Source organism: Lolium rigidum, chromosome 3, assembly GCF_022539505.1.
Source record: "Lolium rigidum isolate FL_2022 chromosome 3, APGP_CSIRO_Lrig_0.1, whole genome shotgun sequence".
Lineage (NCBI taxonomy): Eukaryota > Viridiplantae > Streptophyta > Magnoliopsida > Poales > Poaceae > Lolium > Lolium rigidum.
Genome location: NC_061510.1, coordinates 38,866,041 through 38,937,076, shown reverse-complemented (window position 1 = coordinate 38,937,076; position 71,036 = coordinate 38,866,041). Strand labels below are relative to the sequence as shown.

Genomic DNA, 71,036 nt, shown 5'->3' with positions numbered 1-71,036 from the left:
CATTTTGCATAGCTGTAAAAAAACAAACTACCCCCCCCCCCTCCCACATTCTATTTGTTATTTTTGAGACTTGTAAAAAAAGCAAATCAAAATATTATATGAGTGGAAAGATACAAAAAAGACAAGTTCAAAAAATATGCAGGACATGCTCTATTCAACTTTTCCTAGTTTGATGTGTCTTTACTGTTCGTCTACTTCACCTATGTTGTGCATCCTCAGGACCGTCCAGCTGATAGAAGTTGCACAACACTTAAAAGTTTGATTTGCCTCTCTTCTTTATGAGAAGCTTAGCGCATCTCTAGCAGATCCCTCATATCGGCTCCCATATAGCAAGTTGAGCAAATATAGGGTTTCCGGATGTTTTTTTTGGACAGGCCAAACACCACATCGGTGGTCTGGCCCGGATATTTTTTCCAGGCTGCAGCCCAAAACCGTTGTCGGCCGCTATATATCCCGGTCGGTGGCCACGGATGGGGGTCAAACCCCATCCATCTCTCCGCCGCTTCTGCTCCCGCCGACGAGCAATTCGCCCCACCACTCCACTCTCCGGCGAGCAATCTCTCCACCGCTTTTGTTTCTCCCGTGCCCGCAAGATCCATGGTGTCCGGCGGAGGTCGAGGAGGTCGCGGCAGAGGGAGGGTGGGCGGCGCTGGATCCACCCCCGCGCGCAAGCTTACCGCCGAGGAGCTCGGGTAGCAGCGTCAGGCCTCCGATGTCGCCCGCATCTACAGGTCGTACCGCTACCTCCACCACGGGAGGAAGCCGCTGCGCGCATTCGCGCGGCGCGAGTGCCAGTATCTACCGCGACCTGGAGGCGTCAAGGTCCCGAGATCCGCCGCCGCGCCGCTCGAGTTGCGGCGAGGCATCGAGCTCCAACGCGCCGCGTCGCCTCGCCTTCACCGAGGGGTCCAACTCGAGCACCTGCATCCAGGAGCTGCGGTTCGACCTCGACGACTACGCAGAGGATGACGACATCCCCACCCTCGCCGCCAAGCTTGAGCTTGCCGCACCCGCGCTGATGGCCGGTGACTTCGTCCTCGACGCGGCCCTGGGTACTATGACGAACATGCTAGAGGATAAGAGCCAACGCGATGCCGAGAAGGAGGAGTGGCTCCGCGAGCAGGCGGCGCTGGACGCCTGCTACATCGAGATCGACATCGATTGAGCTCCTGCCAGCTCCGCCGCCGTGGCACGAAGCTTCCCGGTGAGCTGTATTTTGGTAGCGGCCATGGCGGCGCCATTAACCTAGAAAGTAGCACTAGGCTCCACTATTTCATCTCCTCTATGTCAATGTAGCGAACAAAATCTGGCAGGGTTGTCTGTTTTTAATTATGTAGTTTGATTTGCTATTTCTGATCTACGCGTGTAATTTTCAATCCGGATATATGCCTTTGAGGTGGCATGGATAAGAGCATCTCCACTCGTTGGCGCTCCCCACGCCAAAATCCGGCGAAATTTTCCTCCGGATTGGAGGAAAATTTGGCCTGGGGAGCGCCGAAGTTCCAGCCGTCCCCCCGGCAGGACACCCCCAACTTCGGCCATTTGACATATTTCAAACAAATTCAACATAAAACTTAACAAGTTCGGCAAACAAGATTCAGAAAATTGCTGAAACAAATTCGGCGAAAATCAGTACAATGTTTCACAAGTGCTGAAACAAATGAAGCACACAATTTCACAAGTTTTGAAACAAATTAATAAAGACAGACTAGTTGGCGTCGGCGTTGGCGTTGCCTCAGAGTGTCCATATGTGCTCCACCAGATCATCTTGGAGCTGTTGATGCATTGTAGACTCTCGAATCTCCTGGGGCATAGCAATGAAGGCGGCCCATGATGTCGGCACCTGGTGATTAGGTTGTGCAAGAGGACCCTCTCTCTCATATGGTGCTTCTTGCTCAGCCAGAGGAACCGGATGTCTTCGCTCATTTTCAATAATCATATTGTGTAAGCACACACAACAGTTCATCACCTCCCACATCTGATCTTTGGACCAAGTCATAGCGGGGAACCGGACGACAGACAAATCTCCGCGAGGAGGACACCAAATGCACGCTCGACGTCTTTTCGGCAAGCTTCTTGTTTCTTGAAAAACTCGCAATGTTTGGGGGTGCCGGGTCTCGAGATAGTCTTCACAAATGTTGCCCACTTTGGATAGATACCGTCTGCAAGGTAGTATCCTTTGTTGTAGTGTCGACCATTGATCACATAGTTCACCGGGGGAGCATGACCCTCAACAAGCTTGGAAAAGATCGGGGACCAGTTTAGGACGTTGATGTCATTGTTGGATCCAGGCATACCAAAGAAAGAGTGCCAAATCCAGAGATCATGGGTAGCCACTGCTTCAAGTATCACAGTGCAGCCTTTTTTGTGACCCTTGTATATTTCCTGCCACGCAAACGGACAGTTCTTCCATTTCCAGTGCACACAGTCAATGCTTCCAAGCATCCCTGAAAAACATCTACTTCATTTGTTGCAAGGATCCTCTGAGTGTCTTCGACAGTGGGTGATCTCAAGTAAAAGTCCCCGAACACTGCTATGACGGCCCTGCAGAACCGGTAGAAACAATCAAGGGCGATGGACTCCGCCATCCAAAGATAGTCATTTGCACCATCACCGGGAGCTCCATACGCCAGCATCCTCATAGCCACTGTGCACTTCGCAGGTGACGAAAATCCAACCAAGCCGGTGCAATCCGCCTTGCATCTGAAGTAGCGATCAAAGTCTCGGATGACATACACAATTTGCAGAAATAGCTTTCTGCTCATCCTGAAACGACGCCTGAAAACAGTCTCACCATGCAATGGATTGTCAGCGAAGTAGTCGGCGTACAACATGTAGTAGCCCTCCATTCGCTGTCTCGGCTTGCACTTCCGGCGACCTGGTGTCGACCCACCACGTTGACCAGTTGCCACCCTGATACGTCTCAAATGTATCTATAATTTTTTATGTTCCATGCTAGTTTTATGACAATACCTACTTGTTTTGTTCACACTTTATATCGTTTTGATGCGTTTTCTGGAACTAACCTATTAAAGAGATGCCGAAGTGCCAGTTCCTGTTTTCTGCTGTTTTTGGTTTCAGAAATCCTAGTAAGGAAATATTCTCGGAATTGGACGAAATCAACGCCCAACACCTTATAATTCCACGAAGCTTCCAGAACACCGGAGAGGGACCAGAGGGGAGGCCCTGAGCCCCCACACAATATGGCGGCGCGGCCAGAGAGGGGGGCGCGCCACCCTGGCGTGTGGCCCCTCCGTAACCCTTCCGACTCCGCCTCTTCGCCTATTTAAAGCTCCCTGACCTAAATCTTCGATACGTCCAATTTGCATCACTATTTTATATCATAATTTGCTGTTATTCATTGATATATTTCATATTGGGACACAATACTTATGTTATTTCATCTATTTTGCATGTTTCATGATTATTTGGAGATCGCACACGGAGGCAGGGATTCTCATTGGAAAAAGCACCGTCAGGATGCAATATTTCGGAAGATTAACTGTGGAAGGAAATTTTACCAAAAATCCTATTTTTCCAGATGACGAAGGAAGCCAGAAGGGGGAGCCATCTGGACCCAAGGTGGGCCCACACCACAGGGCGGCGCGGCCCATGGCCTGGTCGCGCCACCATGTGGTGTGGGGCCCCCTCAGCCCCTTTCGTCTCCTTTTCTTCGCGAAACTCTTCGTCCCGAAGACCTAAGCCACAGAGGAATCCTCACGAAGGGTTACAGCCGCCTCGCGGGGCGGAGAACACCCGAGAGAAAAGAGCTCTCCGGCGGGCAGGAATCCGCCGGGGAAATTCCTCTCGGAGGGGAAATCGACGCCATCGTCACCGTCATCGAGCTGGACATCATCTCCATCACCATCATCATCATATCCACCATCATCACCGCCATCTCCACCGCTGGACATCGTCACCGCTGTAGCAATTTGGGTTTGATCTTGATTGTTTGATAGGGGAAACTCTCCCGGTATTGATTTCTACTTGTTATTGATGCTATTGAGTGAAACCATTGAACCAAGGTTTATGTTCAGATTGTTATTCATCATCATATCATCTCTGATCATGTTCCATATGACGTCTCGTGAGTAGTTCGTTTAGTTCTTGAGGACATGGGTGAAGTCTAAATGTTAGTAGTGAATTATGGTTGAGTAATATTCAATGTTATGATATTTAAGTTGTGGTGTTATTCTTCTAGTGGTGTCGTGTGAACGTCGACTACACGACACTTCACCATTTATGGGCCTAGGGGAATGCATCTTGTACTCGTTTGCCAATTGCGGGGTTGCCGGAGTGACGAAACCTAAACCCCCGTCGGTATATCGATGCAGGGAGGGATCGCAGGATCTCGCAGTTTAAGGCTGTGGTTAGATTTATCTTAATTACTTTCTTGTAGTTGCGGATGCTTGCAAGGGGTATAATCACAAGTATGTATTAGTCCTAGGAAGGGCGGTACATTAGCATAGGTTCACCCACACAACACTTATCAAAACAATGAAGATTAATTAGCCGTATGTAGCGAAAGCACTAGACTAAAATCCCGTGTGTCCTCGAGAACGTTTGGTTATTATAAGTAAACAAACCGGCTTGTCCTTTGTGCTAAAAAGGATTGGGCCACTCGCTGCAATTGTTACTCTCGCACTTTATTTACTCGTACTTTATTCATCTGTTACATCAAAACCCCCCGAATACTTGTCCGTGAGCATTTACGAGTGAATCCTTCATCGAAACCGCTTGTCAACACCTTCGCTCCTCGTTGGGATCGACATTCTTACTTATCGAAGATACTGCGATACACCCCCTATACTTGTGGGTCATCAAGACTATTTTCTCGGCGCCGTTGCCGGGAGTGAAGCGCTATTGGTAAGTGGAATTGGTAAGGAAAACCTTTACTCGTTTGTGCTGATTTTATTTCGCTTTCGTTGCTATAAGTCATTATGGAGAGATCTTCTCTTCAATTTCTATTTGGGAAATCTACTACTACTGCAACGGTAGTGGATGAGGCGCCAGTGAGGAAGTAATACCATATAAAATACCTACGAAAATTATTGAACATGTTATGGATAACCGCTATGAAGGGGATGGAACTGTCCATCCTGGTGATCATTTACTTGTTTTTGCATGAATTATGCGGGTTATTCAAATGTGCAGAGTATTGCTATGAATGAAGTTAGAAAGAAACTATTCTCTATATCGATGTCCGGTAAAGCGGCGCATTGGTATAGATTGTTGAAGAATGGTGATTCTCTTGATTGGGAGGACATTGTGCCTTTATTTTATTCCAAATTTTATCCTCCAAGTGAAATTCACAAAGATCGGAACCGCATATATAATTTCTGGCCTCATGATGGAGAGAGTATTGCCCAAGCTTGGGGGAGATTGAAGTCTTTAATGCTCAAATGCCCCATTCATGAGCTTCCCGGTAATGTTATTATTGATAATTTCTATGCAAGACTTTCTTTTCAAGACAAGACCTTGCTGGATACTTCTTGTTCTGGATCATTTACACGCAACAAAGAAGAGTTTAAAAGGGACCTTCTTGATCGGATCCAAGAAAATACTGAAGGTTGGGAGAACGACAAGGATAGAGAATAAGGTATAATTTATGATTATAAATGCATTGAAGCTTTTATGGATACTGATAAATTTCGTAATATGAGTGCTACATATGGTCTTGATTCTCAAGTTGCTGCAAATCTTTTTAAAGCTTTTGCCTCTCACTATGAATTGCCTAAGAAGAATTTTGATAAGTATCATGAACCGTATAAAGATAAAATTGATTCATCTATTAATAAGTGTGTTGTAGTTGAAACTGCTGATCGTGTTATTCTTGAAGCTTATATTGAAAAAACTCCTTTTCTCGCTAAAATGAAAGAGTACTTCGTTATAAATAGTGTGGTTCATAAAAGTGAAAAGAAACCTATAGAACCTGAAGAACAAATAAAAGTTGAACTCGCTGTTGCAATAGTTAAAGATCTTGTGACTGAAAATGTGGAGGATGGTCATATTATTTTCTCGTGAAGATGCTTCTAATATTGTTTCACATCCTAATAAACCCAAACAAGCTAGTGTTCCTATGCTATCTGTTAGAATTGGTGATCATTGCTATTATGGTTTATGTGATATTGGTGCAAGTGTTAGTGCTATACCTTATGAGCTTTACACGGAGATTATGCACGAAATTGATTCTTGTGAACTTGAAGATATTGATGTGGTTATTCAGCTGGCTAATAGAGAAACTATTTCTCCAATTGGTATTGTTCGAGATGTGGAAGTTCTATGTGGTAAGATTAAATATCCTGTCGACTTTTTGGTACTTGGTTCTGCTGCTAGTGATTATTGTCCTATCATTTTTGGTAGACCTTTTCTAAATACTTGTGGAGCTATTATAGATTGCAAGAAAGATAAAATTTTGACTAAATTTGCTGGTGAATCTTATGAGTTTAACTTCTCCAAATTTACCAAAACTCCTTATAAAGCTGATTTGCCTAGTAATGATTTTAAAATGGAGCAAGTGTGCATCTATTGTTCTTGTTCCTAATAATCCTTTGCAGCAACATTTGGAGAATAGCGAGAGTGAAGTTTTTAGGAAAGAAAGAGATGAGCTTGAGGAGATTTTCTTCGCCAACCTATTCTCAAGCATGATTTACTGGTGGAAGATTTGGGTACAACACCGCCACCAAAGGAAGATCCTGTTTTTGATTTAAAGCCTTTGTCTGATAATCTTAAATATGCTCATATTGATGATAAGAAAATATATCATGTTATTATTAGTTCTAAGCTTACAGAATTTGAAGAAGAAAGATTATTGCAAATATTGAAGAAACACCGAGGTGCTATTGGCTATACTGTTGATGACTTGAAGGGGATTTCTCCCTCTATTTGCCAACACGCCATTAATATGGAAGATGATGCGAAGCCTGTTGTTGAACCTCGGCGTCGTCTAATTCCCAAGATGAAGGATGTGGTAAGAAATGAGGTATTACGACTTCTTGAAGCTGGTATTATATATCCTATTGCTGATAGTAGATGGGTTAGTCCTGTGCATTGCGTTCCTAAGAAAGGAGGGATGACTGTTGTGCCTAATGATAATGATGAGCTCATACCTCAAAGAGTAGTTGTAGGGTATAGAATGTGCATTGATTATCGAAAAGTTAATAAGGTTACTAAAAAAGATCATTACCCTTTACCATTTTATTGATCAAATGCTAGAAAGATTGTCTAAAAATACTCATTTTTGCTTTCTTGATGGTTATTCTGGGTTTTCGCAAATTGCTGTTAAAACCAAAGATCAAGAGAAAACCACTTTTACTTGTCCCTATGGAACTTATGCTTATAGGCGTATGCCTTTTGGTTTATGTAATGCTCCTGCTACTTTTCAAAGATGCATGTCTGCTATTTTTCATGGCTTTTGTGAGAGTATTGTGGAAGTATTAATGGATGATTTTTCCGTCTATGGGAATTCTTTTGATAGTTGCTTGCGAAACCTTGATAAAGTTTTGCAGAGATGTGAAGAAACTAACCTTGTTCTTAATTGGGAGAAATGCCACTTTATGGTTAATGAAGGAATTGTATTGGGACATAAAATTTCTGAGAGAGGTATTGAGGTTGATAGAGCTAAAGTTGAAGCCATTGAGAAGATGCCCTATCCGAGGGATGTTAAAGGTATTCGTAGTGCTCTTGGTCATGCTGGGTTTTATAGGATATTTATTAAAGATTTCTCCAAGATTTCAAAGCCTCTTACTAATCTTCTTCAAAAAGATGTACCTTTTGTTTTTGATGATGATTGTAAGGAAGCTTTTGAAACTCTAAAGAAAGCCTTAACAACTCGCTCCTATAGTTGAACCTCCTGATTGGAATTTACCTTTTGAAATTATGTGTGATGCTAGTGATTTTGTCTGTAGGCGCTGTTCTTGGACAGCGAGTAGATAAAAAATTAAATGTTATTCATTATGCTAGTAAAACTCTTGATGCTTGCTCAAAGAAATTATGCTACAACCGAAAAAGAATTATTAGTCGTAGTCTTTGCTTGTGACAAGTTTAGATCTTATATTGTTGATTCAAAAGTTACTATTCATACCGATCATGCTGCAATTAGATACCTTATGACAAAGAAAGATGCTAAGCCGAGGCTTATTAGATGGGTACTTCTTTTGCAAGAATTTGATTTACATATTGTAGATAGGAAAGGTGCCGATAATCCTGTTGCTGATAATTTGTCTAGATTGGAAAATATTGCTTATGATCCTGTTCCTGTTAATGATAGTTTTCCAAATGAACAATTGGCTGTAATAAAGGTGAGCTCGCGAGACAGTCCTTGGTATGCTGATTATGCTAACTTTATTGTTTCCAAGTACTTGCCTCCAACCTTTTCAGCTCAGCAGAGGAGGAAATTCTTTTATGACTTGAGGCATTATTTCTGGGATGGCCCACACTTATATAAAGAAGGAGTGGATGGTATTCTGCGAAGGTGTGTTCTCGAATATGAACAACAAGAGATATTGAGTAAATGTCATGGTAGTGCTTATGGAGGACATCACGCCGGAGATAGAACCGCGCAAAAGGTTCTACAATCAGGTTTTTATTGGCCAACTCTCTTCAAAGATGCAAGGAAGTTTATTTTATCTTGTGATGAATGTCAAAGGGTTGGTAATATCTCCAGACGCAATGAAATGCCTATGAATTATACTCTTGTTATTGAACCGTTCGATTGTTGGGGATTTGACTTCATGGGACCTTTTCCCTCTTCGAAAGGTAACACTCATATACTTGTTGCTGTTGATTATGTTACTAAATGGGTGGAAGCCATACCTACAAAAAGTGCTGATGGTGAGACCTCTTTAAAAATGCTTTTAGATATTATTTTTCCTAGATTTGGAGTACCTAGATATATTATGACTGATGGAGGGTCTCATTTTATTCATGGAGCTTTTAGAAAAACTCTTGCTAGGTATGGTATTAATCATAGAATTGCTTCCGCTTATCACCCTCAAAGTAGTGGTCAAGTAGAATTATCAAATAGGTAGATTAAATCTATTTTGGGAAAGACCGTTAATAAATCTAGAAAGAATTGGGCTAGTAAATTGAAGGACGCACTATGGGCTTATAGAACTGCTTATAAAAACCCCATGGGAATGTCACCTTATAAAATGGTTTACGGAAAAGCTTGTCATTTACCTTTAGAACTAGAACACAAAGCTTATCGGGTTGTTAGAGAATTAAATAAAGATCCTAAACTTGCCGGTAATAAGAGGTTGCTACAATTAAGTTCTCTAGATGAATGGAGAAGTGAAGCTTATGAAAATGCTAAACTCTTTAAAGAAAAAGTTAAAAAATGGCATGATAGAAGGATCATCAAAAGAGAGTTTAATATTGGGGATAAAGTCCTATTGTATCGATCTCGTCTCGGATTCTTTGCGGGAAATTACTCTCGAAATGGGAAGGACCATATGTTGTTGAGGAGGTGTATCGTTCAGGAGCAATTAAAATTAGCTCTCTCCAAGGCAATGCTACGCAAGTGGTGAATGGACAAAGACTCAAGCATTATATCTCGAGTGATTCTTATAATGTTGATGTTGATATTATTCAAGTGGAAACACCGGAGGCTTTCATCAAAGGACAAATTGACAATCCGCCGTAACTCGACTTTGAATAGGTAACGATGCTCGGTAATGAAAGTTCGCAATTTACTTTCCGAACAATATTTTTGCTATTTTTGGAAAATATGAAAAATTACGAGATCGAAACGGAGTGGAAAAGACGCACGAGGGCGTGCCACCACAGGCCGGCGCGGCCTGGCCTGGGCCCGCGCCGCCCTATGGTGGCACCGCCTCGTCACCCCTTTCCGACTCTGGTTCGACCTGGTACTTTCCGTTTGTTCCGAAATTTTTTATTATAAAATCCCCCGGATCCATGGAGGTCCGTATATCGTTTTCTCGACGTGTTTTGTTTCAAGTTGTTTCTACCAGGATTTGTTTCGGATCTAGAGCCATCATGTCTTCGTCGGGAACTCCGAAGGACAGCCCCTGCAAGGATGTTGGCAACTTGTACATGGAGGAGCTGAGGATGCACCCAAAGGAGTTGATGCTCGTCGAGGGAAAACTGCAGATCAAAGATGTTCAGGGCCCCAAGGGAGAAGGAAGCTTGGAAGACATGATGGAGAAGCTAGAACAAGAGGTCTTCAATTACAAGAAGATGGCCGAGCGTGAAGTGGATATCTTTCACAAGATTGTGTCTGAACTCATTGCTGAACACGAGAAGGAAACCGCAAAGCTATGGGGCGACATCCTCTCACTTCACGACACCACCAACAAACTCCAAGCTCAACTCTATGACGTTCATAATCAGAACTGTGAGTATGAAAACAGGTTTAAACACATAAGCCGTGCTGCTAGTTTCAGGATTCCCGAGACCAAGATGTCATTTGTTGACGGAGAACCTCTATCTTGGAAGTCTGAAGATGGGAATTCATCATCACCATCGCCAAAGGAGTAATTCATCATCGGTATTGGCATCCCCTTGGTTTGTTCCAAGCTTGGGGGAGGGCCGCGGTATCACATTATCACTACCTTTTACTTTTTACTATCAAGTAGTGTCATATCATGAGTAGGGAAGTTATCGTATGAGATGGGTTGCAGTGTGGAAGTATCTCTCCTTTAGTTTGTCTATGTACCCCTTGGTGTGAGTTATCATTATGGAATTAATGAGAAGTCTTATCATTTACATATTGCACACCTTATTTTAGTTTGCAATTTCTACTATATGATTGGTCTTGATTTTAGTATTGGTACCGCTTTGGGAGCATTGAGTAAATCTATTTGGTTTTGGCAAACTTAGCAATGGTCAATAGTAACAACACTTTGAGTTCAAGAGGAATAGAGGAAATACATGTAGAAGATATTATTATCTTTCTTATCAGTTCTTAGCTTAGTATTCTAAAGTTAAAACTGTTTATGCTTACAAGTAAGATGCATGATTGTTTCTATCACATGTATATTTGTTTGTTTCCCTCAAACTCCTATGCTTGCTAATTAACCTTGCTAGCCAAAGACCTGTACTGAGAGGGAATACTTCTCGTGCATCCAAACCTGAACCCAAAACTATGCCATTTGTGTCCATCATATCTACTTACTGCATGGTATTTTCTGCCATTCCAAGTAAATACTTCATGTGCTACCTTTAAACAATTCAAAACTTATTACTTCTTATTTGTGTCAATGTTTTATAGCTCATGAGGAAGTATGTGGTGTTTAATCTTTCAGTCTTGTTAGGCAGCCTCCACTAATGGACTAGTGGCTTCATCCACTTATCCTATAATTTTGCAATAAGAGCTGGCAACGGGGTTCCCAGCCCCAATTAATCAACTTTCATTAATAACCCTCTTCACATGTTTTGCTCTGATTCATCAGTAAGCAACTTAATTTTGCAATAGACACTCCTCCATGGTATGAGATTGTTGGAATGCACCCGAGGATTCGGTTAGCCATGGCTTGTGTAAGCAAAGGTTGGGGGGAGTGTCATCCTTAAATAAACTAAAATACATGTGTAAACAAAAGAGAAGAGGGATGATCTACCTTGCTCGGTAGAGATAACGTCCTTCATGGGAGCCCGCTCTTTGGAGGTCTGTTTGGCAAGGGGGTTAGAGTACCCGCTACCAGTCGTTGACAACGACAAACACCTCTCAAAACTTTACTTTTATTCTCTTTATATGATTTCAAAACTGAAAAGCTCTAGCACATGATTTAATCACTGCTTCCCTCTGCGAAGGGCCTGTCTTTTACTTTATGTTGAGTCAGTAAACCTATTTCCCTCCATCTCAAGCAAGAATTTGAGTTGTTGTGATCAAACTATTATATTGTGATTTGCTTCATCATGTCTTTACTCTTTCTTGTTTAGTACAAGTTGTACCTGAATGAATATAGCTTTGAAAGTCATCAATGATTAATATGATTGAGTATGCAAGTTTACCATAAGCTTTAATATGAGAGCGCTACTCAATAGATAAAGTATAATCTGTTAACTGTTCTCTGACCAAGAACAAAGTTTGCCATCACCAATTATGATTTCTTATGCACCTTTATTTGTGATTACCTTATACTTGTTTCAAGATTAAGTTATATGAGGAAGTTGTTTACTATAATGTCTTGTGTGAATGAATATGATGCTTCTTGTCCGTATTTTATTTATCGACTCTTCACTCCATAAACATGTGGTCCTGTTTACCAAGTTCAGTTTCGCTTGGGGACAAGCGAAGTCTAAGCTTGGGGGGGTTGATACGTCCAATTTGCATCACTATTTTATATCATAATTTGTCGTTATTCATTGATATATTTCATATTGGGACACAATACTTATGTTATTTCATCTATTTTGCATGTTTCATGATTATTTGGAGATCGCACACCGGAGGCGGGATTCTCGCTCGGAAAAAGCACCGTCGAGATGCAATATTTCGGAAGATCAACTGTGGAAGGAAATTTTACCAAAAATCCTATTTTTCCAGATGACGAAGGAAGCCAGAAGGGGGAGCCAGCTGGACCCAAGGTGGGCCCACACCACAGGGCGGCGCGGCCCATGGCCTGGCCGCGCCACCATGTGGTGTGGGGCCCCCTCAGCCCCTTTCGCCTCCTTTTCTTCGCGAAACTCTTCGTCCCGAAGACCTAAGCCACAGAGGAATCCTCACGAAGGGTTACAGCCGCCTCTGCGGGGCGGAGAACACCAGAGAGAAAAGAGCTCTCCGGCGGGCAGGGAATCCGCCGGGGAAATTCCCTCCCGGAGGGGAAATCGACGCCATCGTCACCGTCATCGAGCTGGACATCATCTCCATCACCATCATCATCATCATCTCCACCATCATCACCGCCATCTCCACTGCTGGACATCGTCACCGCTGTAGCAATTTGGGTTTGATCTTGATTGTTTGATAGGGGAAACTCTCCCGGTATTGATTTCTACTTGTTATTGATGCTATTGAGTGAAACCATTGAACCAAGGTTTATGTTCAGATTGTTATTCATCATCATATCATCTCTGATCATGTTCCATATGATGTCTCGTGAGTAGTTCGTTTAGTTCTTGAGGACATGGGTGAAGTCTAAATGTTAGTAGTGAATTATGGTTGAGTAATATTCAATGTTATGATATTTAAGTTGTGGTGTTATTCTTCTAGTGGTGTCGTGTGAACGTCGACTACACGACACTTCACCATTTATGGGCCTAGGGGAATGCATCTTGTACTCGTTTGCCAATTGCGGGGTTGCCGGAGTGACGAAACCTAAACCCCCGTTGGTATATCGATGCATGAGGGATCGCGAGATCTCGAGTTTAAGGTTCGTGGTTAGATTTATCTTAATTACTTTCTTGTAGTTGCGGATGCTTGCAAGGGGTATAATCACAAGTATGTATTAGTCCTAGGAAGGGCGGTACATTAGCATAGGTTCACCCACACAACACTTATCAAAACAATGAAGATTAATTAGCCGTATGTAGCGAAAGCACTAGACTAAAATCCCGTGTGTCCTCGAGAACGTTTGGTCATTATAAGTAAACAAACCGGCTTGTCCTTTGTGCTAAAAAGGATTGGGCCACTCGCTGCAATTGTTACTCTCGCACTTTATTTACTCGTACTTTATTCATCTGTTACATCAAAACCCCCGAATACTTGTCCGTGAGCATTTACGGTGAATCCTTCATCGAAACTGCTTGTCAACACCTTCTGCTCCTCGTTGGGATCGACATTCTTACTTATCGAAGATACTGCGATACACCCCCTATACTTGTGGGTCATCACTGCTGTTCTACAAACCTCTGCTCTTGGAGGCCCAACACTGTCTACAAGAATAGCAGCACCCGTAGACATCAAGCACTTTTCTGGCGCCGTTGCCGGGGAGGAAAGGTAAAAGGCACTCACACTCCGGTCCCAGGTAACTAAGTACTTTTCTGTTGCCGTTGTGTGTGCTAGAAGCTATTTCCTTTAGATCCTGCAATTGCATCTTTTTGTTTCTTGTTAAACACTAGTAAGGCATAATGGAAAACATCTGTGAGCTTTTCAAACTATTTCCTGAGTCAAGACATGAATGGTTTAATGCGAAAATTAAAAAACCTATGAAATCTTATTTGCATGTTAGTAGTAATATTAGTATGAACGCTTTGAACACCATTGTTGATAATGATATAGAAAATTCTAAGCTTGGGGAGGTCGGTTTTGATGAAAATGATCTCTTTAGCCCTCCGGGTATTGAGGAGAAAGTTTATGTTGATTATGATATGCCTCCCATATATGATGATTATAATGATAGCGGTCTTTTGGTGCCGCCTACTATGGAGGATAAAGTTTATTATGATGATACTATACCTCCTATATTTGATGATGAGAATAATAATGATAGCTACTTTGTTGAATTTGCTCCCACTACAACTAATAAAATTGATTATGCTTATGTTGGGAGTAGTAATAATTTTATGCATATAGCTCATGATAAGAATGCTTTATGTGATACTTATATTGTTGAGTTTGTTCATGATGCCTCTGAAAGTTATTATGAGAGAGGAAAATATGGTTGTAGAAATTTTCATGTTACTAAAACACCTCTCTATATGCTGAAATTTTTGAAGTTACACTGGTTTTATCTTCCTATGCTTGTTACTTTGCTCTTCATGAACTTGTTTATTTACAAGATTCCTATGCATAGGAAGCATGTTAGACTTAAATGTGTTTTGAATTTGCTTCTTGATGCTCTCTTTTGCTTCAACTCTTATTTCTTGCGAGTGCATCATTGAAATTACTGAGCCCATCTTAATGGCTATAAAGAAAGAACTTCTTGGGAGATAACTGTCAACACCCGGATTTTTAAGTCCAGATGCCTATTATGCCGTACATCGCAATCCCAGGAATATTGTTGTTGCGAGACATAATAGTTGAATATCATAGAGTCATCATTTATTACAACACATAATCGTCTTACAAAGGTAGATCACATGATCCAATATTACAATAGTAGTTGATCTATCGATCAACGAACATCACAAATAGCGGAAGCGAAGTAGTAGTGGCTATCTAATCCACGAGGCCAACGCTTGACGTCGGGAGCGGTCCTAGTTGTCGTAGACGTCCTGCTGTCCATCTTCCTCGTACTTGCTTGTTCACCTTCATAGTCCGGCCATTTGAATAGCCGGGGACAAAGCCATGAGTACTTTTAAAGTACTCGCAAACTAATACTAGTGTAAGCACTATCAATTTTAGTAAGGGAATACTAAGCTCTAGGTTTATTTGCATAAAGCCAAGTTTATTTCATAAACATTTAGAAAAGACTCTTCATTTGCTATACTAACTCAAGTGAGAACATTAGTGTCATTCCCACAACTCTGGTGTGATTCAAAGTCAAAGTCACCTTTCAATTCAAATCACAAGTCACCATTCATATTTTTTTTTAAAGTTCTGATGACGGAACAGTATGGCCTTTCCAACCGTCCATAACCGTGGACACGGCTATTCGAATAGTTCTACACTCTGCAGAGGTCGTACACTTGTGCCACAACATTTGCAATAATCCGTCAGGGTTAACTAGCCCTGATTTATCATACTCCGTATGCGGACTACCAACCATAACCTTTCACTTACATACTCTAGTATAGGCACCTCTCCCCATGAGCTTGGCCTCCCGGTGAAAACCGCAGTCAACCCGGGAACTGCACAGGGCTTGGGCCGTACATTCACCTCATATTAACATCATATCACAACACTTCTTTTGTTGTAGAGGCAGCCTTCAGCCTAACCCCCGATGACGCTTGTTTAGAGGGAACCCATACTAAAGCACATAAATTTCTAGTTAAGCCCTTACCCATATTGGGTATTGTGGGGGTACTTTCAAATTGGAATGGTATCGCATCCGAACCCAACCATCGATTTTCGTAAAATTCACCAAGTCATTCACCAGTCATATTCACCTTCAAAATCTTTCAATAGAATGACTCATCATTCCAAGGTTTTCAAAGTCATTGGTTTTCACAAGTTCCCATCTCTAGTAGTCCATTTTAGTTTAGCACTAGCAACTACTTATGAGGGATGCTAAGTATCTTGGATTGCTATAGGCTAAGTTTGATACTCTTGCACTACTCCATAACTAGACTAAGTGAGTCGAGGAATCCACAATATACTTTGATAAACAAAATTTAGTAAAGCTTGTAAAGTAAAAACTTGGGATAGGAGCATTAAGCATAAAATAAAAAGATAATGGTGCCTTGCTCTTGTAGAGCTTTGCACAAGGGAACCTTGCAAGAGTGTTAGCTTGCAAGAATATTAGCTTGCAAGAATATTAGCTTGCCTTGATTGGTGAGGTGATCAAAGTTTTCTGGCTCTTCCTCCTGGTAGAATACCTCCTCCTCTTGATAGTCTCCGGTACTAGCGTCTATAAATGAATACGAGGATACAATCACCAAACAACACTTAGGCAGTCTTTAACTAGCCTTAATGGCTCACACAATTGATCTAGTATCACTACTTAACATCTATTTACACATTAAGCTAGGGTTTCCTTATTTAATAATAGGAAAATAATTTCCTCTCATTGAAAGTTGAAATTAGGGTTTCTCTTGGTTTGGAGAAATAATTTCCTCTCATTGAATCTTCTTAAGATTTAATCTTCTCAAATAACCAGGGATGATCCCATGTTGACCAAGGTCAACACTTCACACTTAGTATTTGAGAAAAGTGATTTAAATGAGATTCATCATCTCATGTGATTTAAATAACTAGTGCAATTTAAATACTATGTTGATTTAAATTCTACAAGTGAGCAAGTATGAGCCTAAGCATTTAAAGGTCAACACATTACTTCATATCACTTGTGAGAATGATTTAAATGAGGTGCTACACCTCATTGGTTTAAATTCCTAAAATTGGAAATAGTTTAAATGGGCTAGTATTGACTACATAGCCAATATTTTGATTCTAGCCCATGATCATGCAAAACAACTATGCTATATTTTTGCATAAACAATTAGATTATGTCAAATGTGAATTATTAGAGTTGGAATCAACTCAAAATAATTTATAAATAATTTTTAGTATTTATTTGAAGTTAGAAAAGGCCCTGCCTTGTTATTTTTATCATTTAAATTATACCAATAATTTGCAAGTGATGCCAGTGACATTGGATAGAGGAAACTCTAAGCTTTCTAACAATACCCATTTCATAAATTTTGGCCCGAGTATATTTGGAGATAAAGAATTTCTAGCAAAGCATCTGAAAGCAAAAATCACAGAAAATAAATAAACGGATTTGAATTTAAACAGCGGGCGGGAAACGAGATTGGGCCCGGGAGAGGTTAAATGGGCCGTCCCAGCTGAGCTGCCACGCGGGCGTGAGGGGCCTGACGGCGGGGTCCGCTGTCAGTGCGTTTTAAAACGCCGAAGCGGTACGCGCGCCGTGGGCCGTCGGATTAAAAGAGAATCGAGCGGTTGTGGTTCGTCCTCGTCGGCGACGAGCTCCGGCGAGGTCTAAACCCTACCGGCGGCCAGGGGGGTCGCTAGGGGATACCTGGGGCTCCGGCGAGGCTCGGCGAGGCGGGCGTTCGGCGTGGAAGACGACGGCGAGGCGAACGAGGGTCGGGAGAGGTGCCGAGGGGTCGGAGTCGTCGCCTCCGTCCGGCCGGCTGTCGCGGCGGACTCCGGTGAAATTCCGGTGGCCTAGGGCTTAATTGGAGAGGGGAAGGAGTCAGGGAGGTCCAGGAGAAGGAGGGGAGCAAGTTTGGTGTGGAGCTTGAGGCACGGGAGAGGCTCTATTTATAGGCGAGATGGTGACCGGCGGGTCGCTGTGAGGGTCGTCGACGGCGTGGCGTTTCCGGATGGCGAAGGGGCAAGCTAGGGGTGCGCGAGGTAGGCGACGGCTAGGAGAGGCTACCGCGCGTGCTGGCGCAGCAAGGGGAGGACGAGAGCGTGCCTGCGATGATCGAGTACTCGCAGTACGGGCGCGGCAGAGCGTCGATGATGCCGACGGTGTCCTGGCGAGCGCGAGCTAGTGAGCTTGTCTACGGGGTAGAGGCGAGGGAGGTGGTGCTTGATGCAGAAATAGGGAGGTAGGGGAGGACTGAGGTGATGGCTCGGCTCGCCGCTCTGGCGTGCCCAGTGTACGGTGAGCGTGCTCACTGGCACGTACTGGACGTGCATGGGCGCGCCTGGTTTGGCCAATGTGGGCGTCGCACATGTTCTAGCTGGGCAGGGTGATGATCAACGAGTACAAGGCGTGCTCCAGGACATGATGATCGAGAGAGAGGAGGGCCAGAGAGGATCAGGGCGTGTGTGTGTGTCATGTGCACGGCATGGCCAAAGTTTTGCCGTCTCCCCACTTTATTCAGCACCAGCAAGGACATGCACTGATGCAGGGGATGCAGGGGAGCCCAATGATCACAAATGGAAAGGGGTGGAGGCTAAAAACCAGAGGATAATAGCATGTGTGCAAAAACCAGAATCATGCCTGCAAGGTGTTTGTGAAAATGGCCGCATGAAACTTTTTGTGGAATTTTGCAATTCTTTTTGGTGCACTTCATTCTTATATTTAAAGTGATGGAATGGTGGTGGTGGTGTCCATTTTGATGAAGGTTTGTGAGATTTCAAAATGGGGTTGATCTTCACATTAATTCAAAGTCTCCACTTGTCACCTCCCTACTGGTCAACCTGGTCAACATCAGCACTAATGGTCAACATGAGAGTTGTTCACTTTCATATGGTCTTGGATGACATGGTCATAGTTGACCAAGTTTTGTTTAGGAATCAGAAGATAAATGGGGGCAAAGTGGTGAAGAAAATAAAAATGGGACATGTGACCATTATCACATGTATGTGAGTTTTGAATTTTCCATTGATTTTAATCTGGTTTCTTTTATGCATTTGTGTTTGTTTTTGTTATATATGAGTTTTAGAATCCATAGGGCAAGCAATGGTGGACTCATATGAAGATTTGTAAAATTGCCCTTAGTGTAGGTGAGTAAAAAAATGGAATTATCTCACCATTTGAATTCTCTCCAATTGATTTGACTTTTATTGACTCTAAAGTGATTCTTATTAGTTTAGAAACATTTTAAGATCATTGAACCCAATTCAAATGGTCTTGTTCAAAGATTTGCAAATTTGGCCTTAATACATAAGAGATGAGGTGTCAAATTTTACTAAACTTGTAAATGGTTGATCTTGCTTTACTTGGACATGGGTTGGGGTCAAATTAGTGTTATTTTAGGTTGAGAGATGGTTTCCCATCCTTTGGTCAAGGTTTAAAGTCATAAGGCAAAAATTGGTGAAATGGGTAAGTGCCACATATGCCTCTATGCATATGTGGCATTTGAATTTTGATTTGACTTGGATTGGCCCAAATGGTGTTGTTGAGTGTTGAAATGGTATATGGAAGTGATCCAACCATTCACAACAAGTCCTAGGGTCAATCTTCTCAAATTCACAAATTTGCATTTTACTCTCATATGCCTCTATGGCATTTTTAGTTTCTTTTTATTTTCTTTGGAAACAACTTGGATTAGGTTTGATGAGTACTAGGTAAGGTGGGTGAAGGTTTTCCAAACCTCTAAACAAAGTGGAAAGTTCTAGGGTAAAGATTTATAATTATAGCCATAGGCACATATGCCTTTTTCTTATTTAATTTCCTTTTATTTTATTTTAACTAGGATGAGGAAAAGAGGGTGGGGTTTAGGGTTTAAGATTATTTCAAATACTAATAACAAGCAATCATGGCAATAGCACAAGAATTAAGCAAGATCACTATGTATCAAACTTAATTTAATAAAAGTTTTTGTTGGTTCCAGAATTTGGAACTAGTGAAATTCATTTATTTTGTTTTGAATTTTTGGGATGTTACAAACCCTTCCCCCTTAAACAAATCTCGTCCCGAGATTTTAACAAAAGTTAGGTTCCTAAGAGAGATTGAGCATTTTATTAACAGGAAGACATACTTGGCATGGTCTGTGGTGCTTCCTGAGCTTCAGTGGCAGTCATGTGGTAGAGGCGGCCGTTGTTGTTGTTCTGGTTCCTTCTACCGGCGAAGCGACGCTGTTGCTGGGCAGGTGCAGCGGTGTTGGCGGCAATCTTGGCAAGCTTCTTGGGACACTCATTGGAGTAGTGGCCCACAACTCCACATTCATAGCAGTTGATCGTGGATTTGTCCTTGGGGTTGACGGGAGCAGTGTTGCTTCCAGTTATTGGGGCAGTGTTGGTGTTGGTGTTGTTCCCATTGTTGCTGTTGTTGTTGTGGTTGTTGTTGTTGTGGTGGCTGTTATTGCTGTTGTTGCCTCCGGGCTTCGGGGGTCCTCCGTTGTTGTTGGCGTAGTTGGGGCGATAAGTCTGAGCAGATGGCCTGTTGTTTCTGGGGGTGAATCCTCCAGAGGAGTTGTTGCGGTACTTCTGGGTATGGTGGGGTCCACTCTGGTTCATCATTCTGCGCTTGCGGTTCTCATTGGCCGGATGCAACTTTCCTTCCATTTGTATGGCTGAGTCCACGAGGGCTTCCAAGTCAGCGAACGGAATGTTCACTAACACTGTTTGCATCTCATCATGCAGTCCGTTCAGAAATCTCTCCTTCCTTTTCTCATTGGTGTCGGTCTCATCCGGGGCGTACCTTGACAGAGTGAGAAACCTGTCGCGGTATTCCACCACGGACATCCTTCCTTGCTTGAGTTCACGGAACTCGTCTCTCATCTTCTTGATCAATCCTTGGGGCACATGGTATTTGCTAAACTTCAGCTTGAAGTCTTCCCAAGTCATCATCTGTCCCGTATTCATTGCACGGGCACTTGTCCACCAGGCTCTGGCAGGTCCCGACGGGTAGTGGGTGGCAAACGAGTACTTTTCTGCGGCTTCAACTCCCGCAACTTCGAGGTTGTTCTCCATGGTCCGGAGCCGATCATCAGCATCTAGGGGCTCTTCAGTCTTGTTGAACATCGGTGGGTTGGTGTTCTGAAAATTCTTCAACTTTGACCCAGGGTGATCATGGTTTCCGTGGCCTTGATTGTTCTGAGCTATCTGTTGCAGTGCGGCAAGGTTTGCTTGGCGTTCAGCTCTTTCGGCTTCCCGGTCTGCCATCATCGTCTGCAGCAGTTGCATCATGGCATCCTGGGTGGCGTTGCGGGTTGGTGGGGCCATCTGAATATTGAGGTAGATGATAAGATAAGAGGGAAATTTCTAGGGTTTGTTTTGTTAAAATTTAAGAAGTTCATAAATTGAAAACTTGAGTAGTGTTGCGGGGGTAAAAACCAACAACACTTTTTCATTCATACCAAACATCACATATTACAAAGCTAACACACCGTTGGTTTGAAGAACCATTCATGCACTCTACGATACAAGGGGATCCTGATACAACTCACACATACGAAAGTGCCTTAAATGATACTACTCTTTAGGGTGGAATTCTTCGTCTTCACGGGTAATGTGCTTGGCGAGAGGCGAGGGCGTTGTCCAAATCCCTGAGGGTTTTGTACATCTTGAAGTCCTGGTGTGCTACATAGGGGTTCATCTCTACACGTGAGGGCATGGTCATTGGTCTTCCGGTGGGGTCATGTCTTGGGTAGTAGATGAAGCGAGTGTTCTTGATCTTGTTCTCATTTTGTCCGCACAGACGGAAAATTGCTTCTTGCATTGCTCTGACCAGTCCTTCCTTCCAAGTGTTTCCCGTTACGATGAAAACCAGATGGTTTCCCATACCGGGGCTCCAAGCTTCCTTCGGAGATCAGTGGAAACTTCCCACCGAGGGGGTTCTCCGGAGTGGTTGTTGAGGGGTATTCCGAAGAACTCGGGATACGGGTGTTCTAGATAGTCCACTAGTTGCTTCAAATCCTTTTCGAACCTTAGGTCGCCTCCGGGACCAAGCTGATAGAACTCCCATTGGTACTCCATCTGTGAGCAATTAGGATAAGTAAGTTAAAGAAATAGTCAAGTGTGCAAAATTTTAGGTAGGCTTGCAAAGAAAGTAGAGTATAGATTTTCTCATTTTTGAAAAAGATCTCAAGGATAAGAGTAAGAATAGGTTTTCACAAATATTCACTTCATTGGTTTTTGAAACTAAGTTTTTCAGACGTCCATTCTAACTAGGGTCTCCTAAGGTCAAACAATGGCTCTGATACCAACTTGTCAACACCCGGATTTTTAAGTCCAGATGCCTATTATGCCGTACATCGCAATCCCGGGAATATTGTTGTTGCGAGACATAATAGTTGAATATCATAGAGTCATCATTTATTACAACACATAATCGTCTTACAAAGGTAGATCACATGATCCAATATTACAATAGTAGTTGATCTATCGATCAACGAACATCACAAATAGCGAAGCGAAGTAGTAGTGGCTATCTAATCCACGAGCCAACGCTTGACGTCGGAGCGGTCCTAGTTGTCGTAGACGTCCCGCTGTCCATCTTCCTCGTATCGCTGTTCACCTTCATAGTCCGGCCATTTGAATAGCCAGGGACAAAGCCATGAGTACTTTTAAAGTACTCGCAAACTAATACTAGTGTAAGCACTATCAATTTTAGTAAGGGAATACTAAGCTCTAGGTTTATTTGCATAAAGCCAAGTTTATTTCATAAACATTTAGAAAAGACTCTTCATTTGCTATACTAACTCAAGTGAGAACATTAGTGTCATTCCCACAACTCTGGTGTGATTCAAAGTCAAAGTCACCTTTCAATTCAAATCACAAGTCACCATTCAAATTTTTTTTTTAAAGTTCTGATGACGGAACAGTATGGCCTTTCCAACCGTCCATAACCGTGGACACGGCTATTCGAATAGTTCTACACTCTGCAGAGGTCGTACACTTGTGCCATAACATTTGCAATAATCCGTCGTGGTTAATCGGCCCTGATTTATCATACTCCGTATGCGGACTACCAACCATAACCTTTCACTTACATACTCTAGTATAGGCACCTCTCCCCATGAGCTTGGCCTCCCGGTGAAAACCGCAGTCAACCCGGAACCGCACGTGGCTTGGGCCGTACATTCACCTCATATTAACATCATATCACAGACACTTCTTTTGTTGTAGAGGCAGCCTTCAGCCTAACCCCGATGACGCTTGTTTAGAGGGAACCCATACTAAAGCACATAAATTTCTAGTTAAGCCCTTACCCATATTGGGTATTGTGGGGGTACTTTCAAATTGGAATGGTATCGCATCCGAACCCAACCATCAGTTTTTGTAAAATTCACCAAGTCATTCACCAGTCATATTCACCTTCAAAATCTTTCAATAGAATGACTCATCATTCCAAGGTTTTCAAAGTCATTGGTTTTCACAAGTTCCCATCTCTAGTAGTCCATTTTAGTTTAGCACTAGCAACTACTTATGAGGGATGCTAAGTATCTTGGATTGCTATAGGCTAAGTTTGATACTCTTGCACTACTCCATAACTAGACTAAGTGAGTCAGGAATCCACAATATACTTTGATAAACAAAATTTAGTAAAGCTTGTAAAGTAAAAACTTGGGATAGGAGCATTAAGCATAAAATAAAAAGATAATGGTGCCTTGCTCTTGTAGAGCTTTGCACAAGGGAACCTTGCAAGAGTGTTAGCTTGCAAGAATATTAGCTTGCCTTGATTGGTGAGGTGATCAAAGTTTTCTGGCTCTTCCTCCTGGTAGAATACCTCCTCCTCTTGATAGTCTCCAGTACTAGCGTCTATAAATGAATACGAGGATACAATCACCAAACAACACTTAGGCAGTCTTTAACTAGCCTTAATGGCTCACACAATTGATCTAGTATCACTACTTAACATCTATTTACACATTAAGCTAGGTTTTCCTTATTTAATAATAGGAAAATAATTTCCTCTCATTGAAAGTTGAAATTAGGGTTTCTCTTGGTTTGGAGAAATAATTTCCTCTCATTGAATCTTCTTAAGATTTAATCTTCTCAAATAACCAAGGATGATCCCATGTTGACCAAGGTCAACACTTCACACTTAGTATTTGAGAAAAGTGATTTAAATGAGATTCATCATCTCATGTGATTTAAATAACTAGTGCAATTTAAATACTATGTTGATTTAAATTCTACAAGTGAGCAAGTATGAGCCTAAGCATTTAAAGGTCAACACATTACTTCATATCACTTGTGAGAATGATTTAAATGAGGTGCTACACCTCATTGGTTTAAATTCCTAAAATTGGAAATAGTTTAAATGGGCTAGTATTGACTACATAACCAATATTTTGATTCTAGCCCATGATCATGCAAAACAACTATGCTATATTTTTGCATAAAAAATTAGATTATGTCAAATGTGAATTATTAGAGTTGGAATCAACTCAAAATAATTTATAGATAATTTTTAGTATTTATTTGAAGTTAGAAAAGGCCCTGCCTTGTTATTTTTATCATTTAAATTATACCAATAATTTGCAAGTGATGCCAGTGACATTGGATAGAGGAAACTCTAAGCTTTCTAACAATACCCATTTCATAAATTTTGGCCCAGTATATTTGGAGATAAAGAATTTCTAGCAAAGCATCTGAAAGCAAAAATCACAGAAAATAAATAAACGGATTTGAATTTAAACAGCGGGCGGGAAACGAGATTGGGCCCGGGAGAGGTTAAATGGGTCGGCCCAGCTGAGCTTCCACGTGGGCGTGAGGGGCCTGACGGCGGGGTCCGCTGTCAGTGCGTTTTAAAACGCCGAAGCGTGCACGCGCGCCGCGGGCCGCTCGGATTAAAAGAGAATCGAGCGGTTGTGGTTCGTCCTCGTCGGCGACGAGCTCCGGCGAGGTCTAAACCCTACCGGCGGCCAGGGGGGTCGCTAGGGGATACCTGGGGCTCCGGCGAGGCTCGGCGAGGCGGGCGTTCGGCGTGGAAGACGACGGCGAGGCGAACGAGGGTCGGGAGAGGTGCTGAGGGGGTCGGAGTCGTCGCCTCCGTCTGGCTGCTGTCGCGGCGGACTCCGGTGAAATTCCGGTGGCCTAGGGCTTAATTGGAGAGGGGAAGGAGTCAGGGAGGTCCAGGAGAAGGAGGGGAGCAAGTTTGGTGTGGAGCTTGAGGCACGGGAGAGGCTCTATTTATAGGCGAGATGGTGACCGGCGGGTGCTGTGAGGGTCGTCGACGGCGTGGCGTTTCTGGATGGCGAAGGGGCAAGCTAGGGGGTGCGCGAGGTAGGCGACGGCTAGGAGAGGCTACCGCGCGTGCCTGGCGCAGCAAGGGGAGGACGAGAGCGTGCCTCGCGATGATCGAGTACTCGCAGTACGGGCGCGGCAGAGCGTCGATGATGGCGACGGTGTCCTGGCGAGCGCGAGCTAGGGAGCTTGTCTACGGGGTAGAGGCGAGGGAGGTGGTGCTTGATGCAGAAATAGGGAGGTAGGGGAGGACTGAGGCGATGGCTCGGCTCGCCGCTCTGGCGTGCCCAGTGTACGGTGAGCGTGCTCACTGGCACGTACTGGACGTGCATGGGCGCGCCTGGTTTGGCCAATGTGGGCGTCGCGCGTGTTCTAGCTGGGCAGGGTGATGATCAACGAGTACAAGGCGTGCTCCAGGACATGATGATCGAGAGAGAGGAGGGCCGTAGAGGATCAGGGCTTGTGTGTGTGTCATGTGCACGGCATGGCCAAAGTTTTGCCGTCTCCTCACTTTAATCAACACAAGCAAGGACATGAACTGATGCAGGGGATGCAGGAGAGCCAAATGATCACAAATGGAAAGGGGTGGAGGCTAAAAACCGAGAGGATAATAGCATGTGTGCAAAAACCGAATCATGCCCGCAAGGTGTTTGTGAAAATGGCCGCATGAAACTTTTTGTGGAATTTTGCAATTCTTTTTGGTGCACTTCATTCTTATATTTAAAGTGATGGAATGGTGGTGGTGGTGTCCATTTTGATGAAGGTTTGTGAGATTTCAAAATGGGGTTGATCTTCACATTAATTCAAAGTCTCCACTTGTCACCTCCCTACTCGGTCAACCTGGTCAACATCAGCACTAATGGTCAACATGAGAGTTGTTCACTTTCATATGGTCTTGGATGACATGGTCATAGTTGACCAAGTTTTGTTTAGGAATCAGAAGATAAATGGGGGCAAATTGGTGAAGAAAATAAAAATGGGACATGTGACCATTATCACATGTATGTGAGTTTTGAATTTTCCATTGATTTTAATCTGGTTTCTTTTATGCATTTGTGTTTGTTTTTGTTATATATGAGTTTTAGAATCCATAGGGCAAGCAATGGTGGACTCATATGAAGATTTGTAAAATTGCCCTTAGTGTATGTGAGTAAAAAAAAATGGAATTATCTCACCATTTGAATTCTCTCCAATTGATTTGACTTTTATTGACTCTAAAGTGATTCTTATTAGTTTAGAAACATTTTAAGATCATTGAACCCAATTCAAATGGTCTTGTTCAAAGATTTGCAAATTTGGCCTTAATACATAAGAGATGAGGTGTCAAATTTTACTAAACTTGTAAATGGTTGATCTTGCTTTACTTGGACATGGGTTGGGGTCAATTTAGTGTTATTTTAGGTTGAGAGATGGTTTCCCATCCTTTGGTCAAGGTTTAAAGTCATAAGGCAAAAATTGGTGAAATGGCTAAGTGCCACATATGCCTCTATGCATATGTTGCATTTGAATTTTGATTTGACTTGGATTGGCCCAAATGGTGTTGTTGAGTGTTGAAATGGTATATGGAAGTGATCCAACCATTCACAACAAGTCCTAGGGTCAATCTTCTCAAATTCACAAATTTGCATTTTACTCTCATATGCCTCTATGGCATTTTTAGTTTCTTTTTATTTTCTTTGGAAACAACTTGGATTAGGTTTGATGAGTACTAGGTAAGGTGGGTGAAGGTTTTCCAAACCTCTAAACAAAGTGGAAAGTTCTAGGGTAAAGATTTATAATTATAGCCATAGGCACATATGCCTTTTTCTTATTTAATTTCCTTTTATTTTATTTTAACTAGGATGAGGAAAAGAGGGGTGGGGTTTAGGGTTTAAGATTATTTCAAATACTAATAACAAGCAATCATGGCAATAGCACAAGAATTAAGCAAGATCACTATGTATCAAACTTAATTTAATAAAAGTTTTTGTTGGTTCCAGAATTTGGAACTAGTGAAATTCATTTATTTTGTTTTGAATTTTTGGGATGTTACAATAACCCATGATTTTACTACAGCAATTTTGTTTTATATTTGAGTCTTGGAAGTTGTTACTACTGTAGCAACCTCTCCTTATCTTTATTTTATTGCATTGTTGTGCCAAGTAAAGTATTTGATAGTAAAGTCAATACTAGATTTGGATTACTGCGCGAAACATGCATTTCTTGTCGTCACGAATTTGAGCAGGGTTCTCTCGTAGGTAACCTCGGACAAATCTGCCAATTTACGTGCGTGATCCTCGGATATGTACGCAACTTTCATTCAATTTGAGCATTTTCATCCGAGGAAGTCCGAGTGCCTCTAAAAAATTCATCTTTACTGATCGTTCGTTTTGACGGATTCGCCTTTTATTTCGCATTGCCTCTTTTGCTGTGTTGGATGGATTTCTTTGTTCCATTGACTTTCAGTAGCTTTGTGCAATGTCCAGAAGTGTTAAGAATGATTATGTCACCTCTGAATATATGAATTTTCAATTATGCACTAACCTTCTAATGAGTTTGTTTCGAGTTTGGTGTGGAGGAAGTTTTCAAGGGTCAAGAGAGGAGGATGATATACTATGATCAAGAAGAGTGAAAAGTCTAAGCTTGGGGATGCCCCCGTAGTTCATCCCTGCATATTTCAAGAAGACTCAAGCATCTAAGCTTGGGGATGACCAAGGCATCCCCTTCTTCATCAACAATTTATCAGGTTTCTTCTCTTGAAACTATATTTTTATTCGGTCACATCTTATGTGCTTTACTTGGAGCGTCTGTTTGTTTTTATTTTTGTTTATGTTTGAATAAATTCATGCTTGTGTGGGAGAGAGACACGCTCCGCTGGTTCATATGAACATATGTGTTCTTAGCTTTTAATGTTCATGGCGAAGGTTGAAACTGCTTCGTTAATTGTTATATAGTTGGAAACAGAAAATGCTACATGTGGTAATTGGTATAATGTCTTGAATAATTTGATACTTGGCAATTGTTGTGCTCATATAGATCATGTTTAAGCTCTTGCATCATGTACTTTGCACTTATTAATGAAGAACTACATAGAGCTTGTTAAAATTTGGTTTGCATGATTGGTCTCTCTAAGTCTAGATATTTTCTGGTTAAGGTGTTTGAACAACAAGGAAGACGATGTAAAGTCTTATAATACTTACAATATGTTCATATGTGAGTCTTGCTGCACCGTTTTATACTTGAGTTTGCTTCAAACAACCTTGCTAGCCTAGCCTTGTATTGAGAGGGAATTCTTCTCGTGCATCCAAATCCTTGAGCCAAAAACTATGCCATTTGTGTCCACCATACCTACCTACCACATGGTATTTCTCTCGCCATTCCAAGCAAATACTTCATGTGCTACCTTTAAACAATTCAAAAGCTATTATCTCTTATTTGTGTCAATGTTTTATAGCTCATGAGGAAGTATGTGGTGTTTATCTTTCAATCTTGTCATTTACTTTTGACAGACTTTCACAATGGACTAGTGGCTTCATCCGCTTATCCAATAACTTTGCAAAAAGAGCTGGCAATGGGGTTCCCAGCCCCAATTAATTAACTTGCATTAACAATTCTCTTCACATGTTTTGCTCTGATTCATCAGTAAGCAACTTAATTTTGCAAATAGACACTCCTTCATGGTATGTGATTGTTGGAAGGCACCCGAGGATTCGGTTCGCCATGGCTTGAGAAAGCAAAGGTTGGGAGGAGTGTCATCTAAAAAAAATAAAAAAATATAAACTAAACTAAAGTACATGTGTAAACAAAGAGAAGAGGGATGATCTACCTTGCTGGTAGAGATAACGTTATTCATGGGAGCCGCTCTTGAAAGTCTGGTTGACGAGGTAGTTAGAGTACCCGCTACCATTCGTTGACAACAACAAACACCTCTCAAAACTTTATTTTTATGCTCTCTATATGATTTCAAAACTTGAAAAGCTCTGGCACATGATTTAATCCTCGCTTCCTCTCGCGAAGGGCCATTCTTTTACTTTATGTTGAGTCAGTTTACCTACTTCCTTCTATCTTAGAAGCAAACACTTGTGTCAACTGTGCATTGATTCTTACATGTTTACCTATTGCACTTGTTATATTGCTTTATGTTGACAACTATCCATGAGATATACATGTTACAAGTTGAAAGCAATTGCTGAAACTTAATCATCCTTTGTGTTGCTTCAATGCCTTCTACTAAGAAATTATTGCTTATGAGTTAACTCTTATGCAAGACTTATTGATGCTTGTCTTGAAAGTACTATTCATGAAAAGTCTTTGCTATATGATTCAGTTGTTTAATCATTGTCTTTACCATTTCTCTGAATCACTTCATTCATCTCATATGTTTTACAATAGTATTGATCAAGATCATGTTGGTAGCATGTCACTTAAGAAATTATCATTGTTATCGTTTACCTACTCGAGGGCGAGCAGGAACTAAGCTTGGGGATGCTTGATACGTCTCAAACGTATCTATAATTTCTTATGTTCCATGCTAGTTTTATGACAATACCTACATGTTCTGTTCACACTTTATATCGTTTTGATGCGTTTTCTGGAACTAACCTATTAACGAGATGCCGAAGTGTCAGTTCCTGTTTTCTGCTGTTTTTGGTTTTAGAAATCCTAGTAAGGAAATATTCTCGGAATTGGACGAAATCAACGCCCAGCACCTTATAATTCCACGAAGCTTCCAGAACACCGGAGAGGGACCAGAGGGGAGGCCGTGGGCCCCCACACAATATGGCGGCGCGGCCGAGAGAGGGCGCGCCACCCCGGCGTGTGGCCCCTCCGTAACCCTTCCGACTCCGCCTCTTCGCCTATTTAAAGCTCCCCGACCTAAATCTTCGATACGGAAAAGCCACGGTACGAGAAACCTTCCGCAGCCGCCGCCATCGCGAAGCCAAGATCTGGGGGACAGGAGTCTCTGTTCCGGCACGCCGCCGGGACGGGGAAGTGCCCCCGGAAGGCTTCTCCATCGACATCACCGCCATCTCCATCGACACCACCGCCATCTTCATCACCGCTGCTGTCTCCCATGAGGAGGAGTAGTTCTCCATCGAGGCTAAGGGATGTACCGGTAGCTATGTGGTTAATCTCTCTCCTATGTACTTCAATACAATGATCTCATGAGCTGCCTTACATGATTGAGATTCATATGAGATTTGTATCACTATTAGTCTATGTGCTACTCTTGTGATGTTATTAAAGTAGTCTATTCCTCCTTCACGGTGTAATGGTGACAGTGTGTGCATCGTGTAGTTCTTGGCGTAGGTTATGATCATAATCTCTTGTAGGTTATGGAGTTAATTATTACTATGATAGTATTGATGTGATTTATTCCCCTTCATAGTGTAAAGGTGACAGTGTGTATGCTATGTTAGTACTCGGTTTAAATTGCAAAGATCTATTATGCTCTAAGGTTACTTAAATATGAATGCCGAATGTTGTGGAGCTTGTTAACTCCGGCATTGAGGTGCTCTTGTAGCCCTACACAACGAATGGTGTTCATTATCAAACAAGAGTATATGTAGCACAAAGGAAGAGAACTTATTTATTATGTGATCAATGTTGAGAGTGTACACTAGTGAAAGTATGATCCCTAGGCCTTGTTTCCAAACATCGAATCTCCGTTTATTTACTGTTCTGTTGCATGTTTACTCGCTGCCATATTTTATTCAGATTGCTATTACCACTCATATACATCCATACTACCTGTATTTCACTATCTCTGCGCCGAACTAGTGCACCTATACATCTGACAAGTGTATTAGGTGTGTTGGAGACACAAGAGACTTCTTGTATCGTGATTGCAGGGTTGCTTGAGAGGGATATCTTTGACCTCTTCCTCCCTGAGTTCGATAAACCTTGGGTGATCCACTTAAGGGAAACTTGCTGATGTTCTACAAACATCTGCTCTTGGAGGTCCAACACTGTCTACAAGAATAGAAGCACCCGTAGACATCACACCCCGGCGTATATGCTTGATAAGCAACCGAGGATCATCATGTGCTCCTTGTCTTGGGCGGCGGCTGCCATCTCTTCTCGCATAAGCTCGACGAACATCTGCTCCTCCTCTTCGTCCGAGTCCATGGCCGACGAGGCAAATGGACGAACACCTGACGGGCGTGGTCGTGGCTAGCCGAGACGCGAACGACGAGGAGTAGGCCGTCATCGAAAAGCAGGCAGGCGGAGGAGCAGGCAGATAGGCCGTCGAAAGGCGGCGGAATATAGGCAGGTGGGAAGGAGGGACGGCGGAATCTGGGCAACAAGCCGGCGGGGTGGTGCCGGCGGCGAGAGAGATACGAGGGGTGGGGGGATTTTGAGCGAGGTGGTGGTGGGGTTCGTGTGTCCAGTCGCCGACAGATCGGGCCCTTCCCCGCTTTTCACTCTTCCGGACTCCCCAATAGCTCCCCGAGGGACCGGGGATGGCGTGGGCTCGCCGAATGGATGAAGGACCAAATCCGGACGAAAACGAGGAACCGGGAGCACGACTGAACCGAGTTTCGCCGTTCGGATGGGAAAAACGTCCTCGCTCGGGGGCCTCGTCGGGGAAACGAGCGGAGATACTCTAACTGCATACGGGGATTGAGGATTGATCTAGAGAGCGACCATGTGCCATGAGCTGTCAACTATTTTGCTGCAGCCTGCGGGATCGGAGAGACACTGTTTTGACAAGGGTCCTACCATGCTGAACGCGTAGTCTAGATCTGCGTTGATATTTTCCTTGGATCAATCAAGCATCTATATGAAGCTTGCCTGAGCACGTATTGACCGTAGATACGATCGATGGAGTCGTTCAACGGCAGCAATACCGGCTCCGAGCGGCCGCACGCCGTACTGCTGGCCAGCCCTCTCGCCGGCCACTTGATTCCACTGGCAGAGCTGGCACGGCGTCTCGTCGAGCACCACAGCTTCGCGGTCACGCTCGTCACCTTCAGCAACCTCTCCCTTCCGGCGCATGTCCTCTCCAGCTGCCTCCTCCCTCCGTCCGTCGCCACCGCCGTGCTCCCCTCAGTAGATATGGGTGACGTCCCCGCGGCCGACATCTTCCAGGTGTTCCTGGAGCTGATCCGACGCTCAGTCCCGAACCTCCGTGCACTTGTCCGCGGCATCAGCGCCACCGCCGGGCCTCTCGCCGCCCTCGTTGTAGACTTCTTCGGCCCCGAGGCGCTGCTCGTCGCCGCTGAGCTCGGCGTTCCGGGCTACGTTTTCGTCCCCACCAACCTGACCATGCTTGCCCTCGAACGCCGCTTCATGGAGCTGCATCACGGCCTCCCTCCTGGCGAACACCGCGACTTCCCCGAGGTTGTCGAGCTTGCCGAGGGCGTGTCGATGCGCCGAGAAGACTTCCCGGTTCCATACCGTGATCCCAACAGGCTGGCTTTCCCGCAACTTCTCGAGGACACCCGGCGATACCTCCGTGCCGACGGCTTTCTCGTGAACACCTTTCACGAGATGGAACCTGCTCTCGTGGAAGCGTTCAAGCTGGCGGCAGAACAAGGAGCGTTCCCGCCGGTGTTCGCACCGGGGCCGCTTGTCCGCCAGCCAAGCCCAGAGCCCGACGTCGGCGACCAAGACTGCTTGGAGTGGCTGGACCGCCAGCCGACAGGTTCGGTGGTGTATGTCTCGTTCGGGAGCGGCGGTTCGCTGTCTCTGGAGCAGACCACTGAACTCGCCGCTGGGCTAGAGGATAGCGGCCAACGGTTCCTTTGGGTTGTGCGGGTGCCAGACTTGACGGCAGAGTCGGAGACCGCAACAGGTGGAAACGATGACGACCCGTTGGCCTGGCTCCCAGAGGGCTTCTTGGAGAGGACGGCGGGCAGGGGCCTCGCCGTCACAGCGTGGGCACCTCAGGTGCGCGTGCTGTCTCACCCGGCCACGGCGGCCTTCGTGTCGCACTGCGGATGGAACTCGACGCTGGAGAGCGTGCAATCCGGCGTGCCGATGGTTGCGCTGCCGCTGGGCGCGGAGCAGAGGATGAATGCAGTTATCTTGGAAAGGAAGGTTGGGGTGGAGAGCGATTTTTCTAACGGAGCCGGTAACTACCGGTGAAGCATCCGCGGTTCGCTCGTCCCTCGCGATTCGGGGTTGGGACCGTCGTATCTTTTCTTTCTTGTTTAGTATCTTTTGCTGATTGTAGAGAACAGTTCTTTTTTTTTAGAGAAAAAGGGGCATGCCCCGGCTCTAAATATATTAAAACCAGATATATCAGTTTACAGCATTCAGAGGTTTTAAAACCTTACAAACCAAGTTCTACCCGCAGACCCATACTTATACAGCACAAAGTCAAAGCACAAGAGAGCCAACAAATTACATTCTAAACAGCAGAAGACAACAGGCAAAGTCACTGGCGACCCATGACCTGAAAACATGCCCCATCCCCCACCAGGACCAGATCATTTGCTTCAAGAGTCCTTGCCAGATCTTCCGCAGTCATAAGCATTGGGCCAAATCCTCTCGAATTGTTCCTGTCACAAACCTCCAGAGTAGTTCTTGCTTTCTTCTGTGGAATCACCCAGGATCCGGCCACAATATCATTGGTGGCAATCTGGCCACTCCTTCCAACTTGTTCATCATACATATCAGCCCTTCTTTTTCTACTTCCTTCAGTAGGATCTTCCACTGAGCACAGTTGTTTAGCAAACGTCTCCACAGAACCTGCATGCCAAACCATTGCACCCGATTGAACACATGGTCATATCTGGTAATCCAGATAGTCCTCAAAATAGCAGCAAAAATCAAATTGCATTTCTTATTTTTCTTTCTATCAGCCCACAGGGCAGCAACATCATGTATATCTGAGATATTCAACTTTAAACCCAGTGGCATCCAAAACCCCTCTCCAAAAGTTAGCAAGCAACAACACATTCAAAAAACAGATGTTGACATGACTCTAGTTCATTGCAAAACACACAAGTCAGATCATCAACATTTTGTCTTTTAACCAGGTTATCTCTAGTGAGAAGCTTATTATGTGAAAGCAACCAGAAAAAAAAATGAATTTTCGGGGGTACTTTGATTTTCCACACACAATGTATATCAATAGTTTGAATCCCTCCAAAATTAATCACAGCATATAAGGACTTAACACTATAGACCCCATTTGGTGCCCACTTCCAAATCAAACAATCCTTAGAATCATCTAACCTGGAGAGTTTGAGCAATTTGTTGAATCTCAAACCACTTCAACATAAGTTTGTGGTCAAAACACCTTCTAAAGGTCATTTTCAGAGAAACACCATCCCAAATATCAGCAATAGTTTTATTTTGTTCATTTAACAGGAAATACACTTCCCAGAATTGAATAGCTAGAGAGCAAGACCCAAACCGAGTGGTCTTCCCGAACTTAATAGTTCTACCATTACCAACTTTCCACATATAACCCATCTTCGCAGCCTTGGCAGCCCATAACACCCCTTTCCAAAAAGGAGAGGCCCCATTATCAGAGCAAGAAAAAATATTAGGATTATTCACATTATACTTGCTATCAATTATCGGTCTCCAAATTTTGTTATCATCCAAATGGTATCTTTTAATCCAGGAAGCTAGAAGGCAAATATTCATCTCTGATAAGTCAGGGATGCCCAACCCTCCATACTCCTTTTTCCTAGTGACCAAACCCCAATTAGCTAAGTGGTACTTATGGTATCCCTCATAATTATCCCACGTGACAAGTGAGCCATCCGAGAGTTAATCAAAGTAATAGCCCACTTAGGGAATTTGATCACACTAAGCGAGATAAACCGGAATATCGGCCAAGACACTTCTAACCGACTCTAGTTTGACAAGATGACTTAGAAGTTTACCTCTCCAATCAGCAGCTTTCTTAATAATTTTATCAACAACGAAGTTGAATATCCTCTTTTTAAGCTTACGATGAATGCAGAGGGACCCCTAAATACTGTAAGGGAAACTCACCCAACTTGCAGCTCAAAGTTTGAGCAAAAAGTTGTGCATCACTTTCAAGCACATTAATAGGAACTAGATCACACTTATGAAAGTTGATCCTCATTCCAGACATATGCTCAAAACAAGCTAAAATCCACTTTAAATTGATGGCAGAAGATAATCTTTTTTCAAGGAAGAGTAAAGTATCATCAGCATATTGCATACTGATAATACCCCCCCTCCCCATGCCTTGCATAAGCCCAGCTATTTTTCCACCAGAAGCAGCTTTGTATAAAATTTTATTAAAAACATCAGCCATAAAATTAAAAAGAATAGGTGATATAGGATCACCTTGTCTTACACCCCTACTAGTAAGGAAAAAATTGCTATTGCAATCATTAATCCTCACACCCACAGAACCATTGTATAATAAACCTTCAATGATTCTCATCCACTTGGGGCTAAAACCCCTCATCCTCATAACTCTTAGCAGAAAATCTCTATCAACTCTATCATAAGCCTTTTCATAGTCAAGTTTAAAAATAAAACCATTACTTTCACTACGAACAGCATCATGAATTACTTCATGGGCAGAAACCACACTCTCAAGTATGAATCTCCCTTTAATAAAAGCAGTCTGATTAGGAGAAATAAGTTTCTCACTCACCACACCCAACCTATTAGTAGCACATTTAGAGAAAATTTTGAAACTACAATTAGTCAAAGCAATAGGTCTGAATTTCTGTATAGTTACAGCATCAATTTCCTTAGGAATCAAAGTCAACAGAGAAAAATTTAATCTAAAAAGATCAAGTTTTCCTTCATTCCAATCCTTAACCATATCCATAAAATCAGCTCTAATGAGCTCCCAAAAATGTTGATAAAATAAGAAAGAAAAACCATCAGGACCAGGAGCACCTTCAGCATAAGAGCCAAAAATAGCTTCCTTAACCTCTTTCTCAGAAAACGGAGCATCAAGCATATCATTATGATTCTGTGACACCATATCATCTGGGTCCCAGAAATCATCTACTATATTAACATCAAGACAAGACTCTTTACAAAACAAAGTCTTATAATAATTAACAGCAATGTCCAGCATACCTTTGTTGTCATCAACCATACCCTCATCTCCTTGTAATTGACAGATTTGTTTTTTCCTTCTTCTCTGATTGGCTACAGAATGGAAATAAGAAGTGTTACGATCTCCTTCCAAGATATATCTTTCCCTAGATCTTTGTCTAGCTTTAATTTCCTCATTACTCCAAATCTTGGTAAGCTCAAAAGAAATATCTTTCATCCTTTTTTTAGAAACAGGAGAAAGACACTGAGTTTCAGCAATAATATCAAGCAGATCATACTCAGCAACCAACTTTTGTTTATTCTTTCTTTGAGCAGATTCAATATTAGCAGCCCAACCTTTTAACACTTTCCTAGTATTTCTAATTTTAAAATTCCATCTGTCAATAGGTTTATGAAGATGACAAGGGGCTTGCCAAAATTTGGCAACCACCTGGTCAAAACCCTCAATGTTAAGCCACCACTTCTCAAATCTAAATTGCTTATTAACAGGAACTTTCAAAGCCCCAGATGTCCACAATCAAAGGAGTATGATCACTCCCAACCCTAGCTTTTGAGGTTAAGCTACTAGCAGGGAAGAGAGAATCCCAGCAAGTAGTCACAAACACTCTATCAAGCAAAGCCATAACCAGATTATCTTGGTTATTAGCCCAAGAAAATTGTCTACTAGGATTTTTAATTTCCATCAAATTAAATTTATTAACCCAATCATTAAAGAGATTGGCCCAGTGTTGGTTGATGTTTCCAGTGCTTTTCTCACACTTTTCTCTAATGAGATTGAAATCACCCCCAACCAGGGTAGGACCATTCCAACAAGCCATAATATTATGCATTTCATTGATAAAGTCTAACTTATACTCCTCATAAGCAGACCCATACACAGCAACCACTCTCCAAATGACATTGTCTTTCTTTGCTTTAATATGAACAGATACACAAAAAGAGAATATCCCATTTAATAATATCAAACAAATCGATATTAATACCAACAAGGATCCCTCCAGCTAGCTTTCACAAGCAGGCAACCAATTCCGGGTAAACTTCTCTCCCGGATCTAATTGTTTAAGCCGAATGCTAGAGAAGTCCTCCTTTTAGTTTCGAAAAACAAATAATATCGTGACATGTTCCTCTAATGAGATCATGCACTCTAGTAAGCTTATCAGGTCTATTTAGACCTCTAGTGTTCCATATTAGAGCTACCACCATTTTTAAAAATCAGCTTTTCTTCTACCTTTCTTCTTACTGTGGACTAATGTCCAAGGTTCATCCTCATCAGGAACATCACTAATGTGATCTTCCTGATCAGAGACAAACGCACCCTCATCATCAAAACCAATCCTCAGTTCATCCACAAATAGACTAATGTCATTGGGGAGAAAACTCTCAGGATTAGAATTATGGAAATCTATAAGCCTATTGGTTTCAACTTTTTTAATTTCATTAATAACAGAATCGAAGATCTAGACTTTTGTGACCCGTGACTAATGCCAGCAGTTTTTGCAGTGTCATATAAAGATGGATTATCAAGAGCAGCAAAAGAATTTGAGAAGCCATGTATTCTATTACCTTTAGGAATCTCCAAATTTTTAGCCTTCTTTAGATCTTGAGCTCTCTCTATAGCAGACTTACCATCCCTTGGAATCCTGGAGCTCATCCTTGTAGCTTGAACAGGTCCCCAGCTCTTCTTTTCTTTCCAAGCCATAGGAGGCATCACAGAGCAGGATTGTTGAGCACAAAACTATCCTTCTTCGGATCTCATCATCAACTTCCTCATCACTCTCCTCATCAAAGTGCTCGGAGAAGATTCTTCCCAATATTTTCCTCGCCTCCCCTTAGTACTAAATCATTACCGACTTGTACAATTGGCTCTTTCCCAAGGACTTTCTCCCCGCACGTACACTTCCAGACTTTCCGATGAGCACGAGAATGTACTTCATTCCTCCCACCAGGAGGCATGGAGGACTCGGCCTCCATCTTGTTACAAGCACCATTATTTTTGTCCTTGTCCAAGCTCTTAAAGTCATCACCAATTTCATCATCATCATTCACTGTGTCACCTTTATTGCCCAGACCAGGATCTTCATCATCATCATCATCCACATCAATAGCTTCTCCTTCACTCTCAACCACAAAATTAACCAGGTAAAAACACTGCTCCATCTCAAACAGCTTGTTGGTTGGGATCTTGGACTTGTCTCTCACAGCCACCTTAACCCCGACCTCCTCATAGAAACTTCGAATATGCCATGCCAGTCAATATTAACAAGCACACCCAGAGATGTTGAGATTTGGCAGACAGTTTTCCAGGTCAACCACTTAGCAGGGATACCATAGATCTTGACCCAAATTTCTTGAAACTCCTCAAAAGGCTCAGCTTCACCCTCCCAGTTCTCAAAGAAGATCACCACCCCATCTTTTTTTAGATTGATGGAGGGGTATTCCACCAAGTCTTTAATTCTTTTACTAGGAGGAAACCTCACTAAAAACTTCTTGGGGCCAATCTGTCTGATCTGCCAAAAAACCAATTTGCCTTCCACATATCAATGAAACATTTCTCAAGGTCACCAGCTGATATTTCACCTTCCTTGACCACCACCACACCAACATTATCCATGTTCAGCCATTGCACAGCTTCTGGACCCTCCACTTCCACATGGAAGAAACCCAGCCCTGGATTTGCACTCCCCCAATATTGGGCTGTTGGAAGAAGGGAGTACCACATAAGGCAATTGTCCATATGGTGCCCAGTCTTGCTGCAGATAAAACATATTTTGATCCTAGTGCACAGACCCACATAATGTCCCAGCTCTCCACAATTGTAGCAAGTTACAGACTTGAATTTTGGATCCAGAATAGGTCCAGGACCACCTATCACAGATATCTGAAGATTGTTACCTCCTTTCTCTCCACTCTGTCTTGACCCATCAGAACCAGGATTCTTCTGAGTCTTCTTCTTGTTCTTCCTGCACCCGCAGCCTTGTGGTTGCTGCAAAGGAACCATGCTGGCACTACTCCCCTGACTGTTTGATTGCGGGAGATTTTGTGGAATCCCTTGCGGAACCATCATCATTGGATTGAAACCAGGTTGAGGGATCTGCTGACTGCCGAAGAACTGAGGCCACTAATTCATCGGCATGTTCCACATGTGTGGTTGAAGCATCGGGAACATACCTTGCCCAACCCCCAATTGTTGCATCATCTGTGGAGGAAACTCTGATTTGACCACCACAGGCTCCTTGACAGCACACTCGCGAAGGAGCGGCTCGAAGAGGTCGCCGCCGGCTGCGGTGGGAGCACGTCCACCACCGGACCCACGACCGGTCCCCCCACCAAATCCGCCCGCACCTCGACCTCCACCCGCCATTGAGACCACCTCGACGAAAGATCTCTTCCCTCGCCCGCACCCCGGAGATCGGAGAACTTGATAACTCGTTGCTCGGGTAGAAATCCACGTCCAGCCGGATAGCAATCGACGAGTGTGAAGGATCTGTTTTGAACTAGCTCTCTCCTGACCCAGACCAAGGTCGAGGCACTAGGCGAAAACCTAGATCCGACCAGGAGATCGTTGGCCGACACTGCCGGCGCAGTCACAGATATACCTCTAGTTGGAGACGTATTCCCAAAAGACGTAACCCCTGAAGAAATATGGACGGACTGATTTCGCCTGGGAGGATCCAACCGACGGCCACCAATCGCAGCCACCAACGAGTCACTGCGCAATGGGGCCCGCCCCTGCTCAAACCATCCAAATTTCCCCACCCTCTCCGGCGAACAAAACCTCGTCGGAGAAGGATTCCCGCTCCTGATCTTCGCCCTGCGTCTCCAGTCCTCCGCCGAACCTCGACGACCTGCAACGATAGCAGGTCTCGGAGCTCCTTGTATCAGCACTGGGGACGACCTCACCGGCGAGATCTGGAACGAGGCTCTCACGGCTTCAAATTTTCCAGCTCCTCCAGCCCTTGCTCCGCCAATTGACGCCGCGGGTCTTCAGGATCCATCGACTTGATCATCGCCAGCGCCGCGGCCACCTGCTCCTCGAGCCCCTGTCCAGAGATACGTATAATACGTGGTTGGCCCACTTAAATATCAAGGCACGGACCATTCCTGAATGGCTGAATCTTTCTCTCGTTTCTCTCTCTCTCAATCTAGATCGAGGAAAAACTCCGCCGCTGCAGCTGTGTGACGGCAAGATGGCGGCCAGAACAGGAAGCTCGAGTTGCCGGCCGGCGGCCAGAACCGGAAGCTCGAGTTGGCGCGGCAAGGCGGCGTTCAGAACCGTGGTAAGGGTGCGCCTAGAACGGCGGCGCATGAGCGATGGCTCGAGCTTGTATCGCAGCGCCTCCGCTTGCGAGAGGCGAGGCTACGGAATTGCGGCCGGAACGACGGCGAGATTGCAGGCCTGCGGCGTCCCGCATGAGGACCAACCGGAGGAAGACAAAGCTATGTGCAGCCTAGCCTAGGTTTGGGATTTGGTTTCTAGATCTAGGGATTATTTTGATGGATTTTGATGTGGATTCAGATATGGGCAATGATTTTGGCGATGGTTATTTCTTACCCAGCTGAACTCTACTCTTTCGTTTGCTCTAAGATTTCAAACGAATTTGATTTCATTTGCAGAAAAAGACAAATTTGATTACTCTATTTCTCTGTAAACTTGTGAAATATTTGTGGTGCACTGAAATGAATGTCAAATCAATTTGATACTGAAGTTTATGTAGGATATGTGAAACTTAAAGAAACAAAAATGAAAAACTGTATGAAATGCTTTGATCTATTTGTGACATGTTCAATGTTTCATTCTCATGTGTGCCAAATCTCAAATAAATGAGAAAACTTGTTGATTTCTAACTGGTTTCTGCCTAAAAAATGTGATTGATTTCTAAAACATAATTGGACAATATTTTGTCAACGTAAACTTAAAATAAATATACCATGCACTTCTCAAGAAGAAAAATGGAATATGTGACAATAAGTATCTGGTTGGATTAGCTCACATATGCATGTTAGTTGTGTCATATTTGGATCATAAGAAGGATGTCTTAGAGCATCTCCAGCCGCGTCCCCAAAACGGTGTCGAACGGGAGCTCGGAGATGTAGCTCATCGTCGCTAGAGGTGTCAGATGGAGGCTTGGATGAATGGCGGCCGGTGAAGATCCGAAAGCGCCTACATACGGATCTTATTGAGCGCGGATGAACGGCGGCGCAGAAGTCGAAGAGAGCGGCGGTGGCTCTTCCGAGTAGTCCGCGCTCCATTCCGGCGGTTGGCGCATCGTCGACGCGGTTGCCAATGCGACGGTTCCGCTTCCCGGAAACTGCACCGTCGCTACGTAGGCGGCGGTTGAGCGTCCGAGCCGCTGACGCGTCGGGCCCGCGCCTCCTCGCCTCTCATTTTGTTGTGTCCGGCGTGCCCGGTGCGTCCCCTTTGTAACGGGGACAGGTTCGGGGAGTTGGACACCGTATTGGGCCGCGCCGGACAAAAAAGGCCTTTGGGGGACGGTTTGGGGGACGCGACTGGAGATGCTCTTATATTTCAATATGATATAAATAATATGTCGATGTGATAGTGGCATCCACAATCAAAACAAAAATTGAGGATATTTTGATTTTTTTTTCTGAAATGGAGCTGAAACTAATTTAGCGATTTATCAAATTGGAATGAAAATAACACAAAACAAATGGTAAAACTATACCATATTTGAAGATATTTTCTGTGATATTTTATGAAAAATATGAAACAAACTAAACCTATTTTTATAAAACAAATTATTGGAATATATGTGAACCATATTTGAAGATATTTTTTGAACTTCTTCTATATATATATATATTCTATATCTGGTTGGATTGGTTCGCATAGGTATGTTAGTTGTGTCAAATTTGGATCATAAAAAAGATGTACCATTTCAATATTGTTCGAAGGAAAACTGAGAGCGATCGAGAGAGAAGCACATGAATCGAACTGTGTTCTTTATTCCATTGACAATCGGGTATTTATACAAGGTCAACCGTCGCGAAGAGGAGACGCGACTGATCGTGGGGGTGTGAGGGAGCGTCGCGTCGGTTGCCGAAGCAACCGCACGACGACGGTTACATAGGGAGGATTCCCTTTAATTAAGTAAACTAATTAAATCCTAACACTCCCCTAATCCTTCCTTGTACTTGCGATTGATCATCCTTGGAATAATCTTCTCCAAAAACCCTGTGGGAAAAATATGAGAAGTAGTGTAGGATATGCTCGGTAAAACTCCTTCAAACCCCGTGGGAAAATAAGGAGAAAATGATCCAACATATAATGATTATTGCCTCCGTTAACTCGATATGAAGTATATCCATAGAATTTAGAGGGCAATAAATATGTCGTGTATACTTTCCTAAAAACCCCGGTGGGGAAAACAGAAAATATGACATATAATCTTATGTTGATATTACCTCATTAAAAACCTTAATGAGAACCTGAAAAGTAAACTCATAAAGGGAAAAAGAGTGTAATATGATGCTTTGAACAGGAATAGTTCAGGAAGATACTCCCCCGACTCTTGCAAATCCCGAACTCGCGCATACCAATTCCATGAATATATTTCGGAACGTTGAAGTTGGTAGAGACTTTGTGAATAGATCAGCGAGGTTATCGCATGATTTGACTTGCAAGATGTTTATTTCCCCACCCTTTTGGAGTTCATGGGGATAAAACAACTTAGGGGCAATATGCTTAGTGATATTGCTCTTGACGTATCCTGTTTGCATCTGTGTAACACAAGCCGCATTATCTTCGTAGATAATGGTAGGTGATTCGATAGAACCAATTCCACATGATTGTTGTATGTGGTTTATCATCCTGCGAAGCCACACACATTCGCGTGATGCCTCATATAATGCGATTATTTCAGAATGATTGGTGGATGTTGCAACTAAAGTCTGTTTCGAAGACTTCCATGATATTGCAGTTCCACCATGTAGGAACACAAAGCCGGTTTGTGATCTGGCATTATGGGGATCAGATAAATAGCCAGCATCTGTGTATCTAATCATATTGGTGTCCAGATTTCTCGAAGCCGAAAGAATAGGCCAAGATCCTTTGTGCCTTGGAGATATCTAAAGACATTCTTTACTCCCGACCAATGGCGTTTGGTAGGAGCTGCGTGTGTCTAGCAAGTAGATTCACTGCAAATGCGAGGTCGGGTCTCGTACAATTTGCAAGATACATAAGCGCTCCAATGGCACCGAGATATGGAACCTCGGGTCCCAACATCTCTTCTCCATCATCCCTCGGCCTGAACGGATCTTTCTCTACGTCTAGAGATCGAACCACCATGGGAGTTTTAGATGGATAGGATTTGTCCATATTGAATTTCTCCAATATTTTCTGGATATAGGCAGCTTGGTGTACCATTATTCCTGAGGGAAGGTGCTCGAGTTGAAGACCCAAGCAAAATTTGGTTTGACCCAAATCCTTCATCTCAAATTCTGTCTTTAGATGATTGCGTGCTTCATCAATATCTTGTGTGTTGCCAATGATGTTGAGATCATCGACGTACACTGAAATGATGCAAAATCCTGAAGAGGACTTCTTGATGAAGACACATGGGCAATCATCACTATTGGAGTAACCCTTGCGAAGAAGGAACTCACTAAGTCGGTTGTACCACATCCGTCCCGACTGTTTCAAGCCGTATAGAGACTTGTTCAGTTTTACACAGTACATGTTGCTTTTTGTGCTTGCATCCGGAACAGAGATTCCTTCTGGAACCTTCATGTAAATGTCCGAATCTAGTGACCCATAAAGATATGCGGTCACGACGTCCATCAACTGCATAGATAGACGATTTTGCACTGCCAAAGATATTAGATATCGGAAAGTGATACCACTCATCACTGGAGAATATGTCTCATTGAAATCAATGCCGGGTCTCTGCGTGAAACCCTGTGCTACGAGCCTTGCTTTGTATCTCACCACCTCATTGTTCTCATTCCGTTTCCGGAGGAAAACCCATTTGAATCCCACAGGGAAAACACTGGGAGGTGTAGGTATTGCTTCTGTGAATACCTTCCTTTTATTAAGCGAGGCTAATTCTGCTTGTATTGCATCCTTCCATTGAGGCCAGTCGGAGCGTTTTTCACACTCAACGATAGTCCTTGGATCATGATCATTAAGAAGGGTATTTGCAATTGTAGCAGAAAAATAAGTGTCGACAATCGTAGACTTACGGTTGAATGATTACCCAGAATCGATATAGTTGATGGATATCTCGTGCACCGTTGATAACTCTTCGTGATTTCCCAATACGCGTGAGTCTAGGTGTTCCGATGTCCCAGCCAGTGTGTGCAAGCTGGAGCTGGGTTGTGGAGGTTGCCCTTCCAGTGGGTGTATACTACCCATAAGGTGTTTGTCAACGTTGAGTTGACTTGCATCTACTCGACTTTGAGGAGTTTCTCCTCACTCTCCTTTGCTGCTTGCGAGAAGCGGGATCCTGGTCGGAGGCCGTACTACTCCCCTCTTTTTGGGAACGGGTAGTTGAGTGGTTTTAGTTGGTACCTCCACTCTTTCGGGCACATTTCTGGCCGGATTCAAGGATTTTGTGACACCTTTTAAATCGAGTAAATGAATCTGGCAGATTATTTGCAAGATGTTGCAAATTTATGATTTTCCGAACTTGTAGTTCGGTCTCTTGGGTACGTGGATCGGAGGCTGAAATGGCAAGAGCATTCCAATCAATTTCCGGGCATTCTTTCTGGTACTTGAAATCTCCCCTAATGCCGGAAAGTGTTCCTCGTCAAATATGCGATCGGCGTGACGGGCTGTGAATAGATCCCCGTAAGGGGTTCCGGTACTTAATAATCGACGGCGATTTGTACCCCACATAGATCCCCGCTTTCTGTGTGGGCCCATGGATGTCCGCTGAGGTGGTGAGATCGGGATGTATGTAGCACATCCGAACTTACGCAGATGGGAAATGCTAGGTGGATTTCCACGTACCAATTGCGAGAGGAAGTACCGTGATATGCAGTAGGTCGCAATTGTATTAAGTCGACAGCGTGTAAAACTGCATGACCCCAACACGATGTTGGCAAGCTGCAATTCATCAACAAAGGTCTTGCAATGAGTTTGATCCTCTTAATTAGGGATTCAGCCAAACCATTTTGAGTGTGGACGTATGGAACAGAGTGCTGAACTTCAATCCCCAGGGCCATGCAATAGTCATTGAAAGCACGTGAGGAGAATTCTGCAGCATTGTCCATGCGAATTGATTTAATTCGACTTTCTGGATAATGGGCCTGTAACTTAATTACTTCCCTCATTATCTTGGAAAATGCATGGTTCCGTGTGGAAAGAAGGCACACATGTGACCATCGTGTAGATGCGTCAATAAGAACCATGAAATACCTAAACGATCCAGATAATGGTTGGATGGGACCACAAATGTCTCCTTGAATTCGTTCAAGAAATTGAAGTGGTTCAGCTTGTATCTTGAGGTGCGAATGCCTTAAAATAAGCTTTCCCGTGGCACATGATGTGCACACAAAATCTGAAGACTGAGGAAATTTGGACTCAAGCAAATTATGACCAATGGAATTTCTAGTAATCTTCCTCATCATCCCGATACCAGGATGGCCTAGGCGATCATGCCAGGTTTGGAATGCATCAACATTCTGGAAAATTATCTTGTAAGCAACATGTTCTACGGGCTTGATGTACGTATAGTACAATCCGGACGACAGAGAAGGAATTTTTTCAAGTACTTGCTTGCCATATCCGTAATCTTTTGTGAAGAGTAGATACTCCTCTTTGTTGTCTTCATGGGTTTCGATGTGAAATCCATTCTTACGAATATCTCGATAACTGATTAAGGTACGTGAAGAATCGGGATACAACAAGGCATCCTCAAGGATCACTTGTGTACCGTTTGGGAGGGTAAATATGGCACGTCCAGTGCCAACAATTACCGTATCGCGTCCAGCGATAGTTAAAATATCTCCATTCATCTTTTTCAGAGTCTGAAAATATTTTAACTCCCTCAGTATGGAGTTTGTGGTAGCACTGTCCACAAGGCATAATTCCTCTTCCATCGGATTGTCCCCGTAGAGAACTTTTCTTCTTGTTCTTGTCTCTTCCGATCTCGAAATCGCTCAGGATTGAGAGCGTGCTGATAACGTGTTCGAAGGAAAACTGAGAGCGATCGAGAGAGAAGCAAATGAATCGAACTGTGTTCTTTATTCCATTGACAATCGGGTATTTATACAAGGTCAACCGTCGCGAAGAGGAGACGCGACTGATCGTGGGGGTGTGAGGGAGCGTCGCGTCGGTTGCCGAAGCAACCGCACGACGACGGTTACATAGGAAGGATTCCCTTTAATTAAGTAAACTAATTAAATCCTAACAAATATGATATACAATAACCTGCTGAGTGTTGACCCGGGGCTGTACGAGAGCAATCCGATAAAGTTGTGGAGAGAGAGGAAAGGGGACAGAGCCATGTGGGTGGGACCTACACATGCAGCAGAAAATCACAAAAGAACTATACGCATGAATACTCGGGCGTGGTAGATTGTACTGGGTCAGCTGGCTCTATGTGATTGGTTCGGGGAACTCCGGTCGTTACCGGCTCCGCTAGAAAACACTTTGCGGGTTGGGGTGGCGTTGCGGCCGCCGGCGCGAGAGGACGGCGTCGTGGTGCGTGACGAGATCGCGGCTGCCGTGAAGGAGCTCCTCATGGATGGTGAGAAGGGGTGGTTCGTGCGGCGCCGGGCCGGAGACATGCAACAAGAGGCGGCGAGTGCTTTGTTGCCGGAAGGGTCGTCGCGCCGCGCGCTTGAGGAAGTTGCCACCAAGTGGAAGGTGGCATGTGGCTTGGAGAAATGACTGTTCGTCCATGGAAAAAATTGCACGCACCATCGTAAAAACTCTACCTGTCTATCGGATGGCTGTTCGTCCCCTGCGAAAAATAATGTGCCGCTTGTTTTTGTGACGGGAAGTTTCGGATGGTAACAGTTGATACCCAAATAGTGTGGACCAAAAATCGTATTTGAAAGTTTTGAGAAATCAAGAAAAAAGTCATGCATGTAGAGAATGGTACAGTATGTGCAAAGCTTTTGAACTTTTTTTTTTTTTTTTTTTTTTTTTTGAGAAACACAGTACAAACGCAGACGCTCACATACACGCGCATACACTCACCCCTATGAACGCACACACGCACACCCTACCCCTATGAGCACCTCCGGAAGACCGAGCCGGCGGATTGGATCTTGAAATTGACAAGTCACCACGAGCGCCTCGTCTGTCGACGGGAACGTCGCCTCCCACTGAAAGAATATTCCGCCTTTATGAGACACACAGATGTCAAACCTGGGGTTTGAACTCTGGTGGGCTAGGGGTACAACCACCCTCCTAACCACCCAACCTGAGGTTGGTTCTTTTGAACTTAAATATGGCTATCTGTGAGAAATGACAAAATATTCGGTTTAAATAACATTTTTTGTGTGACTTAAACACAACGATGTGCAATATTATTATTTTTGCGCAGTTCTAGGTTCTTACAATTTGTTATATGCAAATTGGCAAGAGTAGATTTCTACTATATACATGGAGATATGGGTTGTATTTTCAAACGCAGGCTCAGCTGAGCTCTCTAGCTTCACCACGACGACCTGCCCTTTTTAAAACCAAAAAAATACTCTTAACGCTTTTTCATATGATGAATCACAGTGCAAACCCTGGCCCAGCAACTTTGGGCTTACATTCTCCATTTGGAACTCATCTAAATCGGAAATTCTAAAAGTGTTCCCTGGTTTCTACAACTTAAACACTTCTTGCCCGATCTTGTATATCGGAGTGGAGGTTTGTGTATAATGTGTTCCTTATTTATTTTTATTTTGTACGATGTGAATTACTATCCCCTTTTATTTTTTTATTAATAAATACTAGTGAATGAGTTAAACAACAAAAGCTCTTTTCAATTTTTTTATAAATATCCTTGCAATATGTTTTTTTACAATATAGTTAAAATCGGGTGAGCGATATGCCACCTTTGACACGCCTATTAGGGCACTATAATGGTGTTATCTCAACAACGCCACAAAAATGGAGTTGGAGTTTATCTTCACTTAGCAAATAGATGGTATATGAGTAAGAACGGCATGGCATTTGTTCTAGATGTCTTCCCTCAGTCACACGATTCCGGTTTACTTTAATCACCTCGTTATTATAGAAGCTTTTAAACCACGATTCATATCATATGTATTTTTATCTTTTTATTATGAGACGGGGAGGAGTAAAAATAGTCTTTTCTTAAACCGAGTAAAAAAAGCCTTATTTACCATTGTTGTTTCTTTTATCTTTTCTGGGACACAATATATGTATGATTCTGCTAAAAGTAGACACATTATCCATTTCCAACCACGAGTGAATGAATATCCACCCATCCACACCTTTGAGATCCCCGGCCACCCAAGAAATTGTCGGTAGCATCCCCAGCTCTGGAGCAATCCGACCCCTCCATCTCGTCAATAACAAAACAACCAACGGCCACGATCCAACCAATCGTCCTCCTCCCGTGGCCACCGAAAAGGCAAAGAAAAAAGGGCGGCACGGCCAAGCCAAGTCCGTCCACCGCCGGGAAGCGAATCCACGCCAGCCACACCTCGCCCGCCCGCGCCGCCCCTCCATAAAAATCCGCCGATTCTTCTCCCTCCGCGATCCATCTCCTGCGCACCACATTCGCCATGGCCGATCCCGCCGCCCTCTCCTCCTCCCTGCCCCGCTCGCTGGCGTCCAGGAGGCCCCTCTCCTCCCCGCTCCACGGCGGCCGGCCCCGATCCCCGCGCCGCTGCCGCTTCGGGTCGCGCCTGCGGGCACGGGCGAGGAAGGGCGACCCCGAGGACATCTACGGGCCCTACCCCTGGGAGCAGCCCTTGGATCTCACCACTGGCTTCGGTAATTTCCCGCTCGCACTCCCCCGATCGTTACCCGACGAATGATTTGACTTGCGATGATCCATGCCGCGATTCATACCCATCGCTCCACGGAATGTAGATTTGTACGGTCGGGGGTTCTGTTTTCTTGTCTAGTGCCGTGCTGCTCTGACGGGTTCGTTCTCCTGGCAGATATTGAGTGGGTGCAAGAAGAGAAGATCACCCTCTTCACCTCTGACGGGCTTGTTCAGATTGGCGGTTCCATGGTACCTCGTCGAGTCACTGCTTCCGAGGTACTGAAATCTTGCTGAGCTGGTTAAACAGTAATACGCTTGACTCGGAACCACAGAGCTACTATGGTAGAGCGTAGCTCCATGTTAGTAAAACTCAAGTGGATCTTCATTTCAGGATTGAGATGCTTTAAATATTGTCAACACTGTTGTTCAGTGGGCTGGAAGGTGCTGTCATTCTGGTTTCCATGGAAATTACTTCGTCTTAGTTATGTTTATCACAAAAGCAGATTTTATTTTGTTTGATCAGCCAAGAATTCGTAACTGGGATTTCATTTCAAACACAGAATGATGCTTGCAAAAAAGAATTTTATCGAGGAGCCAGCTGGAGCTCTGCCTATTCATTGGGAATAAAGAAAGTTGTTACAAACACCTCCGCTTAAGCGGCATGTGGACTACTCCCAAAAACTGAAACAACCAAACAAACAGGTGCTCATCCGCTTCCACTTATTTGGCGAGTGGCAACATTCTAAGCATAGCAGTAGCACCATCGAGACCATCGTAGTGAGACACCTATCCCAACATGCCATACATGCGACCCATGGACACAACTAGTGACCTCATCTGACTGCCCACGATAACTGTACCAAAACAAACCAACCAAGTGATGCTGACTGCCACAACAAATTCCACACCGGCAACTTTGGCCATTGCATTCCGTCCAATAAATGGATTCAGTATATTTGATAGATTCAGCTCTTTTCAGATTTTATGTACGTGATCGTCTACTGAAACATTTTAAATGGGATGCAAGTGTATAAAATCTTGAAAAGCAGCACTATGTAGCTGTAGATTTGAGCGCTGCACTCATTTTACTTCTGTAGTCACCACCCTGTTGCTATAAGGGTACTGTAATAGACCTTTATTTCATATGCTTTGAGGCATTTTGCGATCAAAAAGCAGTCAGGTTGGCATATTGGTGCAGTTATACTGTCTGACAACATAAAATGGGATGCACTAGAAAGCAACAGTACAACAAATGTCTGCAAAAAGTAACAAGTGCGAGGTTTTATACTTGTAGCACTGTCCCATGACGCTAATTCAGAGCGCATTATAGTAATACATTGAATGTCATTCAAAAAATAAAAACCTACTGAATGTTACTCTCTCTGTTAGATATATCCAAATTTTGACAAAGTTAAGACATGTTTCATGTGACGGAGGGAGTATGCGATATGATTATTTACTGAATTATTGGGAATATTGAGTCAGCCAATTTCCAGTTTTGGTGAACTCAAGTTTATTCATGTATTATTGGTTCTCAGAGATACATGCTGAAGTTGATTTATCCTGTCCTCTTGAATGTTCTGCATTTTGTCCCCGGTCTGTTCTCATATGTGTTAATTTGTCCAGAAGAGGCAACAAAAAGCAAAAGGCATGCATAAAGTCCGCCGGTTTCAGGAGAGCTCTTACATGGATCCAAATCAAAGTCTCTGCCTTGGAGCACTATTTAACATAGCAGCGACAAATGTAAATATTTCTTACCACTTATGTTATGTCTTATCAGCATATGATGTTTTCGTTTCCTTGTAATAATACCAGGTGATATATCTATCAGGGCTTAGACATGGGTAGAAGATTATGTATCTTTGGCTTCTGTCGGTCTATTGAAATGCTAAGCGATGTGGTGGAGGATACAGTATTGGAGCATGGTGGCGAGGTTACTCCATGAATCTTATCAACCTGTATCTTTTTGATGGCTGAACATGAAATAATCCAACTAGTACGCAATATAGAAAGGATTGTTGATTCCATTAAATTTCTAGAAATGCACAATCAAACCTTTCCATCCATTTGCACATCTAGTTAGTTTTAAAGGCTATCGTTTTTGTTCAGATTGTCACTGCAGAGAAGGCGAGCAGTGATGGCCTTCAGGAGAAGCTGACTATGTCTGTTGCGGTTCCATTGCTGTGGGGTGTTCCTCCAGCATCGGAGACCCTCCATGTCGCAGTGAGGAGCGGTGGAGGTATTGTGGACAAGATCTACTGGCAGTGGGACTTATTCTAGGAAGCCCAGATCCCAGACATTAACAAACAATCCGTCTCACACTGTATATATGATTCTTCCTCTCTGATTGGCTGCACATATTGCTTCTCTATACCTGTACAGACCTGATTTCTCTTGTGCTATCGTGGCATCTTGCATATAAATAAATAAAAAGGTTCCGAGCTCACAGCTCATGTTCAATCTATTCCTGTTTCAACAGCTCACCTGTTGCATTGGCATGTACAGTGTTTTTATTTTCGAGGATAAGTTAGTACTATTTGACTTGGGCTTGGGCATCAGTGCTTGGTCTTGAAAACTAAGATGTCAACTCAGATGCATTATTACGTCGTGCCGAGAGCATCATGATTCACGCAATAGAGGACCTTAATAAAATTTGGTCGTCGGTTCTTTTGCTAGCCTGCCAATAAGATGATTATGAATGACTTGTAAGGGGCGTTTGGTCTGGTGCTACTCTCTACCACAAGCTATATATCTTCTTTCTGCTACCAGAAATTTTTTCGTCGGCGACTGAGTCGATGTAAACCAAAATGGAAAGGTCTTCCTTTTTGACACCACAAAAAGGGAAATTCTTTAGGTTTACTCATAACTTTCATCAGATCCAAAAGTGCCCGGATTTTTCAGCACCAAATTGGTCAGTCATGACGAAATGCAAGAGCTTTTGCAAGCTTCGGGAAACCGATTGGGCCTGAAGGCACTGCTTAGTTTCCCGATCAGCTAACCCAGCCACCGGTTGTGCGGTTGTGCCTACGGTACATAATAAACCGACAATGATTGGCTTGATGTGAGCGTCAGCTGTGCAGCGGTACGTTTCCCTTTCTACTCAACCACGAGTCCGTAGGTAGCTACGTATCACCAGAAGTTTGTTAATATAGCTCGGGAATATAAATGAGCCAGAAAGTGATGTGTCAAACAAGAAGGAATAGAGAGTAGTTTTTCACCCGCAAATTCACCCGAGCGGATTGATAATACTTGTGAATTGTAGCTAGGGACTTTTGATCCATATGATTCTGAAATGCAGGAATGAAATTAACGTGTGATTGAGTAAATGTTAGATCTAGTGCAAAATATTCATTAGAAAACAAATCATATGAGATATAATCCTACAATCAAACAAATAGGAAAAACCATAAAGATTTGAATCCTCCAAATTTCCTAGGAAATCCTTTGAATCAAATAAACCCTTAGATGTGGGGCCAAGTTCTCCACAAAAGCAGCCTATGACACTCTTCAAGACAACCAACAAGATGCTATAACCACACACATCTGGGGCTCACGCCACCCTGGCAAGATCAAGAATTTTGGATGGTTTTTTCACCTCAACCGCCTTAACACAAGATCCAGTCTTCCTCATGTCCAAGGTGTCCAAACACGCATGAAGATCGTCACCATCTCTTCTTTGCATGCCCAGCGGCACGCATGATCTGGCAAAGAGCTCGCCTCGACCACCTACTCATCTAGTACCCCAACACCTGGAGCCTGCCGGCAGAGCAACGATGCCTAACTCGATCTGGCCATCAATTTTCCTCACCATGCTTTGGGCCATTTGGGATGCCAGGAATGCACAAATCTTCAGAGATGTCATGGTTACGCCCTCATCCTCTATTGTTCATGTAATTGCAGACCTCTCTCTGGTTGCATAGGTTCAAAAACCCTATGCACAAAGAGCATACCATGGTTTGGCGAGATCATTTCTCAGCTTGTAATTCTGAACCCTAATCAGGACTTTTCATAAATGAATTTCAGGTGGGGACCCTGCCCCCCCCCCCCCACAAAAAAAATTTCAAAAAGAAAAAACCTTAGATGTGCAATAATAGGTAAGTCATCCCGTGGACGGGGGGTCCCATGTGAAAGTGCATGGGTAATTAGTGACAATTTCTTTGGACTAATGTTTGCATTGACTTTCACTTATAGGATTTGTCCACAAGTAATGCTTGAACCATATGTTCTCTTCAAGGTTGCAATAAGAAGCAAATAAAGAAGATTAAGTGATAAGTATGTCTTTAAGGAGTGAGATCTCATGTGCATCTTCAAGACATCAACATAATAAAGAAAGAAGAATGCAAAGTTAAGATGAGTCATCTCGAAGAAATCATATGCTTGAAACTTGCCATCCATATGGTGATCATGGATATATGACGATATGCCGAAGAAGAAGCTCTTCTGTCATGAATTATGGGGGAGCAATCCGCAAAACTTTATTAAACAAGCACAATCAAGAAAGACGTTCATCTTGAAGCGGTTAAGATCTTCATCATCTAGCTTAAGCGGTAAAGATATATAAAAAAGAATTTAGCAAGATTAATGCAACATTTATATATAGCTAAACTATATAATTTGCTACGTCAAAGTCGTGCAAAAAAGACGTGGCTTACTTTTTTTTAGGGAGGAAGTACTATCAATTCCCGTTAGTTTTGAAGTTTTCTCAGCAAAATAAAAAACTTTCAAAAAGTAAAGGATTGTCGAGTCAGGTCAGGTTCTCCGTCTCTTTCAATACTAGTAGTAGTCTGTTTGATTAATGTTAAGAAGCAAATGTGCTGGAGCGGGATTGCGTGTGTGCTCAAAGTCAGAGCGTAGAACGCGCACGTATCTGGCTTTTGGCACGATCGATCGGATCGACGTCGTTCCCAACCCACGACGCTTGGCTTATCTGCACCACACCATACAGTTGACAAATAATTTGTCTATATCCATTTCATTCTTTTTTATCTATCTCTCTCTCTCGTCGGAAAATGTGGACAAGTTGCAGGCGCATCTGCTTTTACGGGCAGCTTCCGTGGCACGTGGCCACGTGCGACGCCATGTGCGTTGCGGTGCGCAGCAAAGACACGTCACCGTGAAAAAAACACGTGCAGGGACGAACTTCATGCGAGTAAATGACGAGGAACTACCACATTACAGACGGTCTTGTCTGAAAACTACTAATATTGGGCAAGGCGACACATAACTACCACTTCAGAGGCATGGTCGAGACGCGGAGCACTGATTCTACCAATTAGCGGTGTTAAACCGTTTTCTGACGGTTGGGGCCCACCTGTCAGGTCTACGTGGCAAATGAAAAGCAAATCACCAGTTTCATTTTACAAAAAACCCCAGATTTCTTATTTTTGTGTCACACACGTGTCCTTATCGATTCCCCACATATGAGCCACCACGCCAGGAGCAGAGGTTCGGTGGAGGAGGAGATCCTGGCCGTGCTCAGCGCGACGGACGGCGCCAGCCCGGCGGAGCAGAAGGAGGCGATGGTGTAGCTGCGGCAGGCGACGCGGGAGACGAGGGAGATGCGGTTGTAGCTCTGCACGCCGCGCCTGCTCGCGGCGCTCCGGCGGATGCTGCTATCCGGTGCCAGGTCAACGCGGAGGCGCAGGACCACGATGAACCGGTCCAAGATCGCGCGCACGCCGGGGGTGGTGCGGACGCTGCTCGCCACGGCGGAGGCGCGGGAACGCGGGAGCGCCGAGGCCGACGCGGACGCCGCCGCACTGCGGAACATCGGAAGCGGTCGGGTCCAGCTCCTGGCAGGCGGTAGGGTAGGGGATCTCAGATTGATGCTAATGTGAATCAGCGGTAAGTAAAGGCAGGAGGCCAGACTACAGAGAACAGAGGAAGCGCTGCTCACCTCGTGGACGCAGTGTTCGACGGCGAGGCGCGCGAGGAGGCAGTGCGACGTGCTCATGGCCGAGTCCCACAGCCCGTCGCGTCGTGTGCGGGGAGCGCGCCGTAGTGCGACCCGAGCTCCCTGAGCCGCACGGAGAGCACCATGAAGTGCCGCCCTTCGTCCTACGCGACGCGGGCGAAGTCGTCGAAGAACTCGCGGGGCATTCGGAGTTGCGTGCCGAAGCGGGCAACGATGTGCCAGGAGAGGTCGACGGCCCAGCTCTCGGTGTGCGCCAGTGAGTGCAGCATCGCCAGCCGGCTCTGCGCGCTGCCACCCTTCCCCAGCTTCGGCATCCGGGAGGGCGGGAGCAGCCGCACCGCGTCGCTCCGTGCCGGGCGGTCCGGCGGGGCCCGTGGTGACTGCGCCGGGTCATAGGGGAGCAGGATGGCACCGCGCAACCACTGGGTGTCGGCGACGTCGCCCAGCCGGGCCTTCTCGTCGGGGTCGGCCGTGTCGAGGATCTGCAGCGCCCAGTCAACCAGCGTTTTGGGCGGCGGCAGCCCTTCCGCTTGGTCGTGGGCGGTTGCTCCTGCAGCATCCATCTGAGCGATTCTGTAGCGAGCCGCGCGGAGTGGGTCTCGGAGTTTAGCTGCAAGCGGCGGTGGCCGTCGGCGGTGGCGGCGGCGGGGTGGGTGGCGAGTAAATGACGAGGGACACGTGCTGGCCATGCTCCCCGTCGGCCGCCGCACGCAGGCAAGCGCAAACGGAGCGGAGGGAGAGGCGGGTGAGCTCGTCCAGGTCAACGCGGATGTGCTGGTGGTCTGGCGCCGGCGACAGGCGTGGAATCTTATCCCTTTGGTAATTTTGCAAATAGACCCTCAGAGGTTATAATTTTTTTGTAGTAAGGTTTAATCTTTCTGTTTCAACCACGTAACCTGACAGGTGGGCCCCAACCGTCAGAAAACGGTTTAACACGGCTAATTGGTAGAATCAGTGCTCCGCGTCTCGACCATGCCTCTGAAGTGGTAGTTATGTGTCGCCTTGCCCAATGTTGGTAGTTTTCAGACAAGACCGTCTGTAATGTGGTAGTTCCTCGTCATTTACTCACTTCATGCGGATGTGTGCCATCTACGGAGTATTTTAGAATGAGTCGCAGGTTCCAATTTTATCGCCTTTTCAGTTCATACAGACTTTGGAGGATGTTTTCGGTGCCTTCGCTTATAAATATTTTTACGAAAAGTACAACAATATACTTATAATCTTCAACGGTAGTACGAGAAAACCGAAAAATAATACAAATCACCAAAAAGGTCTTTGCACCACTTAGCGAAGACTACAAAAACTCGAACAAGCTGAAGGCGTGTCACTGTTTTCGCCACTCCCTCAGCGGCGGTGGAAAGCTTATCGTAGTAGAGCTTATTGCAGTAGAGACTGAAAGTCCTCGTGGTAAGACTCGAAAGGACCGACGTAAGAGAATAGTAGCCATCGCCGATGAAGAGAAGCGTAGATCAGAAGGAAAATATACACCAAATCCAGCGAGATCACCCGGAGACAAATCTCCATACACCCTCCGACAAAGCTAGATGCATCACCGGGGAGAACTTCATTCCATCCTGCGATATGCCTTATCGAGAAATCTAGGATTTTTTCGGTATCAACGATTAATAATTAGGGATCTTCATAATTAGGGATTTGTTTCTCATGCTTGCTACCAAATGTATTTTGGTATTCCTTTGTGTGTTTTGAATCCATGTTGTGATTCAATATGTCATGATGTCAAATTAGATTTTCTTTTTTGGTTCATGCTTTTTAGGTTTTACGAACAAATGGGATCATTTCTGTTTGTAACGCATCTGTCTATTTACCCGCATGTTTTAATTTATCTTGGACTCATACCAGTGACTATGATCCACTTTTTTGCGCTTGGCCTCCATCCCAAGGCTTAAGCTTATATTTTTTTGGAAAAGTCAAAGCAAGTAAAATTTGATCAAAATTTTACAATAATCTATCGATAAATATGATATTTTGTAGATAGCACATGAAAATATATTTCATTATCTATGTAATAATATTAATTTTGTATTTCACATGTTAACGATTTTTTATAAAAATTTAGTTAAACTTAACATAGTTTTGACTTTCTAAAAAAAATATAGGCCTTAAGCCTTGAGTTTGAACAATTTTCTAAGGTAGGTTTGAACAGTGTACTTCCAAACTTTGTCAATAGGTTTTTGCACGTGGTTTCGTCCGACCGTGAGCGAATCAGATCGATCATATCACACTACACTACATAACACAGAGAGTACACAACATTGTACAGCGAACACGAATCGTCGGGACTCGGCGGAGCCACCGGAGCCGGAGCTCACCACCACACCTCTCTCTCTCTTCTTCTCCCATCCCATCCCATCCCATCCCATAGATTTGGATTCCTCGCACCGCGAGCACAAACAAACCAGCAGACAAGGACCCGAGCAAGTACACTCGACGCGATGGCGACAACCGTGGCCGTGCCGGCCGCCGGCTACGGCGCGGACGGCGTGTACCGCTCGCTGCGCCCGGCGGCGCCCATTCCCTCCGACCCGGGCCTCTCCATGACCGACCTCCTCTTCCGCCGCGCCGACGCCTGCCCGTCCGCGCTCGCGCTCGTGGACGCCGCCACGGGCCGCTCCCTCACCTTCGCGGGCCTCCGCTCCGCCATCCTCTCGACCGCCGTGGCCCTCGCCTCCCGCGCCGGCGTCCGCCCCGGTGACGCCGTCCTCCTCATCGCGCCCAACTGCGTTCTTTACCCCATCTGCGTCTTCGCCACCACCGCGCTCGGCGCCGTCGCCAGCACCGCCAACCCGCTCTACACCCCGCGGGAGATCGCCAAGCAGGCCGCCGACGCCCGCGTCAAGCTCCTCATCACCGTCCCCGAACTCCTCCCCAAGGTCGCCGGCCTCGCCCTCCCCGTCATCCTCCTCGACGACCCCGCCACACCCGCGCCTCCCGCCTCCAACGTGACCCTCTACTCCGACCTCGTCGCCGGCGTGGACGAGGCCCAGTACCGCCGCCCGCCGACCAAGCAGAGCGACACGGCCGCGCTGCTCTACTCCTCGGGCACCACGGGGGACAGCAAGGGGGTCGTCCTCACGCACCGCAACTTCATCGCCACCTCCACCATGGTCACCTCCGACCAGGACCAGCGCGGGGAGGGGCCCAACGTCTTCCTCTGCTTCCTCCCCATGTTCCACATCTTCGGCCTCTCCGTCATCACCTTCGGCCAGCTGCAGCGCGGCAACACCGTCGTCGTCATGTCGGGCTTCACCATGGACGCCGTCATGAAGGCCGTCGAGCGGTACCGCGTCACCAACCTCTTCTGCGTGCCGCCTGTCATGATCGCGCTCGCCAAGCAGGGGATGGCCGGGAAGTACGACCTCAGCTCTCTCAAGTACATCGGATCGGGCGCCGCGCCGCTCGGCAAGGACGTCATGGAGGTCGTTGCCAAGAACTTCCCCAAAGCCGAGATTGTTCAGGTAACTCTCATTCGCCAATTGCGCCGCACTACTCTACCTTCAGAAATCGCAATCACTTTTCAGAGTCTTTTTTCTTGTGCTTATGTGGGGACTGGATCTTCCTTTTCTTGTCCTATGGCTTAAAAGTTGATCAAGTAGGAATCTTTTGTTGATACAACGCACTAGATTATTAAGAAGCTTTAGAGTGAACAACAATATGAAACAGATGAACTGTCCTGTCCAGCTTGATTTTGCCATTGAAAACCCGGAGAGTGACATTTTGGATGTGAGCGATTCCAATTTTTTGTCCTGCTAATACCACTTGATTAAGACACAAGATTGCCATTTTTTTCTCTTGGAATGTATGCACTGTGCAGCTACACGGCACTGATACCTCTAATAATCAGCTGTGCGGATACTTCTTACTGCATATTAGTAACCCGTATGTATGGAAGAGGTATTTGCATCAGAATACCCATATCGAGCATCGGTGTTACATAAGTATTTTGCCGTGGCTGTTAATATGGAACAATTCAGTGCTGTTCCAACTTTAATGCCAAAGTCAACTATGCTTTTTTTAACAAAATGCCGAAGTCAACTATTTGTTTGCTAACTTATAAAAGTAGCCTTGGTACCTTTGGAATCATCATCATGCTGTTTTATCATAACTATATATTTTTGATCGAAGCATCAACATGGGAATAGAAATGTATCTTGTCCCAATGTCCCATATAATAATAAAATGCATGGTCTACCTTCAGAACTCGCAATCACTTTTCAGAGTCTTTTTTGTTGTGCTTATGTGGGACCGAATCTTCCTTTTCTTGTCCTATGGCTTAAAAGTTGATCAAGTCGGAATCTTTGTTGGTACAATGCACTAGATTATCAACAACTTTGGAGTGAACAGCAATATGAAACAGATAAGCTGTCCTGTCCAGCTTGATTTTGCCATTGAAAACTGGAGAGTGACATTTTGGATGTGAGCGATTCCAATATTTTGTCCTGCTAATACCGCTTGATTAAGACACAAGATTGCCATTTTTTTCTCTTGGAATGTATACACTATGCAGCTACACGCCACTGATACTTCTAATTTGTGCGGACACTTCTTACTGCATATTAGTATCCCGTATGTATGGAAGAGGTATTTGCATCAGAATACCCATATCGATAGTCGGTGTTACATAAGTATTTTGCCGTGGATGTTAATATGTAACAATTCAGTGCTGTTCCAACTTTAATGCCGAAGTCAAGTATGTTTTTTTAACAAAATGCCGAAGTCAACTATTTGTTTGCTAACTTATAAAAGTAGCCTTGGTACCTTTGGAATCATCATCATGCTGTTTTATCATAACTATATATTTTTGATCGAAGCATCAACATGGGAATAGAAATGTATCTTGTCCCAATGTCCCATATAATAATAAAATGCATGGTCTACAGGCAAGACGTTTTTATTTTCAAATTGCACTGGCAGTTTAACCATTTTGTTGTGGTGACTGCATAAAGCCTGATGCTAGCAATCTGTAGCCAATTTCAAAACTAATCTAAAGTGGTTCAGTGGTTTATTGCACAGCACACTTTGTTGCATCATGTAGTACTATGGCTTTATTCTCTCATATATGGTGGTACCTGATACCTGTAAACAATCTTAAGTACTAGTACATATCTCAAGTTGTATTGTGTGTTATGTACCTCTGGCAGGGCTATGGTATGACGGAGACTTGTGGGATCATATCACTTGAATTCCCAGTAAATGGAAAGACTCGTCGGTTTGGGTCAACTGGAGCGCTTGTCATTGGAAATGAAGCAAAAATTGTCGATGTAGAGACTCTAAAACATCTGCCACCAAATCAACTAGGAGAAATTTGTATCCGAGGACCACACATAATGCAAGGTGATTTTTTTTTATTGTGCAAGGTGAAAATCTAGTTCTTGTACCCTGTCTCTTGAGACCAAACAAGAGCTTCTTCCAAAGAAATCAGGCCTCATTTGCTTGATCAACTATGACATAATACCGACCTTAGTGTAAAGGATGTTACAATGAAACTTTAGAGATTGTTGATATTTTTTTAGTTAAGCAATGAGGTAAAACTTTCACATGTTTATTGACAATGTACAGTTTACAAAGACCTAGTGATTTTCTTTAACGTGAAACTCTAGTGATCATGAACAACTATTCAGTCCTAAAGGGAGTATAGGGCCAGCACTTCTACTTACTTGAGTCAATTTTCTGTAGGGTATTTCAACAATGTGCAAGCTACTGACTTTACAATCAAGCAAGGGTGGTTGCATACTGGTGATCTTGGATACTTTGACGAAGAAGGCCAGCTTTATGTTGTTGATAGACTTAAAGAGCTGATTAAGTACAAAGGTTTTCAGGTATTTTTATTTTTTAAAATACTCATATATTTTTGCTACTCTATGATCCATCAACAAAGTAGCGGTTCAAAGTGCTAATCATTTCTTCAGTACAAAATGCAATCATAAATTGAAGAATACAAGAGGAACACATTGGAACTGGGCTTTGGTTTTCATCACCTAGACAAGGTTATGAGTGCAGTGCATAGTGTTGTTTGAATAGGTGCCCAGTAAAATGAATGTGAGGAACATAACATTTAACGCTAAGCACAGTTTTAGTACTGCACTGATTAGTTTAAACAAATTTGCAGTGCATTTAATATGTGGCTTCTGCTGGTCTGTTTTAACGCGAGCAGTCATTGGCAAAATGAACTGAGATTAGTTATGTTAAGTATACTTAAGGTTAAGCACACTTTCAGTGGTTAGATCTGATCAGAATGAGGGAATGGTCACTGGTGATTTGCTGAAGAAAGAGAGGAACAGTGAGCTGAAAGGATTTTGTTTAGAAGGGCTCAACGTAGTTGTTGGCCAGCATTGAATTTAGCATAGCTATTGCCTATTGGGCTGGCAGCTGACAAGTAATATGGAGGAATACACATATAATACGGGATCATTAAAGGAAAAAAATATGAGTCATATACCCTCATATCCCAAGGGGTCATAGGGCTGAAAATATAATACAGGGGCGCATTCCGGTGCTCCTTGGCATTTCTCCATCTACTTAGTACTACTTTTGTTAGTTCTATATGTAGCCAAACATCACTGATAGGGTGTTCGATGAGTCTATGAGACTATGACCCCTTTCTTGTGCATGTTGATAGGTTGATAGCACAGCAGACGAATGTGAGATTATTGTGTGACATTATTCACCACAATACATTATCAATTCGTCTTGAGCAGACCAAGAGCCCATGACTTCCCTTCTTTTTTGCGGAAATTCTTCCTCTTATGCCATTACTACTGAGTTGTGAGTTTGTGACTAATGAGTTTAAAGTTTCACTAAACTTACTTTTTATAGCAAAACACTTATTCATCTTAACTTAATCATGGGGGTCTTTTGTGTTATCTGAATGGTAGCCTTTTTGTGAGCATCCAATCTAATTCTTCGCGATAGGAACTCATCCTTTTGCACTAGTGTTTTCTTGTTCGAACACACATCAAAGTTTGTCATCTTTACATAAACCTCTCATAATTTTTATTTTTTTATATGTAGATTGCACCTGCTGAGCTTGAAGGATTACTTCTATCTCATCCAGAGATTCTAGATGCTGTCGTTATCCCGTAAGTTGTACCTTCTAAAATTTAATTGTTTCCAGCAGCTTTTGAGTGCAAAATGTCGCGACCTTGTCGGTCTGGGCTCCTTTTTCTGCTGTTTCTATCTTTTGAATTGGATTTGTGCCTGTTTCAAGGTTTCCTGATGCTGAAGCTGGAGAAGTTCCTATAGCTTACGTTGTCCGGTCAACTTCGAGTTCATTGACTGAAATTGATGTGCAGAAATTTATTGAAACTCAGGTAAGGCTGACTGCGGACTCCTTTACTAAATTGTTATTGTGGAGTACCTGTGGTCGAACACCATCACTAGCATGAAACATGGCTCCTCAACTGCATAGTTCCCATGGTAATGCACTTGTAATTTTTAACTTACATCACATTTCAGGTCACGTACTACAAAAGGTTGAAGAGGGTTACATTCGTGGACAGCGTACCAAAGTCAGTTTCAGGCAAGATTTTGAGAAGAGAGCTCATCGCCAAAGTCAGATCGGAACAAGCCAGATTGTCCAAGCTGTAGCAAATCTGCTGCTTCTTTCTGTTCCAGAGCAATTCTTGCTGCTAAATTTTAAAGCTTCACAACTCTACAATGTCAGGAGGTTTACAAATTCCTGAGCTGGAGCTTTCACTTTGTGCCCTGTGTGTGTTGCAACATGAGTTTCAATCTCAACATTGTACAGAAGTTTGTATGTGACAAAAATCATTGTTCGGCAAATGTACCAGTGTTCTATATACTATATATACAGGGAATGCAAAAAAAATGAATATGAATGGGTAAACGTTATGCGTATTTTACATCTATTCATAGAAAGAATGCATATGTTCTTGTTCAGTCGAATCGTAAGTACCCCAGGTGCTCATGGTCGCAATATTTGGCTCCTGAAGATCATGGCAAAACCAAACATTATTTCAGAATGTTCTGAAGATGGAAGCAAATTATTGCCTGAGAGACAGGATTCTGATCACTTGGAATCTCGGAGATCGTCCAAGATGTAGCAAATCTGCTGGTTAGAGGAGGTTTACAAATTCCGGAGTCGGAGCTTTCGCTTTTGTGCATTGTATTATACAATGGAACAACATAAATGTTAATCACAACATTGCACAGAAGATTGTATGTGACAAAAACCATAGTTCGGCATATGTACAAGTGTGTGTTATACTATCTATACAACGAATGCAAATAATGAATGTGAATGGGTAATGGCTATATGCACTCTGCATCAATTTATAGAAAGAATGCATATGTTGTTGTTCAGTCGAATCGTAAGTACCCCTGGTGCTCATGCGCCGCAAAATTGGCTCCTGAAGATCATGAGAAAACCAAACATTAGTATTTAGAATGTGCTGAAGGTAGAAGCCAATTCTTGCCTGAGAGACAGGGGACTCCGATCACTTGGAATCATGGAGATGCCTAGAATTTCTTTACCTGTGTATGTTGAGCCTATCATCCTCGTGCTTGTCATCACCGCTTCAACAGATGGGGGAACGGGAACGGCGGCTCTGATCATGTGAGTTTGTTGGGCGGTTGTTGCTTGGGCTTCTTGTTCATCCCCTTCGTTACTGGCACGAGGCAATGGTAGCAGAATCAGGGAAGGATGTGTGTACAGCATTTTGCCGTAGCTCCTCTCCAGAGTTCCCTTCTCAAACTGGAGGAAGAAAGTCCTGTAGATTCCGATGAAGCATTAGCACTAGATTATTAATACCGGGCCTTCTGCCTGCTAGCTAGCTAGGGATACGAACTGAGAGCAGCCATACTTTTCTGTAACATCTGCGATCCGCCGCCATGGAAGATGCATTCCTGGTGGAGGTGGATCAGCACGGTATTGCTCCGACGAAGATTTAACCTGCACAAATCAATTCGATAACTACAGGTGCCCATATGTAGATTACATGGATCATGGGAAACTACTGACAGACATGGTAACCTCTCAAAGAAAGATGTATAATGGGGAGGGACAGCAACAAATATATACTTGCCTGGATTCTCAGGGTATCGAATCTCGCGTCGTTGAAACACGCTTCCATGGTCTTTATGTTGGAGCAGAGGATGTTGATCTTGATGAACACGTCGCGCACGTGCCGTATGGCCCGTATCTGGCACACGATCTTCTTGGGCTTCTTGTACAGGAACTTGGCGAAGATTTCGACCTCATCTGTTCGAACGATCTAGAGGGAACACGGTAATAATCAACAAGACAATCCAAGCAAGAAAGAAAGAATTGCGATAATGAAGCAAAGATGAACCATGTACGTTGTGAGGGCCGAGCTGGAGCAACCGCACGGCCACCTTCCCCAGCCTTCTGCGGCCCATCCTCTTCTTCGCCGGCTCTCCCAGCTCCTCATCCTCAGCCCGAGAGACGGCAACTTGAGTTCCAGCCGCGGCGGATCGCATGAATTTGATCAGTCGTAGCAAGGGCGCGTCGACCTTGAGTTCCAGCCGCGGCGGCGCCCTCTTGGCGTTGTTGCTGTAGTGACACAGCATGCCTGCGGCCTCGTCGTAGCTCGTGCCACCACCGCTGGCATCCTCGGCGGCGGCGGCATGCTCCGGCGCCGGCGTGGAGACCAGGGGCGTGGAGTTTGGCATGTCACCAGGTTGTGGATACACTGAGGGGTGGTCGTGCACGACGGCCGAGGGAACGGGAAGGAAAAAGGGACCTGCTTTGGTACGTGGGTATATACGTGTCCAGTGGGTGCACGAGCCGTTGTAGATTGCTCCTCGAAATAGGCTTTCGCCCCGCTTTATAAATAAAACCGCAACGGCCGAACCGATACAAGGTGGTGAGGAGAACCTCTTACAAAGCAGATCAAGAATAAACAAAAAAGAACACGAAAACCAAAACTTGCGGCGACATTGAGACCGGCCCGAGTTGCAACGGAGCTCCACAACAACGCCCCCCAAGAGGGTAACGACGCATTACGCCGCCGCCGTCGAGACCGCAAGGTCTAGGTTTTCATCCGGAGCCGTCCCGCAGGGAGGATGCCCACAACGATGCCCCCAAGAGGGTTGCGACACCCGCGAGCATCGCCGTCGGCGCGCCGAGGCGGCTGAGCTTTCGCCGAAAGCATCCTCACGCCACGCCGGGAGAACTTAGCCGCCGTAGCCACCGGAGGTAGGTTTCGAAACAAGATCGCGGGAGCTACCAAAGCCGAGCGCCGTCAACCCCGGGAACACCCATCGTCCGCTCCACGCCATCCGCATGACCGAAGAGTGGGACCACCACCACCGCAACGTTGCCCGCCGTAGAGCCAACCGTGCGATCCGCCTTCCGGGGCCGCCGCCCGCGCATCCCACGAGCTCGAGCCCATGACCTAGCCACCACGCGGCAACGCCGACGGTTGGACGGAGGTAGGCCAACACCATAGCTAACGGTCATCAGGGCCGGCGCTAGTTAGGGAGGGGATCCGCCCTCCGGCACACAAGGTGCCCACCGTCCGGACGTGGTAGCACTACCAATTAGGCCTAGATCAGGCCCGACCGCCTGCCAGGCCCGGAACAGGCCCCATTAGACGTGCTACCGCGCTGCTATGCCCACGTCGCCGATGCCATCCAACTGTAGCTCTCTGTCGAGCCTACCCATGCCACCACCGGCAGACCACCATGTGTTAGGCAGATGCCAAGAGCGGCGTCACCGCGACCTCACTCCTCGCAAGACGGCCCCGACCGAGGCCGCACACCGCCGCAAAGGAGCACCCCCGCCGCAACGCCCGGGGACATAGTTGCACCGTAACCGACGCCACCACGCCGCCGATCAAGCCCGTCACTTTGTCGGCATCCAAGAACTCGCCTTTGAACGCCGGCAAGAACATCCGACGCCTCGCCCGAGCAAGATCGGGGACGAACGCAGAGCTGCCCGGGCCGCCAGATCTGGACCCGCCTGGCCCAGACCTAGATCCGGCCGCAGTGCAGCCCGGAGGGTGCCCCGCCGGCGGTGGCCCTGCCTAGGCCCGCCTGGCCATGGTCAGTGACCACCAGGCCCAGATCGGGGCCCAGCTGCCCCGTCCTGCGCCGCGTCGCCAGGCTGCCCCCTCCGTCACCGCGCTGCGCCGCCTGCCGTAGCTCGCGCTGCGCCGCCACCTCCTTCGCCATGAGCCGCCGCCGCCATGCCTTGCCGTTGTCGCCGGACCGAATCCCGGATGCCCCGAAGCGCACCGCCGCCGGCGCACCGCCCCGCGCAGAGCCCCGCGCGCGCGGGTGAGGAAGAGCCCGCCGCCGCCGGCACCACGCGGGCTTTGCCCGGCGGCGCTCGCCGGCGACGGCGGGGAGGAGAGGAGGAGGGAGGGCGGGGCGCGGGGTGAGGTTAGGGTTCGCCCCGGTCGCCCGCGGGGAGCGACGCGGAGCGAAACGGTGGGTTTTCACAGTTCCATTAGCCGAGCCGTTGTAGATTGGACCCGCTTGTTTCTGCAACCGTGCGGTGTGCATGAATTACAGGGGAAACTCAGGCCGGCCTCCTACGATTCACGAGTAGTGCAACTTTTCTTCAACAATTTAGTTAAGCATCGAGGGGATTTAGGGGTGGATACCGAGCTTAATTAAAACCTTAGCTTGGCTCGACTCGGTAAATACTCGAGTTGGCTCCATAAGCTTAATAAGCTCATTAAGATACTGAACAATGTAATGCATTCATTGGAGTACACGAAGGATGTTTCATCATCTATACATCTTCGCGTAGATTTGGCAAATTTAACCTTTGTACTGTACTCATTTATCTGTGAGGATATTAACGAGCTAATCGAGTACTCGCAACTCGACTCATTAAACTCATTTTCTTAACAAGCTAGAAACGTCAACTCTGCTTGACTCATTACTGTCCGAGTTCGAGCCGAGTTGTTGGACTCGAGCCAAATTTTCGAGTACTCATTAAGCTCATGAGCATCAAGTTTTATTTCCACCGCTAAGTGGATTGCCTCATAGCTATGCTTCGGCATATAAAGTTAAGTTCCCAAGACCTTATGGGATTATACGCGTGCATGGAGAGCCAAAATGTATTTATTTTTTGACAAAAGAAATATATTAATATTAAAATAATATTATTTACATCCTAGTCTCTGCAACAATAAAATGTTGAGAAAGAGTCGAGACATTAAAGATGCACACAGCTAAAAAGAAAAAAAAAACATAGCCTTCAGAGAGTGACCGTTGTGACATACCTCGTCCCGTCAGCACCAAAGTAATCACGACAATGTTGCTCGATGCGCCGATGGCGTGTGGATTAGCGACACACACACGTCGTGTTGTTGATAGGAACAAGCATGACCCGGGGCCGTAGCGACACACCGGCTGGCTCGCAAAATCCAACATAAGCCCTTGTACTAATGGTAGATCTTGGAGTGATCTCCGAACCTTTGCATTTTTTGGGGGTAAATTTCATATCTTGGAAGCTTTCGGGCGATCACCTAGGGTTTCCCAATAAACACAAGAATAGCAAGTAAATATTTAAGAGGGGTTTCAAATCGGCTTGATGGCATTGTAGATAGGGGCTCCTTTTCTTTCCATCAAATCCCTCCCGCACCCCTCCCAACCCTAAACGCACCCCGCCACCGCCGCCGCCGGTAGCGCCACCGGGCAAAGGCCGCGGGGCGTGGCGGCGGCGGCGGCCTCTCCTTGTTGCCGCGCTGGGACGGCGACCGGGATCCCTCGATGCTCGCTGCGGCCGGACGGATTTGGTGATGGGCGGCGGCGGCGGCCAGATCTGCGCGACGGCCAGGCGGCAGCCCCCTTGCCTTCCGCCGGACTTCACCGCAGCACGCCGGAGGGGCTAGTGGCGGGCAGCGGCCAGGCCTTGTTCTGCGCCACTTTCCCCCCGTCTCTCGGCCGTGTGTCGTCGAGATCTCGGGTTTCTCTCGCGTCACGAGGTCGCCCGGGGCAGCAGTCTTGGGTACGACGGTGGAGGTGGCCATCTTCTTCGTCGGAGAGGGTCGGCCTGCGGTTGGTGGTGGTGGATCTATCGATCTATCACCGCATTCCGACGGCATGATGGAGGAGCTTGGAAGCCGGCGTCGGTGTCGCCGGTGGTTGGTTGGAGTGGCCATCCCGGGATGGTCGCCGACGTGGGGGTCCGACCTGAATAAAGGCGGCGGTCCTAGGGCCTCTCTTGCGTGAAGAGGAGGACCTACCGGAGGCCTCGGACTCGTGATCCGGCCGGAGTGTTGAGTTCCGGAAGGCTCCGCCGATGAATGCAACAGATGCTTTTGCCCGGAGTTTGTTGGATCGGAGGTATTCGGTCGTGCGCACCCATGTTTTTATTCCGACCGTTTGGTTCGGAGGGAGCGGCGCGAAGCTCTTTTTCTTTGATTGACATCAAGTGACTATGGATCCATGATGAAAGTCGGAAGAAGAGAATTTCATGAAGGTCAGAGGGGAGGACTAGCTAAGGGAGGTTCAAGTCTTTGCGTTGTTGAGGGACTTGCTTGGTGTTTTGGGCTTCACAGCAGCGGTATGAAAGTGGGGGCGACAACACAGGTGAAGTGCAGAGTCCTACCTTTCAGGGTGAAAACCCAAGGTCTGGCTTTAATTGGTTGTGCCTGGCAATGTCCTTGGTGGAGGCATTTGTTTTGAGAGCGGGGACTAGTCCGTAATTCAGGTGTTGTCTTGGCGGTGGATGTATTGTCGTTGTTAGGCCCGAGATACCGTAGCGGGACTTTTATTTCTTAGTTTTCTTTTCTTGTTTTTGGCTGTGTGCATCCGTAGTACCATTAGGGTGGTGCGTTGTTGCAGAGGCTGGGTGTAATTGGTATCTTCTTGATATTAATATATTCCCTTTATCAAAAAAAAAACAGGGGAGGAGCTTAGCCAGCTCAGGAGGTTGAACAATGGTGCATTAGAGAGATTTCAAAGCACCTCGACAAGATAGATTTTGGTATACCTGCGAGATCCTGAGCTAGGACTTTGGGCCGCCAGATTGTGGTTGACACTCTAGGAGAATCTCTTGGTGAACTCATAGCAACTAAGTTGCTCCTGGAGCACTGCCTCGGTTGATGGAGCCCCGGAGGTCCAATCTGGACCATTAACTTGGGGGTTTTCTTGAATCCTGAAAGATCGAGATGTCGCCTAGAGGGGGGGTGAATAGGCAATTAAAAAAACTCTTGGGGATTTGTCTTGTAAGAATGCGGAATTAAACTATCGTTTAGTTTACAAGCACAAACCCTAAATATGCTAAGCTCAACTAAGTGTAACAATATCAACTAGAGCTAAGCAAGATAGGCACAAGATATATGTAGCACAAGTGATAGCAAGATATATGTACTTCAAGCACGATGGCTATCACAAGGAAAGAGAGCTCGGGTATAGAAATAACCGAGGCACGCAGAGACGAGGATGTATTCCCGTGTTCCCTTCCTTTGCAAGAAGGTACGTCACGTTTGGAGGAGTGGAGGTCCCACGAAGGATTCCCCGCGCCACGAAGGCTCACCCTATTCTCCGAACCACACCCACGAAGGATAATGGCCCTTTCCTTATGGTTAGCTTTTCCTCCGCTCCGGAGATGGCAAGCTCCACAACCACTTCACAAGCTCCACGAAGGAGAACCGTTGGGGGAAAAAACAGAGCAAATAGCAAGAAAACGGGCTGAGAAAATGCCCCAGCCGGCGGCCCAGCCGGTTGACCGGAGCTGAGGCCGGACAGGACGGTCTGGGGTTCGGCCCAGCCGGACCTGCAGCCGGGCGGGGCGCACGCCGCGCTGTGCAGCGGATAAGGCTGAGGGCCGCGCGGGGGGGGGGGGAGGAAAGGGCCCGGCCCGTCCAGGAGGCCGGTCGGCCGGGCGAGGCACCGAGCGGGGCGGCGGGCGCCGGGCGCTGGGCCGGGTGAGGCGGCAGGCCGGTTGCTGGCCAGGTGGCCCGGAGGGCGCGCCGGGCAGGCCAGAGGCGGACCGGGCCCGAGGCCGGTCACGGGCCAAAATCCGGTCCGGTTGGCGCCCGGTTGCGGACCGGGTGGGCCGGTGGCTGCCCCCCTCTTTTTCTTTTCTTTTTCTTCTTTTACTTTTTCTTTAATAACAAATGCTCCCGAACTCCGATTCGAATGAAACCAATTTTGTTTGAGAGATAAGAACAAATGCTATCCTATGGAAAGTGAAAACACAAGAATCTGTAGGAGGGGATTTTATCATAAATATAAAAGGTAGAACCTTATATTATGAATAATCGATAAAATCACCCAACCTCGAAAACGCAATAGAAGATGCATGCGAACTCCGTTTTCGATGAACTTGGGCTTGTTGTAAAGCTAGCAATAAGCTCAAGAACCTTACACATAGAAACACCAAGAAGCAATAAGGATATGCAAAGTATGTAAAGGATTGAGCTCCATAAGACGATGTGATCAAGTTACCCAACCGAAAGCCCCTCTTAATAGTGCGGCTATCTATCCTATAATCCGGTCTCCCAACAACCACCTTGAGACCGGTAAAAGGAAAACCTAGCAAGGCCATACCTTTGCCTTGCGCATCCCGCTCGATCTTGATGATAACTCTTCAAGCTTCACTCAAGCCGGAATGCCTCACTTGATCAATGTTGCTTTGTGAAGACCCACAAATGCTCCCCCATACACTATGATGGGAAAGCTCCATTGATGCACATCTTCACATGTCCATTATCACCAAATGGACGCCAAGCTTCAAGCATGTGATTCACTCAAGATGCTCATCTTGAACTTACCCAACTCAACCTTGTATCTTCTCATACTCACATAAGATAGAGCATGGCTAATATTGAGTTCCACATAAGAACTTCATCTTCATTTCTTCTTCTTGATCATATCACATATATATCTTCATACCGATGATCTTGATGCCAATACACATGGTATACCTTTATCTTCATGGCATCCATACTTGAATCCAACACATGGAGTACAAGTAGTACCTATGGAATATTCCTTCATATAAACTCAATGAAAACATTAGTCCATAGGGGTTATCATTAATTATCAAAACCACACATAGGGGCAATATACCCTTACAATCTCCCCCATTTTGGTAATTGATGACAACCACAATAAGAGGGTTTATATAATGAATATT

At 45.0% G+C, this 71,036-nt stretch overlaps 4 protein-coding genes and 1 pseudogene across 5 annotated transcripts; 3 read left to right on the top strand and 2 right to left on the bottom strand.

Annotated features, from left to right (window-relative positions):
• Positions 1–31,918: 31,918 nt before the first annotated feature.
• Positions 31,919–46,958, top strand: LOC124694700 (hydroquinone glucosyltransferase-like). The gene is made up of 2 exons (XM_047227655.1): positions 31,919–33,135; positions 46,724–46,958. The coding sequence occupies exons 1-2, from the start codon at positions 31,919–31,921 to the stop codon at positions 46,956–46,958; spliced, it is 1,452 nt and encodes a 483-aa protein (XP_047083611.1).
• Positions 46,959–48,742: 1,784 nt separating this feature from the next.
• LOC124701464 lies at positions 48,743–51,487 on the top strand. Of its 2 annotated transcripts, none has more exons than XM_047233527.1 (5): positions 48,743–49,028; positions 49,199–49,299; positions 50,653–50,766; positions 50,855–50,956; positions 51,133–51,487. In XM_047233527.1, the coding sequence occupies exons 1-5, from the start codon at positions 48,818–48,820 to the stop codon at positions 51,301–51,303; spliced, it is 699 nt and encodes a 232-aa protein (XP_047089483.1). In that variant the 5' UTR covers positions 48,743–48,817; the 3' UTR covers positions 51,304–51,487. The 2 variants fall into 2 exon arrangements, with proteins under 2 accessions (XP_047089483.1, XP_047089482.1); XM_047233526.1 differs by having other exon boundaries at positions 48,749–49,028; positions 50,650–50,766.
• A 2,925-nt stretch (positions 51,488–54,412) lies between these two features.
• On the bottom strand, positions 54,413–55,500 carry LOC124694699 (annotated as a pseudogene).
• Positions 55,501–57,351: 1,851 nt separating this feature from the next.
• On the top strand, positions 57,352–62,812 carry LOC124701463 (4-coumarate--CoA ligase-like 1). The gene is made up of 6 exons (XM_047233525.1): positions 57,352–58,413; positions 60,097–60,289; positions 60,632–60,774; positions 61,967–62,034; positions 62,163–62,265; positions 62,411–62,812. The coding sequence occupies exons 1-6, from the start codon at positions 57,391–57,393 to the stop codon at positions 62,540–62,542; spliced, it is 1,662 nt and encodes a 553-aa protein (XP_047089481.1). The 5' UTR covers positions 57,352–57,390; the 3' UTR covers positions 62,543–62,812.
• A 462-nt stretch (positions 62,813–63,274) lies between these two features.
• LOC124694698 lies at positions 63,275–64,606 on the bottom strand. Its single transcript, XM_047227654.1, has 5 exons — positions 64,274–64,606; positions 64,000–64,188; positions 63,778–63,866; positions 63,449–63,684; positions 63,275–63,324 (listed from the first exon to the last, which is right to left on the bottom strand). The coding sequence occupies exons 1-5, from the start codon at positions 64,604–64,606 to the stop codon at positions 63,275–63,277; spliced, it is 897 nt and encodes a 298-aa protein (XP_047083610.1).
• Positions 64,607–71,036: the final 6,430 nt, after the last annotated feature.

What these genes read in the sequence shown, in the direction of transcription:
- LOC124694700 (XM_047227655.1), top strand. Translation starts at nt 31,919, where the DNA reads ATGGAGTCGTTCAACGGCAGCAATACCGGCTCCGAGCGGCCGCACGCC. An exon ending in GCAGTTATCTTGGAAAGGAA is followed by an intron (nt 33,136 to 46,723) that starts GGTTGGGGTGGA and finishes AAACACTTTGCG; the next exon opens with GGTTGGGGTGGCGTTGCGGC.
- LOC124694698 (XM_047227654.1), bottom strand. Translation starts at nt 64,606, where the DNA reads ATGCCAAACTCCACGCCCCTGGTCTCCACGCCGGCGCCGGAGCATGCC. An exon ending in TCGATACCCTGAGAATCCAG is followed by an intron (nt 63,867 to 63,999) that starts GCAAGTATATAT and finishes TGATTTGTGCAG; the next exon opens with GTTAAATCTTCGTCGGAGCA. An exon ending in ATCGCAGATGTTACAGAAAA is followed by an intron (nt 63,685 to 63,777) that starts GTATGGCTGCTC and finishes CGGAATCTACAG; the next exon opens with GACTTTCTTCCTCCAGTTTG.
- LOC124701464 (XM_047233526.1), top strand. Translation starts at nt 48,818, where the DNA reads ATGGCCGATCCCGCCGCCCTCTCCTCCTCCCTGCCCCGCTCGCTGGCG. An exon ending in GGATCTCACCACTGGCTTCG is followed by an intron (nt 49,029 to 49,198) that starts GTAATTTCCCGC and finishes TTCTCCTGGCAG; the next exon opens with ATATTGAGTGGGTGCAAGAA. An exon ending in TTAACATAGCAGCGACAAAT is followed by an intron (nt 50,767 to 50,854) that starts GTAAATATTTCT and finishes TATATCTATCAG; the next exon opens with GGCTTAGACATGGGTAGAAG.
- LOC124701463 (XM_047233525.1), top strand. Translation starts at nt 57,391, where the DNA reads ATGGCGACAACCGTGGCCGTGCCGGCCGCCGGCTACGGCGCGGACGGC. An exon ending in CCAAAGCCGAGATTGTTCAG is followed by an intron (nt 58,414 to 60,096) that starts GTAACTCTCATT and finishes TACCTCTGGCAG; the next exon opens with GGCTATGGTATGACGGAGAC. An exon ending in AGAAATTTATTGAAACTCAG is followed by an intron (nt 62,266 to 62,410) that starts GTAAGGCTGACT and finishes ATCACATTTCAG; the next exon opens with GTCACGTACTACAAAAGGTT.